This window comes from Salvelinus fontinalis, chromosome 38 (assembly GCF_029448725.1).
Source record: "Salvelinus fontinalis isolate EN_2023a chromosome 38, ASM2944872v1, whole genome shotgun sequence".
In the NCBI taxonomy this organism is placed as follows: Eukaryota; Metazoa; Chordata; class Actinopteri; order Salmoniformes; family Salmonidae; genus Salvelinus; species Salvelinus fontinalis.
The window spans coordinates 29,915,453-29,987,541 of record NC_074702.1 but is presented as its reverse complement, the minus strand read 5'-3'; the positions used below and the strand labels follow the sequence as shown (position 1 = coordinate 29,987,541).

Genomic DNA, 72,089 nt, shown 5'->3' with positions numbered 1-72,089 from the left:
GCAGTGCCCTTGTTTGGGTGTAGGGCCTGATCAGAGCCTGAAGGTATGGAGGTTCCGTTCCCCTCACAGCTCCGTAGGCAAGCACCATGGTCTTGTAGCGGATGCGAGCTTCAACTGGAAGCCAGTGGAGAGAGCGGAGGAGCGGGGTGACGTGAGAGAACTTGGGAAAGTTGAACACCAGACGGGCTGCGGCGTTCTGGATGAGTTGTAGGGGTTTAATGGCACAGGCAGGGAGCCCAGCCAACAGCGAGTTGCAGTAATCCAGACGGGAGATGACAAGTGCCTGGATTAGGACCTGCGCCGCTTCCTGCGTGAGGCAGGGTCGTACTCTGCGAATGTTGTAGAGCATGAACCTACAGGAACGGGTCACCGCCTTGATGTTAGTTGAGAATGACAGGGTGTTGTCCAGGATCACGCCAAGGTTCTTAGCACTCTGGGAGGAGGACACAATGGAGTTGTCAACCGTGATGGCGAGATCATGGAACGGGCAGTCCTTCCCCGGGAGGAAGAGCAGCTCCGTCTTGCCGAGGTTCAGCTTGAGGTGGTGATCCGTCATCCACACTGATATGTCTGCCAGACATGCAGAGATGCGATTCACCACCTGGTTATCAGAGGGGGGAAAGGAGAAGATTAATTGTGTGTCGTCTGCATAGCAATGATAGGAGAGACCATGTGAGGATATGACAGAGCCAAGTGACTTGGTGTATAGCGAGAATAGGAGAGGGCCTAGAACAGAGCCCTGGGGGACACCAGTGGTGAGAGCACGTGGTGCGGAGACAGATTCTCGCCACGCCACCTGGTAGGAGCGACCTGTCAGGTAGGACGCAATCCAAGCGTGGGCCGCGCCGGAGATGCCCAGCTCGGAGAGGGTGGAGAGGAGGATCTGATGGTTCACAGTATCAAAGGCAGCCGATAGGTCTAGAAGGATGAGAGCAGAGGAGAGAGAGTTAGCTTTAGCAGTGCGGAGCGCCTCCGTGACACAGAGAAGAGCAGTCTCAGTTGAATGACTAGTCTTGAAACCTGACTGATTTGGATCAAGAAGGTCATTCTGAGAGAGATAGCAGGAGAGCTGGCCAAGGACGGCACGTTCAAGAGTTTTGGAGAGAAAAGAAAGAAGGGATACTGGTCTGTAGTTGTTGACATCGGAGGGATCGAGTGTAGGTTTTTTCAGAAGGGGTGCAACTCTCGCTCTCTTGAAGACGGAAGGGACGTAGCCAGCGGTCAAGGATGAGTTGATGAGCGAGGTGAGGTAAGGGAGAAGGTCTCCGGAAATGGTCTGGAGAAGAGAGGAGGGGATAGGGTCAAGCGGGCAGGTTGTTGGGCGGCCGGCCGTCACAAGACGCGAGATTTCATCTGGAGAGAGAGGGGAGAAAGAGGTCAAAGCACAGGGTAGGGCAGTGTGAGCAGAACCAGCGGTGTCGTTTGACTTAGCAAACGAGGATCGGATGTCGTCGACCTTCTTTTCAAAATGGTTGACGAAGTCATCAGCAGAGGGGGGAGGAGGGGGAGGAGGATTCAGGAGGGAGGAGAAGGTGGCAAAGAGCTTCCTAGGGTTAGAGGCAGATGCTTGGAATTTAGAGTGGTAGAAATTGGCTTTAGCAGCAGAGACAGAAGAGGAGAATGTAGAGAGGAGGGAGTGAAAGGATGCCAGGTCCGCAGGGAGGCGAGTTTTCCTCCATTTCCGCTCGGCTGCCCGGAGCCCTGTTCTGTGAGCTCGCAATGAGTCGTCGAGCCACGGAGCAGGAGGGGAGGACCAAGCCGGCCTGGAGGATAGGGGACATAGAGAGTCAAAGGATGCAGAAAGGGAGGAGAGGAGGGTTGAGGAGGCAGAATCAGGAGATAGGTTGGAGAAGGTTTGAGCAGAGGGAAGAGATGATAGGATGGAAGAGGAGAGAGTAGCGGGGGAGAGAGAGCGAAGGTTGGGACGGCGCGATACCATCCGAGTAGGGGCAGTGTGGGAAGTGTTGGATGAGAGCGAGAGGGAAAAGGATACAAGGTAGTGGTCGGAGACTTGGAGGGGAGTTGCAATGAGATTAGTGGAAGAACAGCATCTAGTAAAGATGAGGTCAAGCGTATTGCCTGCCTTGTGAGTAGGGGGGGAAGGTGAGAGGGTGAGGTCAAAAGAGGAGAGGAGTGGAAAGAAGGAGGCAGAGAGGAATGAGTCAAAGGTAGACGTGGGGAGGTTAAAGTCACCCAGAACTGTGAGAGGTGAGCCATCCTCAGGAAAGGAACTTATCAGGGCGCCAAGCTCATTGATGAACTCTCCAAGGGAACCTGGAGGGCGATAAATGATAAGGATGTTAAGCTTGAAAGGGCTGGTAACTGTGACAGCATGGAATTCAAAGGAGGCGATAGACAGATGGGTCAGGGGAGAAAGAGAGAATGTCCACTTGGGAGAGATGAGGATCCCAGTGCCACCACCCCGCTGACCAGAAGCTCTCTGGGTGTGCGAGAACACGTGGGCAGACGAGGAGAGAGCAGTAGGAGTAGCAGTGTTATCAGTGGTAATCCATGTTTCCGTCAGTGCCAAGAAGTCGAGGGACTGGAGGGAAGCATAGGCTGAGATGAACTCTGCCTTGTTGGCCGCAGATCGGCAGTTCCAGAGGCTGCCTGAGACCTGGAACTCCACGTGGGTCGTGCGCGCTGGGACCACCAGGTTAGAGTAGCAGCGGCCACGCGGTGTGAAGCGTTTGTATGGTCTGTGCAGAGAGGAGAGAACAGGGATAGACAGACACATAGTTGACAGGCTACAGAAGAGGCTACGCTAATGCAAAGGAGATTGGAATGACAAGTGGACTACACGTCTCGAATGTTCAGAAAGTTAAGCTTACGTTGAAAAAAAAATCTTATTGACTAAAATGATATAGTACTGCTGGCTGGTGAAATAGGCTAGTTAGCAGTGGCTGCGTTGTTGACTTTGTTTGAAAGTGTAGCTGGCTAGGTAACCTCTAACTGGCTAGGTAACCTCGACAATTACTCTAGACTACACAATTATCTTGGATACAAAGACGGCTATGTAGCCAGCTAAGATCAAACAAATCAAACTGTTGTACTGTAATGAAATGAAATGTAATACTACCTGTGGAGCAAAGCGGAATGCAACTACTCGCTCCAACCCGGAAGTGCGTATCGTAGAGGGAGAGGCAATAGAAGTGTTGTTTCTTGTATTATTGTCTTTTGTGTCTTTAGAGGACTGCTTCACCTTAATGTCCCCTTTCCCCCCTTTCCCTTTTCTTCTGTCTGGTAGGCTAGTCTACATGATGCGATTATTATGGACAAGAGCCTGGCAGATGCAGTACAGACGGGCAGGCTGTGCTGGTAGGCTAGTCTACATGATGCGATTATTATGGACAAGAGCCTGGCAGATACAGTACAGACGGGCAGGCTGTGCTGGTAGGCTAGTCTACATGATGCGATTATTATGGACAAGAGCCTGGCAGATACAGTACAGACGGGCAGGCTGTGCTGGTAGGCTAGTCTACATGATGCGATTATTATGGACAAGAGCCTGGCAGATGCAGTACAGACGGGCAGGCTGTGCTGGTAGGCTAGTCTACATGATGCGATTATTATGGACAAGAGCCTGGCAGATACAGTACAGACGGGCAGGCTGTGCTGGTAGGCTAGTCTACATGATGCGATTATTATGGACAAGAGCCTGGCAGATACAGTACAGACGGGCAGGCTGTGCTGGTAGGCTAGTCTACATGATGCGATTATTATGGACAAGAGCCTGGCAGATACAGTACAGACGGGCAGGCTGTGCTGGTAGGCTAGTCTACATGATGAGATTATTATGGATAAGAATTGATAATTTTTGTTTTTGTCAAACCGCAGTCAAGCGACGAGCATCATGTCACCAGAATAAGACCCTCGATATTTCTTGGATTGGAGCATCGATATCACCATGCACTTAAACCACCCTGTGAAGTGAAACAACCGATAGCCAAATAAACTGCATGGTTTCACACACCATATCATAGCAATTCATTTTACCCACAGAAAAAGATCCCACCATGTTGAATGAACAAATGACAGTATCTGTCGGCATTTATACAATTGTACCGAAGCTACCGGTTTCCATCACAGCTGTCATTCTTTTTTTTTTTTTAAATAGGGTATGACTTCACTCATAAAAAGTGCGGATGGAAACGTGGTTAGTGAGATCATTTGGTGTCTTCTCATTTTAGTCAACTGAAATGAACAATCATTTTCGTTTAGTTGTAGTTTTTTCTGGGTCTATTATTTAGTCTCCTCAATTGCCACTGAAATAATGTTTGCTGAATATTTGAGTCATTATTTCTGTTGATGAAATGAACACTGCATATCTGCATTTCTGCAAAAATCTGAAAAAGCATATCAATTAGACAGTCCCCATTGCCTAGATCTTTCCGTATATTGTACATGGTATGACCCTACAGGAGGCTCCTCAGAAAAGGACCATCCTCCTCATTGAATTTCTGTCAAATATAAATAGTTGAACATTAAAAAGTGATCCTTTTTAGATAAAACTATACTAAATGTATTCACGTCATCAAATAATTGATTAAAACACACTGTTTTGCAAAGGTCTACGGTAGTCTCAACAGCTCTCTGTAGGGTAGCACCATGGTGTAGCTTGAGGATGGGTACATTCAATACAAAACCTAGGAGGCTCGTGGTTCTCATCCCCTTCCACAGACTTCCACAGTAATTATGACAACTTCCAGAGGACGTCCTCCAAGCTATCAGAGCTCTTGCAGCATGAACTGACATATTGCCCACCTAATCAAAGGATTAGGGAATGAATCTAGTACTGAAAGCCTGAGCAATGGCTATCTAGCAGTGCATAACATGTGATGAGTAGTTGACTCAAAGACAATGTTTTGAAAACAAATATTTATTTAAAAAGGAATGAAAAGTGCGAGAGAGAGAGATATTTCGTTGTATTTTTATTTCCACTTTCACTTACTTAGCTAGCGAATGCAGCTAGCTAGTTTAGCCTACTCAAACACCTGGGTAAAATAGAAAGGGATGCTATGTTAGCTAGCTGGCTATGGCTATCCAACACTTTAACTCTTCCAAGTCAAGGTAAGCTTTTGGTTGTATTAATTTATTGCCACCAGGGCCCGCCAGTGTAACGGCTAAACTGCTTATTGGCTGTGGTGCATGATTGTAGCAGGTTTACTAATGTGTTGGTTCTAGTAGCTATGTTGACTAAGTTGCTAGCTAATATGGTGACAACGATGTAGGCTGTGTGTGGCGGTTAGCAGTTATGATATGGTATGGTTTTTGCCTGGTCACAGAATGCTGATGTACTGTGCACTGAAGTCCACAAGCGAAGGGAAAAGGTGAGAGGAGGAGAGCGCGAAGATGCAAGAATTAATTATACAATGGTCAAAGGGATCACGCTGTTTGTATGTGGTTGCTATGAAAGGGAACTGTTTTGTGGGGTGTATTGCGTGTGGGGTGTATATCAGGGGTGTATTCCTTCCGCCGATTCTGTTGAAAAATATTTCTTAAAACGGAAGCAAACGGAATGAAACGGGGATAAACATACAATACATGACTAAAAGTCGTCAAACATCTCATTCCAAAATCGTGGGCATTAATATGGAGTTGGTCCCCCGTTTGCTGCTATAACAGCCTCCACTTTTCTGGGAAGGCTTTTCACAAGATGTTGGAACATTGCTGCGGGGACTTGCTTCCATTCAGCCAAAAAAGCATTAGTGAGGTCTGGCACTGATGTTGGGCGATTGGGCGTTTGATGGGGTTGAGGTCAGGGCTCTGTGCCGGCCAGTCAAGTTCTTCCACACCGATCTCGACCGACCATTTCTGTATGGACCTCACTTTGTGCACAGGGGCATTGTCATACTGAAACAGCAAAGGGCCTTCCAGAAACTGTTGCCACAAAGTTGGAAGCACCGAATCGTCTAGAATGTCATTGTATGCTGTAGCGTTAATATTTCTATTCACTGGGACTAAGGGGCCCAAACCATGAAAAACAGCCTCAGACAATTATTCCTCCTCCACCAAACTTTACAGTTGGCACTATGCATTGGGGCAGGTAGCGTTCTCCTGGCATCCGTCAAACCCAGATTCGTCAGTTGGACTGCCAGATGGTGAAGCATGATTCATCACTCCAGAGAACGCGTTTCCACTGCTCCAGAGTCCAATGGCAGCGAGCTTTACACCACTCCAGCCGACACTTGGCATTGCGCATGGTGATCTTAGGCTTGTGTGTGGCTGCTCGGCCATGACAACCCATTTCATGAAGCTCCCGACGAACAGTTCTTGTGCTGACGTTGCTTCCAGAGGCAGTTAGGAACTCGGTAGTGAGTGTTGCAACCGAGGACAGATGATTTTTACGTGCTACGCTCTTCAGCACTTGCCGGTCTTATTCTGTGAGCTTCTGCCGCCTACCACTTCGCGGCGGAGCCATTGTTTCTCCTAGATTTTCTACTTCAACAGCACTTACAGTTGACCGGGGAAGCTCTAGTAGGGCAGAAATGTAACCAACTTACTTGTTGGAAAGGTGGCATCCTATGACAGTGCCATGTTGAAAGTCACTGAGCTCTTCAGTAAGGCGTTCAATGTTTGTCTATGGAGATTGTCTGGCTGTGTGCTCAATTTTAAACCCCTGTCAGCAACGGGTGTGGTGAAATACCTGAATCCACTAATGTTAAGGGGTGTCCACATACTTTTGTACCAGTCAAAAGTTTGGACACACCTACTCATTCAAGGGTTTTCCTTTATTTTTACTATTTTCTACATTGTAGAATAATAGTGAAAACGTCAAAACTATGAAATAACACATATAGAATCCTGTAGTAACCAAAAAAGTGTTATTAAAATCAAAATATATTTTAGATTTTAGATTCTTCAAAGTAGCCACCCTTCTCTCAACTAGCTTTATAACGTAGTCACCTGGAATGCATTTCAATTAACAGGTGTGCATTGTTAAAAATTAATTTGTCTAATTTCTTTCATTCTTAATGCATTTGTGTCATGTGTGCTCTCTCTCCGGCCTCTAGGTCACCAGGCTGGTTGTTTATGGCGCACACCTGTCACCAACGTTACACGCATTTGCACATAATGCCACTCACCTGGACTCAATCGCCCTGGCCTTAGTATTCTTTGTTTTCTTTATGTTTTTTAGTTAGGTCAGGGTGTGACATGGGGAATGTATGTGTTTTGTAGTGTCTAGGGGTGTTGTATGTGTATGGGGCAGAGTAGAGTAATGTTGTCTAGTTATGTCTATGGCTGCCTAGATTGGTTCTCAATCAGAGACAGCTGTCATTCATTGTCTCTGATTGGGAGCCATATTTAAGGCAGCCATAGGCAGTAGGCTTTTGTGGGGTGTTGTCTATGTTCTATGTTGCATGTGTGCACTTAGTTCTGTTTAGCTTCACGATCGTTTGTTTTGTTCATTTTGTAAGTGTTTGTTTTTTCCTTCATTAAAGAAGATGTATTTTTCACGCGCTGCGCCTTGGTCCTCTCTCTCTCAGCAAGACGATCGTGACACCTTTATATGTCACTCCCTTTGGTTTCTTCCCCAGTCGTCATTGTTTCTGTTTCATGTCAGTGCGCTGTTTGTGTTTCTATTTTTGTTCATTTATTAAATGTATTCACTCCCTGAACTTGCCTCCCGACTCTCAGCGTACATCATTACAATTTGAGCCAATCAGTTGTGTTGTGACAAGGTAGGGGTGGTATACAGAAGATAGCCCTATTTGGTAAAAGACCAAGTCCATATTATGGCAAAAACAGCTCAATTAAGCAAAGAGAAATGACAGTCCATCTTTACTTTAAGACAAGGTCAGCCAATTCGGAAAATATTCATAACTTTGAAAGTTTCTTCAAGTGCAGTCACAAAATCATCACAAAAACCATCTATGATGAAAATGGCTCTCACGAGGACCACCACAGGAAAGGAAAACCCAGCGTTACCTCTGCTGCAGAGGATAAGTTCATCAGAGTTACCAGCCTCAGAAATTGCAGCCCAAATAAATATGTCACACAGCTCACATCAACTGTTCAGAGGAGACTGTGTGAATCAGGCATTCATGGTCAAATTGCTGCAAAGAAACCACTACTAAAGGATACCAATAAGAAGAAGAGACTTGCTTGGACCAAGAAACACCAGCAATGGACATTAGACTGGTGGAAATCTGTCCTTTGGTCTGATGAGTCCAAATTTGAGATTTTTGGTTCCAACTGCCGTGTCTTTGTGAGACGCAGAGTAGATGAACGGATGATCTCTGCATTTGTGGTTCCCACCATGAAACATGGAGGAGGAGGTGTGATGGTGTGGGGGTGCTTTGCTGGTGACACTGTCTGTGATTTATTTAGAATTCAAGGCACACTTAACTAGCATGGCTACCACAGCATTCTGTGGAGATACGCCATCCCATCTGGTTTGCGCTTAGTGGGACTATCTGTTTTTCTACAGGACAATGACCCAACACTCCTCCAGGCTGTGTAAGGGCTATTTGACCAAGAAGAAGAGTGATGGAGTGCTGCATCAGATGACCTGGCCTCCACAATCCCCTGACCTCAACCCAATTGAGATGGTTTGGGATGAGTCGGACCGCAGAGTGAAGGAAAAGCAGCCAACAAGTGCTCAGCATATGTGGGAACTTCTTCAAGACTGTTGGAAAAACATTCCAGGCGAAGCTGGTTGAGAGAATGCCAAGAGTGTGCAAAGCTGTCATCAAGGCAAAGGGTTGCTACTTTGAGGAATAATTGAACTGGGTTACATTGAACTGGGTGAATGGAATATGAAAGACAGTCATCCAATATGCTGTAATAGAAATAAGGCCATGCTCATGAAATGTTTTTTTGTCCTCCCTCATCTTAATAAATGGCACCGACCACCACTGTATGACACTGATGGGGTGATTTAGAATTTTGTGCAGTAGTGTTTACTGACTGACAGAAAAAGTGAACACAATTGCACACACTTCTCACACTTCTGCAAATATTTTGTGAAACAGACGTGTAACAGTGAATTTTGTATTCACTGACGACACTTGTGTTGAAAGTGTCGCGAAAGGTGGGCTAAGGCAAGACAACGATCAAATGTACTTGAGCATTTGATCATTTACTGTTCTGCTATAGATACACTGTGCGTTTCAACATGGATCCAAAAATGGCTTTTCCTCGATTGAGAAAAAAAACAGCACAACATCTCTCCTTCTTAGGAGAAAGTAACCTGAGGTCGGGCAGTATGGAGAGATTTTAGCGGGAGGGGAGGGTGTTCAATAAAACCACATCCCTCATCCCCAAGATGGAGGAACATTTAATCTTCAGCGTTTTCTCTGGGCATGTGATGGATGAAGAGGCTTGGCGATATACACCTCGTCCTCATCCAGGCAGGCTAAGAGATCATAACTAAAGACGTGGCAGACAAAGATTATCTACAACATCCGTTATAGCCGCATGTGTCAGCCACCATCATTCTGCCAAGACAACTTTGTCACATCTCCCTCCTACGCCAACATAACCTTGCTTTGATAGAAGGGCCACTGGCCGGGCATCTAAAACAACTGCACCATTTCTGACACTAATATGGCATTTTACAAGGGCGCCTCGGTGGCAACCAGAAGATATCAATTACATCCAGCTGAAGGAAGCAGTGTGACTGCAACACGACGGACTCCGTTGAGTTACAACACCCTGAAACACCAGGGAGACTGTTCAGGGTGAATCAATGATACAGCAGACTGATCAGCAGCATAGAAAACATGGAAACTTAACTAGAGAGTGACATTTCATATCCTAATCTCGAGCAAACTATTTCCGTGGAGCGCTGTATTCGAACTGAAGCAAATATCAGGTCAACATGACATTTGACAATGGAATGAGAAAAGGAAACGGCATTGTTTAGCCACCTTACGCAAAACACACGTCGATAACTTCCAATGTCGACAATAGCTACTCATATCAGGAGACAAACAGATTCTCCGTGTGTTCGTTTCAGTTATGGTACAAAGTTGCCTTTTGTCTGTGTTGGTTTTGTTGTGCTGATACTGTCAGGCATTGTTTTGTTGGGTGTGTGGTATTTTGAGGGGGTATTAAAGCGTACGTTGGAGCGCACAGAGTTCAAGGCTTTAAGCGCCCGGAGGTGGGATCCTCTGCTGCCGCTTGTCTTTGTTTAAGGGGGAGTAACTCTGATCTATCTGCCTGCCGGTAACCACAACATATTCACAGGTAAGACAGTCCACAGACACATGGACCTAAAAGGTACTTGAGGTGTGTGTGTGTGTGTGTGTGTGTGTGTGTGTGTGTGTGTGTGTGTGTGTGTGTGTGTGTGTGTGTACGCAATGTACAGAATACAAACCCAGAGGCAGAGCTTAGTTTTATAATACACCTTGAAGGGGATTTAATGCTCCTGTGAGGGATCAGATGTAAAGTCATACAGGAAATGAAAATGTGGCAACACACACACACTTCCTCAACCATTTGAACTATTGAGATCTGATAGAGCTTAGGAGGGACTAATGTTCCATACACCTTCACATCTAGGGAACATTTCCCTATACTGTAGGCTACAGTAGGTTATTATTTGTAACGGTTGTTATTCTTTCATGTTTTGTTACAGTAGGAGCGGCAGAGAAGTTGATATGTTCACCTCCACATACTGTTACAAGCCCAGGTAATATTGAGTTATTCTGTCTGTGGCCCTCCTCGACACCCACCTCTGTCTGCTGCTCCTGTACATAATGGTCCGATCCCTGGGAGGAAGTCGGCATTTACTAATACAAAACCTCGAGGAAATCCCCACGAATCCTCTAGGCGCACGTTTCTGCCCGCCCAAAACACAAAAGCTATGCAAATCTGCCCAGACTGTGTTTATCTACCCGCGGTTTCCGTTTGCACCACGGGAACCAGCATTGTGTCCTGCGTTGCGATTATGGCATGTAATTTACATAGAATACGTACAGGAAACAGTGTGCTGATCTCTAACAAAGCAGGGAGAGAGCCTCTATCTGCTCAACAGACCGCGATCTGACAGCAGAGTAAAATGACAGGTTTAACCGTGGGGTATTAAAACCGACAAATCTACAAGGTTTTTCCCTTTTTTATTTATTGTGTGCATTGAACAGTATCTCCTCAAAGTGTTCCTTGTTTATCTGCTCTGTTTGTTTTATAACCCAACTCCCTAACACCCCTTCCAGGAAAACTGCATCCTCATTCCGGGTTAATCTTCACTCTCTGTGTTTCCTTTGTCACCGAATCCATGTAGCACATGCTAAGGTGCAGCTGGATCAAAAAGGGTCTGTCGGTTTGTCACAAAGACTCTAATCACTAATGTGTGTGTGTGTCAGTGATAGGCACAGCACACTCTGCCAATACAACACGTTTTGAGAATGAGGAATGCGAGTCATGAGGAATGTGAGTCATCCCGCTGTTGTGCTCCTCTGCTGATACAAAGTCTAGTTAGTACCCAGTCTGAAATCTGAGACATGGAGGGAGAGATGAGCGATCAAATTGTTGATGGTGCCATTTCTCTACAGCTGCTCAAGGAACATATCTTATGTGAGACTGTTAAACTACAGCAAAGGTCAAACAAAGGTCACCTCCCACTGGGCACGTTTCATTGAAATTACACGGAGACAACGTTGGTTCAACCAGTGTGTGAATACTATGATTCATCTTTCTGTCCCTGATCTACTGTATTAACTCGTGTAAAAGTTGGCTGTGTGACATTATTAAGAGAAACTCATATAAAAGTATTGTCTCAGTCCAAAATACTCATTACGTGACATGTTAATTGTGTTATTTATTGAGTTGCTCAGTGTCGGCGGTCAGCAGTCTGGATCAATTGGAACAGACACCCATCTGACTCGTTTCCAGGAAGACAGGCACAAGCACATTCATTCCCATCATGAAGACAACGCTGATCCTTTCAGCTACGAAAACTCCAAAGGCCAGTCACAAGCCTAGCATGGGGCTCACAGCACAATAAACACCCTTACAGCTTATCATCACCCTCATCCTCATTATATGATGATTCTCAGTCATTAGTCTGTGGTATGACACTAGGTTTTTTTAATAGACTTTTTATAGACATCATTATTTTTTATCAATGATGAAGGAAAGCTAATGTTCTTTTGTGTGTGTCCTACACATAATATATCATTTTATGTAACTTGTTATAATATGTTGCACCTCATATAACCTTGTAAACACAGAATGTTGTGCGAGGTGAGTATTTCATGACAGTATTTCATCTGAGCAACTATAAGAGTCTTATAGTCAGCTTTTATTTCTTTCATCACATTCCCAGTGGGTCAGAAGTTTACATACATTCAATTAGTATTTGGTAGCATTGCCTTTAAATTGTTTAACTAGGGTCAAACATTTCAGGTAGCCTTCCACAAGCTTCCCACAATAAGTTGGGTGAATTCTGGCCCATTCCTCCTGACAGAGCTGGTGTAACTGAGTCAGGTTTGTAGGCCTCCTTGCTTGCACACACCTTCAGTTCTGCCCACAGATTTTCTATAGGATTGAGGTCAGGGCTTTGTGATGGCCACTCCCATACCTTGACTTTGTTGTCCTTAAGCCATTTTGCCACAACTTTGGAAGTATGCTTGGGGTCATTGTTCATTTGGAAGACCCATTTGCGACCAAGCTTTAACTTCCTGACTGATGTCTTGAGATGTTGCTTCAATATATCCACATAATTGTTCTTCCTCATGATGCCATCTATTTTGTGAAGTGCACCAGTCCCTCCTGCAGCAAAGCACCCCCACAACATGATGCTGCCACGCCCATGCTTCACGGTTGGGATGGTGTTCTTCGACTTGCAAGCATCCCCCTTTTTCCTCCAAACATAAAAATGGTCATTATGGCCAAACAGTTCTATTTTTGTTTCATCAGACCACAGGACATTTCTCCAAAAAGTATGATCTTTGTCCCCATGTGCAGTTGCAAACCTTAGTCTGACTTTTTTATTGCGGTTTTGGAGCAGTGACTTCTTCCTTGCTGAGCGGCCTTTCAGGTTATGTCGATATAGGACTCATTTTACTGTGGATATAGATACTTTGTACCCGTTTCCTCCAGCATCTTCACAAGGTCCTTTGCTGTTGTTCTGGGATTGATTTGCACTTTTTGCACCAAAGTACATTAATCTCTACGAGACAGAACGCGTCTCCTTCCCGAGCGGTATGACGGCTGTGAGGTCCCATGGTGTTTATACTAGCCTACTATTGTTTGTACAGATGAACGTGGTACCTTCAGGCATTTGGAAATTGCTCCCAAGGATGAACCAGACTTGTGGAAGTCTACAATTTGTTTTCTGAGGTCTTGGCAGATTTCTTTTGATTTCCCATGATACCAAGCAAAGAGGCAGTTAGTTTGAAGGTAGGCTTTGAAATACATCCACAGGTACACCTCCAATTGACTCATATGATGTCAATTAGCCTATCAGAAGCTTCTAAAGCCATGACATAATTTTCTGGAATTTTCCAAGCTGTTTAAAGGCACAGTCAACTTAGTGTATGTCAATTTCTGACCCACTGGAATTGTGATACAGTGAATTATAAGTGAAATAATCTGTCTGTAAACAATTGTTGGAAAAATGACTTGTGACATGCACAAAGTAGATGTCCCAACCAACTTGCCAAAACTATAGTACGTTAACAAGACATTTGTGGAGTGGTTGAAAAAGAGTTTTAATGACGCCAACCTAAGTGTTCGTAAACTTCCGACTTCAACTGTAAGTACTTCCATGCAAAATGAACACACTCACAAATCCATGACTGTTAACAAGAACTGTTTTGAGATTTATTTTACAATTGAGAAAAAACAAAATGAAACAAACTAATCGGTGCTAGAAATATTTTTTTTTACAATATCATTGATAAAACATTGAAATGTATAGTCATTGTGCATCGCTTAATTCTTTTTCACACCATATCATGCATCAAATTGGATGCAAGTATAATTCAAATAATTTCTGTAAACCAAGCCAAAGAAGCTAAATTCTTATTTCTTAAAAAATGACATTTTTGTGGATCTACAGTATATATCTATATACACAATTTTTTAAAACATTTTTTATTATTTTTTTTAATATAAAATGATGATATAAAAGTTAAAGAATGCACACACCTTTAAGAACAAAGAATGTTGAGCTATTGCAAATGGCAAGATATGTCTTATGGAGTATGACATTTCACTGCGAGTCATTTACATGTAAAGGACTGCTCTTTTATGGTTGAATTCAAAGCGGCAACATTTTAAAAGAGGAGTTGGTAACAAACCATACAATTGGAAAATTACTGTAAGTGATACTTCACATAAAAATGTTTTTTTTTTTAGCAAACTTGCATACTGTACGGCCATTCATTTTCACTGACTGATATGTAACCAGAAGCAGCATTTAAATTACCATGAATGTTTACATTATCTGCTTATTTTTGTAATACACTGACAGATTTCTGAGCAGGCCATTCATTATCAAAGATGTTGCAGTGTGACAAGAACCGAGAGAAGAAAATAATTTATCTTTCAAATTAAAACAGATTTTGACAAATGCAGAATATCTTAAAACATGTTCTCTTTACAAATAAAATCTTAAACGTCTATAAGGTGCTACTTCAGCCTTTCAAGGGGTTCTTCCATTCTTTTGGTGTGTACAATGAATATTCACCTTCTTCATATCAAGTATTGTACAGTTTTCTTTTCCCCTTAATTCATTTTCACCACTTTAGTCACCATTGAAACAGTAGTCGTTTTTTTTTTTTTGTCATGAAAAGATACAAAAAAAACGTGTGTTTAACCTTGGTTCACTAAAATACATGCACAGATCAGACAAATAGCATATAAATACATTACAAAATAAGTGTTAAAAAAGCTTGGCAACAAAAAAAATCGAATAAGACATGGTCCAGTCAGGCAGTATCACAACAACAAAAAAATAAGACTGATTCTGACAGCTCAGTTTGGCCCAGTGCAGTAACTGTGAACAATGTTATTTTAGTGCAATGAAATTCTGGTCAGTTACACAGCCGTCTTTCTGTCTGTTTATCTGTCTCTTCCCTCAGCTCCAGACCCCTCTACTACTTCTCCAGTTTCTCAAGAGCAGTGACGAACACCAGGTGATCTTCTGGTGACTTGCCATGGGTCTTGCTGAGGTGCAGTTTGACCGCGTGCTTGCTGACGAATGTCCGATTGCAAAGCCTGCACTGGTAAACTGAGCTAGTGTCGTCGTCTGGTGCAGTCAAGGATGCCAGGGTGCTGCCAAAAGTCATTTTGTCTGTGATCACCTTGGAGGCAGCCTGCTGCTCCCGTAGGTGCTCATTGGACAGCTTGGACAGGTCCTTCAAGCTGAAGCCCAGGTGAGACTCCAGGTGGCCGATGTAGGCGGACGCAGTCCTGAACTGCGAGGCACAGTCACCGCAGAGGAATACAGGCTGGCAGGAGTCCATGTTCTTCAGGAACTTGGTCCCACCAGTCCGCCGGAGCTGGTACTTGACGTTGGCCAGCCAGTGAGAGATGGTGGTCATGGAGAGGCCTGTGAACTTGCAGATGTGAACCCGCTCTTGGGGGCCGAGGTCCGTCATGGCGTAGCGGCCCTCCGGGGTCTCCCGCAGGCTAGAGCAGAACTGAGCCTGGAGGATGAGGAGGTGCTGGGGGTTCCAGTTGGACTGCCGCCCTTTCCTCTTCTGGACCGGGGAGAGATCGTCCAGAGCATCCTCGAACGCACTACCGTCTGCGTCTGACTTCTCGGAGATGGATGACGGGGCGGAGGACTTGGGTGTCAGTCTGCCTGTTAGGTTCTTCACCATGTCTGAAATGTCCATCAAAGCATTCTCTCTCAGAGGAGAAGAAATGTCAGAGAGAGACAGGCTTGACATTATGGGTTTGTTACCATTTATGCTGCTGTTGATGACAGTGCTGCTGTTGCTGTTGTTGTTGTTGCTGTTGTTGTTGTTGCTGTTGTTGTTGTTGCTGTTTTTGGACTTCCTCAGGTCCATAGGCTGGTCGTTGCTCTCGTACTGATAGTAGCAGTTGATGGGCTCGGGTTGCTTGGCTTGAGTCTGGTTGAAGGCCGGTTTCTCCATCATGCTGTTGCTGATCTTGTAGAGCATGGCCAGCGGGTCGCCCGCGGGGCTAACGGGCTTGGAGGCCTTGCCCAGGTGGTCGTTCATGATTGACTGAAGTGCGCTGAGGGGGTTGATGAAAGGCCTCTCTGGTGAGTGATCGGTGAAGATGCCCAAGCTGTTGGCGCCGTTGGTGATGGGTGACTGGCGAGTCTCTGGGCCGTTCTTTGAATGGCTGTGGCGGTTGTCTACCAGGCTCTCTTTGGGCTCCTTCTTGCAGACCAGCTCCGACTCTACATTTCCAGGGCTGCTGTTCCTCACGAGGGGCTTCCCGACGGTGAGGTCATTGGGCGCTGACTGGTGGTCCCTCTGCTCTTTCAGTACAGGAGACGGCGACTTGAGGGAGGATGGATGCCTGTGGCGGTCCAAGCTGACCATCTTCTCCTCTTTCTTCACAGCAGCAGCAGCAGCAGCTTTCCTTGTGACCTTCTCCACCAGCTCTTCCATGGCAGTAACATTGCTCCTGAGAGAGGTCGGAGATGCGGGGCTCCTGGGGGAGTGGATCACTGAGCCGGAGTCCTGGGTCACCAGCCCGCGGAGCCCGCTGTTGAACACCGGCTGGATCTGCACACTCTGGACCGAGGAGTGCAGTGCTGCATGCTTCATGTGGCCCTGGAGCTGGTAAGCAGCGTGGATGCTGGGGTAGCCACCACCCCACTGAGGCGTGCCCGTCTGGGCCTTGCTGATGGCACTGGACACAGTGTTCTCCAGGGACTTGAGGATGTCCAAACCTCCTTTAGGAGCCTCCTCCAGGTCCTCCTCTGTCAGATACTTATATGAGCCAGCGTTCACCTCAGTCTTCTCACCTGGCTCTTCCTTCTCCTCTTTGATCTTTTTCTCCCCGGGTTCGCTCGCCTCCATCCTCTCGTCTTCCGGTTCTCTCTTTTCGTCAGAGCCGCAGGAGAGTGCAGGGGAGACAGGCTGAGATTTGACACTGGGGACGGGAAGCCTGTTGGTGGTGGGTGGCAGAGGGATGGATTGGATCTTCTCCTCCACCACTGGGTCAAACACTAGCTGCTTGCCCTTTTTTGAGGCGGAGTTGGTGACCTTGAGGAAGTGGCCCGTGACCATCATGTGGGCAGTCAGCTGCTGCAGTGTATCATGGGAGCTCCCGCACTCCATGCACTTCAGGATCTGGGCCTTGCGAGCCTCGAACTGCCAAGTGTAGCTGGCACCGTTCTGATAGCCGTAGCGGTTGTTGGGTGTGACATAGGGGTTTGTCGTGGACTTGGGGTCTTTCCCAATGTCCCCTTGGGGCATGTGGCCACCGCTACCATGTACAGAGTCTGGGGAGCATGGGGATACCAGGGCGTCCTGGAGGGCTCTTTTTTTGGCAGAGGGCATCAGTTTAGTGGCCAGGGATGGCATCGGTTCTTTGAGAGGCACTTTCTGGTAATGCTTGGTCTTGATCATGTGGACGCTCAGGTCCTGCAGAGACTCGAAGGAGTGGCCGCAGTACATGCACTTGAGCACCTTCTGAGCGTCCTCTTTGCCCTCCATCTCCATCAGGGAGCGCTTGCGGGGCTTGGACCAGCGCTTGCCCCGCTCTTCCTCCTTGTCCTTGTTGTCGTCACGGTAGTGGCCCGACTCGTTCATGTGGACCGTGAGCCCCACCAGCGTGTCGTAGGCGCCGCTGCAGTCTTTGCAGCGGAACTTGCTGGCGCCGGTGAAGACTGAGCCGTAGAGCTTGTTGTTCTGGCGGTAGAGCTGCACCGTGCTGAACAGGCTGGGCTCAGGCAGCAGTTGGTAAGGGGTATGCTGGAAGGTCTTAGCCAAGGCTGCCTGGTGCCAGTCATAGGCCACAGCCCCACCGTTACAAGCACCACCACCGCCACTGCTGGTGCCACTGTTGCTACTGATGGAGTTAGCCGCGGTGCCGTTAGAGCTGCCACTGCTTGTTTGGTGGTTGGCGGTGGCGGTACTTCTTCTCCCATTGTGGTGGTGGCTGCTAGCATTGCTGTTCTCACTATTGTTGTTGTTGTGTGTGGTGGTAGTGGTGGGGCTGGTGGCGGTGGGGATGGCGCCAGCAGTAGCCGGTGTGGCTTTCATGATGTCCATGGCAATGCTGGACCAGGAGGCATCTGAGATCAGGTTTGCATAGACAGCTTTCATCTGAGCCAGGCTGTCCCTCAGGGAGAGACCATTGTTCGGTCCAGAGGGGAGGGGGGCTTCCTCCCTCTCATGGCCATCCCTGGAGGAGGTGCTCTTGAAGTCTGTGAGCCGGTCGCTGGCATCGCTGAGCGGGGAGCCGTAGCCGGCGTCTGGGTTGGTGCCGTTGCTGAGTGGAGAGGCCCGGTAGCTGGGCGGCTGGCCTCCATCCTCTTCCTCGTTGCAAAGGTACGCGGTGTCCTCCCCGTTCAGTGACAGCCCGTCATCCTGCAGGTGTTCCTCGTCGACTGCTCCTGCCTTAAACTCGTCCTCTGGTGAGTAAGCTGGAAGAGAGAGCGACAGAGAAAAGGGAAAAAGGAGGTCAACAAAGTGAAATAAAAGATTTACAATGCACTAACACGACCACTGACAAAACATAGCGATGAATAATCTGTGGCAGGAAATATGGGCTTTTATCTGTGTGTGTGTGTGTGTGTGTGTGTGTGTGTGTGTGTGTGTGTGTGTGTGCGCGCGCGTGTGTGCGCGTGTGTGTGCGTGTGTGTGCGTGTGTGTGTCTTTGAGTGTCAGTGGTGAAGAAATCTAGTTTCATAGAGAAAAAAGACACCAAAGTGTTGACACTTTCTTTCTTTACTCCCTATTTCATTGCCCATGCCTCCTGTTCCCTGGGATATCACTAACTGCTTGGCCTTGTTAACCAGCTACTTGACTCTCCTCCTATCCTTCTCCCTCATGCCTTATCTCTACACCCAATCATTCAACACACACACACACACACACACACACGCACACACAGTGAACTTCACTTTGTTTAGTCATTCACATGGTGAGCTTACGCAACCAATCAGGAGGGAGGGAAACAAAACAAGCATTCTGGGATGTTGCAGCGTCTCCTTCACCCACACTCATGTGCCAAAGGCCACTCTCGCTGAGTTAACAAATACAATTATATTAAATACCAGACAGTACTGTCAAGTCGTCTCTACAATGTCAAATAGGGGAGTGACACTCCTCGACTGTCTCCGTTACGTTTGACAGCGTTATTGAGAGGGGGGACGTGGGTATGGGTCACACTATACATGGCGTTCTGTATCATTTTCCTTGACACATACAGCGTGTAGACAACTTATCATCAAAAACACGGGCTGAAACTAAATAATGCACAGGTTAGACAACGAGAGAGAGAGAGAGAGAGAGAGAAAGAGAGAGAGAGAGAGAGAGAGAGAATGGGAAAATATTGTGAGGGTGTCTGCGAGCAAGTAGAACGTCAGGGAGAGGGGGGGACAGAGTAAAAAGAGGTGGAGAGAGGGAGGGAGACAGGAAAGACGGCCCCCTCAGTCCTCCCTTTATCTCCTTCCTCCATGGCGAGATGTGTGTCCCAGATGCCAGCATCAGTCTCTCCTGATGAAACAGACGTGCTGTCAGCTCCAAACAGCACGCTAACCTGTCATATCATCATCTAAGTGGACATAATACCTGATATATGTGCACTGGCACCATTTACTGCTGCTTGAGAGGAGATGGGAGGGAAAAAAGGCGAGCAGCTGCATACAGAAGCGTGTGGATGTGTGTGTGTGTGTGTGTGCCTGCATTGGTGTGTGCAATTCGCATGTGCTCATGCGTGTAGGTTTTCACACGGTAGCTTTCGAACATAAAGGCCCTAACGTGGTCTATAGGTTTGTATTTTCTGTCTATGACTGATAGGCCCTTCTCTCCAAACGAGCCACATACTGTATTCTCCTCATTCTCTTGATTCCTGACAGGATCTGGAGGGAAACGAGCGCAGCACAGGAGAACCTGGCTGTGTTTCAATCCCACTGACAGACAGAAGCTGAGACAGTTCCTAAAACTCTGAAAATCCCTAACACAGCAGATTAGCATTAGCTGTATACTGTACAAACTCTAACTGTAAGACATGTCCCCGTTATTATGCCAGCCTTCCCCTCACCAACGGCCAACTTGTGCTTGAAAAGAAAGAGGACTATGAAATCATACAGTAAAATGGCTATTCAGTCGTCACTAGCCTCTGATCAGTTCCAGTGAACTCATGTGAATTACCCACGTGAATAACTATGTCCACATCATCGGTGCCAAAAACGGCATTTTGGCAGCCCCACAAATCTACGTAATGAAAAGGTGAATGGAACGGAAGAAAAATATCTGTGAGTGAATAACAAAATACAGAATAGGGAGGGGAGGGGCAGGGAATGGTGAACGACAGGACGTGAAGGAAACCCTTTGACGATAGCTGTCAATCAAATGCTTATCCCCTCATGTTGTCATGGAAACAACAAAGAGAGCCTGCCGACAAAAGAACGACCTAAAACATCTGTAAAATCACAGGTTGGAAAGTGGAAGGCTTCAGAAACCATGAATATGGGATATTATGATGAAACACATAAGAAAATTAAGCCTAGGTAGAGAATTGTGAAACATAAAATCTACATATTTTGACGATGTGATTAAATTGCAAGCAGATGACAATGAACCCCCCCCCCCCCCCAAAAAAATAAAATGTAAAAATAGGACAGCTTTACCAGTTCAACCATTCATGAAACCCGATCGAACACAACGACTCAAAATCCGACTGGTGACCGAATCCCGCCTCCTCAACGTGTCCTAGACCTAGACGCACATACGAGGGGAGACGGGAGCGAGGGGAGGGGTTTGGCGTGCCGTCCCCGGTGGTTTAGCTTGCCGAGCGGGTGATGGCTGTGAGCGGGGCCATCTGCACGGGCGTAAAGGCGCCTGTCACTTCTGCTCCGGGACGCCTCGCCGTCAAGGGGACAGGTGGTGGCGCGGCCAGGATGTGTCCGAGGCCTGTGCTGTCACAAACGGCCGGGATCAAGCCACGCCATGTCACCGCAACACACACACTGAACGTCACGCCATTTCTGGGCACCACACACACGTACACATAATAAACATCATCAACACAATGGAAGATCTACATTGTTTTGAAAAAAGGGGTTAGTGGACAGTCCATCTATATTATGCGCCACAAACTACACTATCAGTAACAGGCCTACTGCACGTCTGTGGACATGTTACAGGGGAGCCTTAACTGTTACCAAACAGAGTAAACCCTAGCCACGTCTCACGTGACGGGGGTTTCCAGATGTGTGTGTAGTCTTGTCGGAGAGTAGACGGACAGACAGACAGACCGACAGAGAGACACGGGTTTAGAAGGTGTTACGATTAATGAGTCTAGGATGACTGTGTTCCTTTTCACTCTGTACGATCTCAACATAATGTTAGACCTGGAGGTGACACGCACACGCACACACACACACACCCTAGTCTGTTTCCTTTGATTTGGGGAATAATAAATTAAATGTAATCACATGCACATCAGCGTTTTAGCAGAGAATGGATCACTTCTTCTCAAACTTTGGCATCTCGGTATGGCCCTTCCATTTTGTGTTTTTGTTGTCTTTCCGAATTCTGCTAGTTGTTAAATCAATAAACCTCTCTGTCAGGCTGGCGGTGCCTCACCATTTGGCCGCCATCAAACCCAAACAAAACAGATAAGAAAAGCAGAAAGGCGATGAAACGAGAGAGGGAGAGAGAGGGAGGGAGGGAGAGAACGGGGGATGAGACCAGTCAGTTACTCCGCCATCCGACCCCATTTCCCGTCCCCAACACCCCTCCTATTTCCTTACACACATCTCTCTATTTATCTGATGTGATTTTGGGAAGAGGGGTGCAATCACCGCAGTCATTTGCGCCACTAATGTCCAATCCCAGCCCCCTTCACTCATGTGATTTAGGCTGGTGTTGGAGTGGGCTAGTGGGGGTATGGGGAGCTGGGAGGGAGGTGGGGGGCCAGGGGCCATTTATCCCACGCTCTAATGGGAAACTGGCAGTCTTATTCCTTCCCCTACATTCTGTTTGTCACCCCGCTCCTCCATTACAGTCCTCTCAGCCCTGATGGCTTTGGACAGGAGCTGATCAAAAAGCCATCGCTTGACCTACGCGCCGTGGCAGCCCGACGAGAACGACTCGCGCCAGCCAGAGAGAGAGGGATGAGATAGAGGAGAAGGGGGAGGTGGGGGGGTAGGATGAGTGTATGTGAAGGGGATGAGGAGGACGGGTGGGGGGGTGATAGCTCCTCGGACCAGGACAAGAGGGGAGGGGGTTGTAAATAAAATGACATTATTACTTATTCTGTCCCGTCATGTAGAAAACCCAATTATGGTAATGTCTGCTGCCGGGCCCGTCGTGTCAGAGAGAGGGAGAGCAGACAGAGAGCATGCTGGGTTGTGGATTCCTCTGGAGCGGCTAACGTGAGAGAGCAGTGGTCTGCCTGCGTGTCGGTCTGCCCACCGAGGCCCTCCTCTCCCTCCCCTGACGGTACACACTTAGAAAAAAGGGTTCCAAATGGGTTCTTTGGCTGTCCCCATAGGAGAAACCTTTTTGGCTCAAGGTAGAACTATTTTGGGTTCCATGTAACATTTTCTGGGGAAAGGGTTCTATATGGAACTCAATATAAAAATATATAAAAATAAAAAAACTTTATTTAACCAGGTAGGCCAGTTGAGAACAAGTTCTCATTTACAACTGCGACCTGGCCAAGATAAAGCAAAGCAGTGTGACACAAACAATAACACAGAGATGGAATAAACAAACATACAGTCAATAACACAATATATATATATATATTTTTAAGTCTATGTACAGTGTGTGCAAATGAGGTAAGATAATGGAGGTAAGGCATAAATAGGCCATAGTGGGGAAATAATGGCATTGAAGCTTGTCTGGAGGTTAGTTAACACAGTGTCCAAAGGGCCAGAAGTATACAGGATGGTGTCATCTGCGTAGAGGTGGATCAGAGAATCACTAGCAGCAAGAGCGACATCGTTGATGTATACAGAGAAAAGAGTCGGCCCGAGAATTGAACCCTGTGGCACCCCCATAGAGACTGCCAGAGGTCTGGACAACAGGCCCTCCGATTTGACACACTGAACTTTATCTGAGAAGTAGTTGGTGAACCAGGCGAGGCAGTCATTTGAGAAACCAAGGCTGTTGAGTCTGCCGATAAGAATAAGGTGATTGATAGAGTCAAAAAAGCCTTGGCCAGGTTGATGAAGACGGCTGCACAGTACTGTCTTTTATCGATGGCGGTTATCATATCGTTTAGGACCTTGAGCGAGGCTGAGGTGCACCCATGACCAGCTCGGAAACCAGATTGCATAGCGGAGAAGTTACGGTGGGATTCGAAAGGGTCGGTGATCTGTTTGTTAACTTGGCTTTCGAAGACCTAAGAAAGGCAGGGTAGGATAGATATAGGTCTGTAGCAGTTTGGGTCTACAGTGACTCCCCCTTTGAAGAGGGGGCTGACCGCGGCAGCTTTTCAATCTTTGGGGATCTCAAACGATACCAAAGAGAGGTTGAACAGGCTAGTAATAGGGGTTGCAACAATTTTGGCTGATCATTTTAGAAAGAGAGGGTCTAGCCCTGCTGATTTGTAGGAGTCCAGATTTTGCAGATCTTTCAGAGCATCAGCTATCTGGATTTGGGTGAAGGAGAAATGGGGGAGGCTTGGGCAAGTTGCTGTGGGGGGTACAGGGCTGTTTACCAGGGTAGGGGTGGCCAGGTGGAAAGCATGGCCAGCCGTAGAAAAATACTTATTGAAATTCTCAATTATTGTAGATTTTTCAGTGGTGACATTGTTTCCTAGCCTCAGTGCAGTGGGCAGCTGGGAGGAGGTGCTCTTATTCTCCATGGACTTTACAGTGTCCCAGAACTTTCTGGAGTTTGTGCTGCAGGATGAAAATTTCTGTTTGAAAAAGCTAGCCTTTGCTTTCCTAACTGTCTGTGTATATTGGTTCCTAACTTCCCTGAAAAGTTGCATATCGCGGGGGCTATTCGATGCTAATGCAGAACGCCGCAGGATGTTTTTGTGCTGGTCAAGGGCAGTCAGGTCTGGAGTGAACCACGGTCTGTATCTGTTCCTGGTTCTAAATTTGTTTAATGGGGCGTGCTTATTTAAGATTGTGAGGAATTCGCTTTTAAAGAATAACCAGGCATCTTCTATTGACGGAATGAGGTCAATATCCTCCCAGGATACCCGGGCCTGGTCGATTAGAAAGGCCTGCTCGCTGAAGTGTTTTAGGGAGAGTTTGACAGTGATAGGGTTCTAGGGTTCTACATGGAACCAAAAGGGTTTTTCCTGGAACCAAAAATGTTCTTCAAAGGGTTCTCCTAAAGGGACGGCCGAATAACCGTTTTAGGTTCTAGATAGCACCTTTTTTTCCTACGATTGTAGGCACAACAGCGGGCCAGCATTTGGGCCTGGCACCCTCCGCTCTGGGCCTGGCACCCTCCGCTCTGGGCCTGGCACCCTCCACTCTGGGCCTGGCACCCTCCACTCTGGGCCTGGCACCCTCCACTCTGGGCCTGGCACCCTCCACTCTGGGCCTGGCACCCTCCACTCTGGGCCTGGCACCCTCCACTCTGGGCCTGGCACCCTCCACTCTGGGCCTGGCACCCTCCACTCTGGGCCTGGCACCCTACGCTCTGGGCCTGGCACCCTCCGCTCTGGGCCTGGCACCCTCCACTCTGGGCCTGGCACCCTCCACTCCCCACCCTCCATGATACAGTGGGTTGCATACAGGACCATATAGAGTAGGCTACATGTAGATGTGTAAGAGAGAACGGATATCTACTGTAAGTGTCTGGAGTTTAGCACCACTGGAGGGACCATCTTACCTAAAAACTTAAGAGGTAAAAAGTATTTGTAAAATACAGAGAAATCAAAAGATATAAGATAATTATCCATTTCTGCAATACGTTATTTGTTTCCCTTGCATCGTCTTCCTAAGTCCTCATATCTAGTCTGGAGATGTGCGTGATATAGGTTCTCCTAAAACAATCCCCCTCCACTGCCACCCCCACCTCTGTCCACCTCCTCCTCCTTTCCTTTCCTTTTCCTCCCTCCCTTGCTTCTCTCTCTCTCTCTTGTCCTCCACACTGGTCCAACCACCGACGTCAGCCCCTCCCGAGTGGAAGAATAGAGCATATGGCCAAGCACCTAAAGAGCCTTAAATAACTGCTGCGCCATTCCACCTCACCGTACCGATTCATCTCCACTCATTTGAGAAAACTGCCAGCCGGAGGAGAGTGGAGCGGTGGCAGCACACACTATTCCTGTAGACAGAGCCGGAGCGGTGGCAGCACACACTATTCCTGTAGACAGAGCCGGAGCGGTGGCAGCATACACTATTCCTGTAGACAGAGCCGGAGCGGTGGCAGCATACACTATTCCTGTAGACAGAGCCGGAGCGGTGGCAGCATACACTATTCCTGTAGACAGAGCCGGAGCGGTGGCAGCACACACTATTCCTGTAGACAGAGCCGGAGCGGTGGCAGCACACACTATTCCTGTAGACAGAGCCGGAGCGGTGGCAGCATACACTATTCCTGTAGACAGAGCGGAGCGGTGGCAGCACACACTATTCCTGTAGACAGAGCCGGAGCGGTGGCAGCACACACTATTCCTGTAGACAGAGCCGGAGCGGTGGCAGCATACATTATTCCTGTAGACAGAGCCGGAGCGGTGGCAGCACACACTATTCCTGTAGACAGAGCCGGAGCGGTGGCAGCACACACTATTCCTGTAGACAGAGCCGGAGCGGTGGCAGCATACACTATTCCTGTAGACAGAGCGGAGCGGTGGCAGCACACACTATTCCTGTAGACAGAGCCGGAGCGGTGGCAGCACACACTATTCCTGTAGACAGAGTCGGAGCGGTGGCAGCACACACTATTCCTGTAGACAGAGCCGGAGCGGTGGCAGCATACACTATTCCTGTAGACAGAGCCGGAGCGGTGGCAGCATACACTATTCCTGTAGACAGAGCCGGAGCGGTGGCAGCATACACTATTCCTGTAGACAGAGCCGGAGCGGTGGCCGCACACACTATTCCTGTAGACAGAGCCGGAGCGGTGGCCGCCGACACTATTCCTGTAGACAGAGCCGGAGCGGTGGCCGCCGACACTATTCCTGTAGACAGAGCGGAGCGGTGGCAGCACACACTATTCCTGTAGACAGAGCCGGAGCGGTGGCCGCCGACACTATTCCTGTAGACAGAGCGGAGCGGTGGCAGCATACACTATTCCTGTAGACAGAGCGGAGCGGTGGCAGCATACACTATTCCTGTAGACAGAGCCGGAGCGGTGGCCGCCGACACTATTCCTGTAGACAGAGCGGAGCGGTGGCAGCACACACTATTCCTGTAGACAGAGCCGGAGCGGTGGCCGCCGACACTATTCCTGTAGACAGAGCCGGAGCGGTGGCCGCCGACACTATTCCTGTAGACAGAGCGGAGCGGGGGCAGCACACACTATTCCTGTAGACAGAGCCGGAGCGGTGGCCGCACACACTATTCCTGTAGACAGAGCCGGAGCGGTGGCCGCCGACACTATTCCTGTAGACAGAGCGGAGCGGTGGCAGCACACACTATTCCTGTAGACAGAGCCGGAGCGGTGGCCGCCGACACTATTCCTGTAGACAGAGCGGAGCGGTGGCAGCATACACTATTCCTGTAGACAGAGCCGGAGCGGTGGCAGCATACACTATTCCTGTAGACAGAGCCGGAGCGGTGGCCGCACACACTATTCCTGTAGACAGAGCCGGAGCGGTGGCAGCACACACTATTCCTGTAGACAGAGCCGGAGCGGTGGCAGCACACACTATTCCTGTAGACAGAGCCGGAGCGGTGGCCGCACACACTATTCCTGTAGACAGAGCCGGAGCGGTGGCAGCACACACTATTCCTGTAGACAGAGCGGAGCGGTGGCAGCACACACTATTCCTGTAGACAGAGCCGGAGCGGTGGCAGCACACACTATTCCTGTAGACAGAGCCGGAGCGGTGGCAGCACACACTATTCCTGTAGACAGAGCGGAGCGGTGGCAGCATACACTATTCCTGTAGACAGAGCCGGAGCGGTGGCAGCACACACTATTCCTGTAGACAGAGCCGGAGCGGTGGCAGCACACACTATTCCTGTAGACAGAGCCGGAGCGGTGGCAGCACACACTATTCCTGTAGACAGAGCCGGAGCGGTGGCAGCACACACTATTCCTGTAGACAGAGCCGGAGCGGTGGCAGCACACACTATTCCTGTAGACAGAGCCGGAGCGGTGGCAGCACACACTATTCCTGTAGACAGAGCCGGAGCGGTGGCAGCACACACTATTCCTGTAGACAGAGCCGGAGCGGTGGCAGCACACACTATTCCTGTAGACAGAGCCGGAGCGGTGGCAGCACACACTATTCCTGTAGACAGAGCCGGAGCGGTGGCAGCATACACTATTCCTGTAGACAGAGCCGGAGCGGTGGCAGCACACACTATTCCTGTAGACAGAGCCGGAGCGGTGGCCGCATACACTATTCCTGTAGACAGAGCCGGAGCGGTGGCCGCATACACTATTCCTGTAGACAGAGCCGGAGCGGTGGCAGCATACACTATTCCTGTAGACAGAGCCGGAGCGGTGGCAGCACACACTATTCCTGTAGACAGAGCCGGAGCGGTGGCAGCACACACTATTCCTGTAGACAGAGCCGGAGCGGTGGCAGCACACACTATTCCTGTAGACAGAGCCGGAGCGGTGGCAGCACACACTATTCCTGTAGACAGAGCCGGAGCGGTGGCAGCACACACTATTCCTGTAGACAGAGCGGAGCGGTGGCAGCATACACTATTCCTGTAGACAGAGCCGGAGCGGTGGCAGCATACACTATTCCTGTAGACAGAGCCGGAGCGCGCGCGCGTGTGTAGACATGTTTAACAATACTTGTAGGGACCAGAAGAACAGTAAACAAACCAACATTTGACCGACAGGGGACATTTTGACAGTCCCCACAAGGAAAAAGGCTATCTGTAATGGATTTAGGGTTGGGTTAGAATTAGTGTTAGGAGAAAGGTGATACCTAGTCAGTTGCTCACTGAATGCATTCAGCCGAAATGTGTCTTCTGCATTTAACCCAACCCCTCTGAATCAGAGAGGTGCGGAGAGCAGTTGTTCGAATTAGGCTGAGGGGTTAAAGGTTAGCTTTAAGGTTAAGATTAGGGCTTAATGAAAACAGGATTTTGAATGGGTATCAATTGTGTGTCCCCACAAGGTTGGGGGTTGAAAGCTGATGTATACACAACTCGCGAGGCATAGTTACAGTCGCAGTAATGTGGCCTCATAACCTTGAATATTTCTGTCAGCTTCAGTGTTAGCCAAGGGTGAAGAGTGAGGCGATGAAGTCATGTCAACAGAATTCCATAAAGATTGCTCTATTCCCTTCTGTGTTCATACAGTAGTACCACAGCTTAGTGACTTCACTACGGCACAAAATACCATTATTATTCGTGAGATTCAAATGTGAGATTATGATGGGAAACACACACACACACACACACACACACACACACACACACACACACACACACACACACACACACACACACACACACACACACACACACACACACACACTGGACACTGCAGTGTGTGTGGTAACAGCTCTTACATGACACATCTAGAGGACATAGAGAGGAAAACGACTGCCTGGCAGACAGGTAGCACTGTTCTGTGTGTAGGTTAAGACACATTGAATGACATATTGAGGGAGGGGAGGTGTGAGGTGTACATGTACAGTATGTGTGTGTAGATACAAGAGGTATGGTGTGGGTGTGTGTGTGTGTGTGTGTGTGTGTGTGTGTGTGTGTGTGTGTGTGTGTGTGTGTGTGTGTGCGTGCATTAATAGACCTGGCTCTATAAATAAAACAGAAGCACCACACACACACACACACACACACACACACACACATGCGCACACATGCGCGCGCACACACACACACACACACACACACATCATTTCTGCACCATGTATTCATGTACACTATCCCACACACCCACATACTTATTTAGCAACATGATTGTTGGTTCTCCTGTCTGGTTGTAAAGAGGGGAGATGTAAAAACGAGTGGCTGTTTCCAGAGGGTGCTGAATGAAAGCACTTGGTGGAGTACAGCTGGGCTGGAACGTGCTGTGTGTTCAATAGAGTCGACCAGCAGGGATCGATCGCAATTCATCTCACTTTTAATATTTTCATTCTCACCCACACACACACCCTGAGCATGTTACTAGCTTGTTAGGAGAGGGACAAAATACGTTCGTGCACGTATAGGCGTGCATGTAAACACACACACACATTCAAACACACACGCACACACACAGTACGAGGTTCAATAAAACAATATGGAATGTATTTATTGGTTGTTTCACCCCCGTCGTCTCCTCTGCATAACAAGCCCTGTATAACTACATCGTACATTTCAACACGTCCGTTTAATTACCAGAGACAATGTCGGGAGGCGGGAGAGAGAACAAGCGCCTTTGAAGTGAGGACTTAAAAACCGCTCCGACACAGATGCTGTTCATTTAGGTGGGATGTCGTTTTATATGTTTTATATGAAGATGTAATGTTCAAAAGAAAGTGTATGTGTGTGTGTGTGTGTGTGTGTGTGTATGTGTTTATTTTTTTTGGTACTTCTCCAGGAATGCTTGGAAAGTAGTAGGCTGGGAGGTAGTGGGTACAGGTACTAGGGGTGTGGGTGTGTGTGCGTGTGTGCCCGTACATGCCCGATGTGTGTGTGTGTGTGTGTATTACACGGCAGTGTATGCATTATGTGTGTGTGTTCCCTGAACAAACACAATGGGCTGAGGGTATAATAATTGATTGAAGGCCACCTCCTTGTCCAGGGTGACCGTGACAGCAGACGACAGGGGGACAGACACGACAGTGGCTGGGACGGTCGAGTGGACGCTTCAGGTCAATGTCAACACACACTCGTCGCTTCCAGCAGCTTAGCTAATTACACAACGGCCCTTAAGGCCACTTACAACAGGTTAGCTAATTAACAAACAGCTGATTACAAATTAACAGAGAGGTGTTCTTAATCTCCCACCCAAACAACGTGATGACAAACACTAACCGCTTGTAATTAGTTCTGGGTAAAGGGAGGGGTGGAGAGGGCAGGGTTGTGTGTGTGTGTGTGTGTGTGTGTGTGTGTGTGTGTGTGTGTGTGTGTGTGTGTGTGTGTGTGTGTGTGTGTGTGTGTGTGTGTGTGTGTGTGTGTGTGTGTGTGTGTGTGTGTGTGTGTGTGTGTGCTGTTTTGGTAAAGGGACCGCATCTATGTCAGACTAACAACAACACTGTCATAATGTAGTTGCCACTTTGTGAAAAGTTCAACGGTCCAGCCACAGTTAGCCCAGTCTATGTACCTTCCGATTAGCATAGTGAGAGTCATCAAAATAACATAGGGGTTGAGGGCTAACACAACTCACAGGCCCAGACGGCCATAAGGCTCCGAGTCGCACCTGACGACAGTTATAAAATCCTTTCTCTCTCCCTCCACCCTAATTTTCACGGCCCCTAAAACATCCGTTCTCTCGCAAGGCCCCAAACGTCCATCTGCCCATATAAATCCCTTTTTAAAACGTACCCCCCCCACCACCACACACACACACACACACACACACACGTCACCTGTGCCTTTTAAGCTGCCACCCCCCCCCCCGTCCCTCCCTCCCCCTCAAACACTTCCTTTGAATTCCACCTGCCCCCTTTCAACATCAATACCCCTTCCTCTCTCCTTCCTTCCCCCTCTCTCGCTATAAAGGCACCTGTGACTTTAAATCTCTGTGTCAGGCCCTGCCATGGCTCGACAATCCAGCACGCCCAACTTCACCTGAGCACCCCCCCCCCCCCCCCCCCCTCCTCCCCTCCTCCTCGACAAGACAACAGTGCAGCCTAGAAAACGGCCCGGCCAGCCGCAGCTGTCTCCATCGCCTAGCAACGGCGAGCCTGATAGATGACCCCAACGATGGATAATTACCGTAAATCACAAGAGCTCAGACACTAAGGGGGAGAGCAGGGGAGAGAGAGAGAGAAAGAGAGAGAGAGAAAAATACAAAAGAGAGAGCAAAATAGAGGGTGAGAGAGAGAGAGAGAGAGATCAAAAATAAAGGGGGGTGGAACTGGTCATCCATGCACTAATGCACCTTGATGAGCTCAGATCCCCCCCCCCACCCTTTACTCAAACACGCACACAAAAACACAGGAACACACAAACGCACAGGCAGGAACACAGAGGCAGCAGCCTTGTCGCTGTAATCCGACACCCCATTCCCCGCCTCGCTGCAGAGGCGCTTGTCTGTCAGAGATTCACCTCTTTACACAGAGGCGCCAATCAAAGGCCAGACAGAGCAGCCCAAAACATTGAGAAGGCAGGGGAGAGCAGACCGGTCCAAAAGCCAGAGGGGAGGGGGTGCACTGCACTATACAGAATACCAGTATAAAACAAAGCCACACACTTGGATTGAGGAGGAATGGTGACAAAAAGTCCAAAACAAGTTTAAATAACCTAAAGATTTCACGTAGAACTGTCCAAAGCACAGTTTACTCACTAGCAAAGGTTCAGCCTTTTTTTACTAGTCTTACAAACTGTCCCTTCTCTCTGCCTCCTACTTCACTCCTCCCTCCCTCTCCACTCCCCTCCCTCCCTCTCTTCCTTTCTCCCACTGCCTACACGCCTACATACCTCCCTACCTCTCCTCTCCTCCCCCCCTTTCCCCCCCTCCCCGTTCCAGATGTTTGACCTGGTTCTGCGTGTGATAGATTGACAGGTAATGGGGGAAGTTGAAGGGGCGATGGAGGCAGGAGCAGGTGTTCAGCACAGTCTTTCTGGCCGGCGTGAAGTTGCCTTGTCCTTCAATACATCTACACCGCCCGTCTACTTCCTGTCTCGCTCTCTTTCTCCCTCCCCATGGCTCAATCTCTCTCGTCCGTCCCCCCCTCTCTCTTTCGGTCTCTGTTTGAGAGGTGTAATCCGTCAGCATAGTGAAAGGGTTGGACATGTAGGCCTACTGTCGTTCATGGGGAAACACATGTGCAGTGGCAGGGGGGGGGTTGGATAACACAATAAGAGCCCAGAGTCCCAGCCACAAAACTACTGTGTAACTGTGTCACCCTGAGCACTACTGAGCAAAAGAGGTTATTACTGAGTAACTCGCTCAATTTCATGTCACGTGTACATCGCAAACTGCAATTATTACAGGAGGAGGGGGAGAGAAGAGAGTGAAGACCAAAGGGAAAGAAAAATGAAGAGGAGTGTGATGAGTAGGGGAGGGAGAGAGAGAGAGGGGAGGAGGGGGGATGCAAGCCATAAATCAAAAGTGTGGTGACGGTAAATAACTGCGGCGAGGCTGTAACTACCTGCCATCATGTGACCCCAGGAGAGCGTTCAGCGCGAGGGAAACAGGGGTCTCGCTGATAAATCCCCTCCAATTTTTACTGCATAACATTAAAGGACATGTCACCGTCGCAAATCACTCCGGCTCTGCGTTGGAGATGGAAGTTCAAAACAGGCTCTATTTGCATGTTGGCGCTCCAACATTCCGGGGGAGTGGATATCGGATGAGAAAATCCCTCACTGACTGGTGTGTATTAACTTGAAAGTACAAACACTTAAAGACATGCTCCAGAATTTTGGTGAGTAGTAAATATTTTTTAAACCTCCTGCTTTGGCCTGGATCTCTCTATGCGTAGTCCATGCAGTACACGCATAATCTATGAGCAGAATTACTGTCTCACCTCAATTAGCCACGAAATCCATAGTTTGAAAGTGGCTATTCACTGGAAGCTGTACGTGGCCACCTCCCTTACATTTTCCCCCATGCGGACCTGCCCCCTTGCAATTCGAGTTCCAGCCAATGAGCTTCGGCCCCTCGCCCTTTGACCGACGGCTAGCAAGATGCACGCACAGCAGAGTGAGAGAGCAATGACGTGTTGCACATATCTGCACATACCGTAGGTGACATAGTAGACACTTTTGGCTGCTTTCAGAACTACTGGCTAAAAAGTACACAAAACTACCTGAGAAACTCTTTAAACCAGAGATTATAATCATTAGGTAAATGTGGAGGACCTCAGTTTAATCACTCAACTTGCTGGTGGTGTTAGTATTGTTAAAGAAAGGGGAGGACACAGGCAATAGAGAAATCCTACCGTAACCGCATTGCAGCGTTCAAATTCAGCACTTGTTCATAAAGCATCAGCTGGAAGCCGACGGACTGAAACAGGGAGGGACCGCCTTGACCTTTCCAATGAGGAAGGCTCAGTTTCCCTTTCTGTTGCAAAACAATGTCTGTTGAGTGCTCTAATGAACAGGGCCCTGCTAATGCAAATTCAGCACCGGCTCTATCACATCCAGTTCTCACCTTGTCCGAGTCTGTGTCCAAAATGGCACTATATTCCCTACATAGTGCACTGCTTTATAGGGAGCCGTTTCGGACGCAGACCATCGCTACCCGACTTCGCCTGAACTGACTCACGGGAAAACTTGATAACGACATCAGTCTGTATTTATTTCCTTATTGCCCATCAATATAAGACTGACACAAGTTAACAATATCACCAACAGAAAGATACAGAGGTTCAAACTGGTCACTCCTTGGCAGTTATCTAGACACAAACAATCACTTTGAAACACACATGCTTTCTGTCATTTGATAACTCGTTCTTTCACTCGCACACACCACACACACTTTGCAAGCAGTGTGCCGGGCATCTGCTGTCACGTGACCTGTCTCAGTGAGCTAAGCAGAGACAGACACTGTCAACTTAGAATGCCTCAAATGCCCACCTAAGAACAGGCGCGGCAGGAACCAAGGCTGTCTCCCTGTATAATTTGAGCTAATCCGCAATAGGAGATAGTCAAGTTTATGGCAAATCTGGCTAACAGCGTCAGTCACCGGCGGCTTTTCATCTCATATTTGGACCCGTTTCCATCACGCGCTGACGACAAAGGCAGCCGCACAAAGTGTGATTACCTTGCCTATTTTTACATTTCTGCACGACTTCTGATAATGGCGAGGATTTGAAACAGGAGAAAGAATACACTTAGATTCCCTTCTTAGTGAAGGAAAGCAGGTAAGTTATGGCAGGCGACTGGCTATAGGAGAGGAGTGAAAAAATAATGTTTTAAATGTGAGCTACACACTGAGTGGACAAAACATTAGGAACACCTTCCTAATATTGAGCTGCACCCCCTTCTGCCCTCAGAACAGCCTCAATTCTTCGGGGCATGGACTCTACAAGGTGTTGAAAGCGTTCCACAGAGATGCTGGGCCCATGTTGACTCCAATGCTTCCCACAGTTGTGTTAAGTTGGCTGGATGTCATTTGGGTGGTGGTCCATTCTTGATACACACGGGAAACTATTGAGTGTGATAAAAAAACAGCAGCGATGCAGTTCTTGACACAAACAAACCAGTGCGCCTGGCACCTACTACCATACCCCGTTCAAAGGCACTTAAATAGTTTGTCTTGCCCATTCACCCGCTGAATGGCACACACACAATCCATGTCTCAAGTGTTTAAAAATACATCTTTAACTGGCTCCTCCCCTTCATCTACACTGATTGAAGTGGAGTTAACAAGAGACATCAATAAGGAATCAGAACTTTCACCTGGGTTCGCCAGGTTCACTATTTCCTGGAAAGAGCAGGTGTTCCCATTGTTTTGTACTCAAAAAAGTGGAGGTTAACACAGACACACTAACACACACACACACACACGTGCACAAGAGAAAACAAACACACTCGTACACATGCACACGGACACACACTTCCTTTTCAGTGCCAAGGTTTACACCCTGTGGTGTTTTTTCTGCACTGTTGGCCACATGACCACATGCATTTGAATGTCGGTTGGAGTGCATCCCTCCTCTTCATCCAGAGAGAAGACAAGAACCATAAAAGACGACACACACAATGAAGGCTTTTACCCGAGAGGGGCTTAGAGGGGGGGGTATGCTGGGGTGCAACTCTGGCAGGGTAGGTACTTTCAGGGCACTAGGCAGAAAACCACGAGAGAACCAACTTAAGCTCAACGAGAAAACACCTCCCCAAAAAACATTTGGGAGTGGGGTCCCTTTCTCCCGGTCTCCCCCACAGAGAGTGGTTTTGGTTTGGCTCTTCCATAGAGGAGTGACCTGGGAGAGAGGAAACAGACAAAGGGAAAAGGGGAGACAGCACACGGATCCTAATGAAGCCATAAATCAAACGTCCGGTGAGAAAAGACTCCGAAGGAGGATCACATCGCCGGGGATCAATGGAGACACATCTAAAGGAGGAGACAACACAGCCCGCGAACACACACACACACACACACACACACACACACAAACAGCTAGAAGGACACAAACAAGCGCATGCAAGTACACACAGGCTGAACAACAGCCTCATAAACACACACATATACACCCTTGAACATACACGCACATACCCTCTCACAAAGGCGCAGAGTAACTGAGACACATGCTTGTCTTCAATCTATTAAACTTCCTCGCATATTGTCCCCCCTACCACCCAGGAGGGCTCTGAGTTACACCTCCACGCTCAATCCCTCTCGTCTAAATAATATCGGCCGTGATAAATGGCGCCATAACTCTGATATCCACAATCAATCTCTGCTTTAAAGACACATCCATCTTCAGTAATTCTGATGGGGTGGGGGGGTTCCAGGGGAGTGTGAGAGGTGGGGAGGGGGGAGCCGAGGGAAGACGTGACTGTTTTCCTGACCTCCTGGCGGGGGACTAGGGTGGGGGGACGGGGGGACCCGGTGGAGGCGGGCTACTGAGTGATGTCTGTCAGCTAACATCTGGCTGGGAAAATAAACTCGGCTTATGAAGACAAATGAAAAGGGCTGTTCCTGCCGCCACCGCCGAGACACGGCGAGAGTGAGAGAGAGAGGAGACAAAGAGGCAGAGAGAGAGAGAGAGACGGAGAGAGAGAGACTGAATAAAAAAGGGAGCGAGGGGGAGAGAAGCAAAGCAGCCATTAACGTAGTCACGCTGCAAAGACACAGAGCTCACTTAGTCAAAACCTTGTCGTTCTCTCTTCTCTCTCTCTCTCTCTCTTCTTTTTTCCTCTCTTGTAATCAGTCGTTGAGTGGCACGCCAGGAACATTCTAGATGGCAATATGGCCGCAGTATGAAGAAGACCAAAGACAAGACACTGTCTCTTTCCTTTCATCCTCAGTGATTGTGCAGTGTACACATGGGGGTGTCTGAAGATGCATTGGGGGGGAGTGAACTAGGGCTGGGACCTCGCGGTACAATATTGTCACAATACCTAGGTGCCGATATGATACAGTTGAAGTCAGGTTGGAGTCATTAAAACTCGTTTTTCAACCACTCCACACATTTCTTGTTAACAAACTACAGTTTTGGCAAGTCGGTTAGGACATCTTCTTTGTGCACGACACAAGTCATTTTTCCAACAATTGTTTACAGACAGAATATTTCACTTATAATTTACTGTATCACAATTCCAGTGGGTCAGAAATTTACATACACTAAGTTGACTGTGCCTTTAAACAGCTTGGAAAATTCCAGAAAATGATGTCATGGCTTTAGAAGCTTCTGATAGGCTACTTGACATCATTTGAGTCAATTGGAGGTGTACCTGTGGATGTATTTCAAGGCCTACCTTCAAACTCAGTACCTCTTTGCTTGACATCATGGGAAAATCAAAAGAAATCAGCCAAGACCTCAGAAAATAAATTGTAGACCTCCACAAGTCTGGTTCATCCTTGGGAGCAATTTCCAAACACCTGAAGGTACCACGTTCATCTGTACAAACAATAGTACCCAAGTATAGACACCATGGGACCACGCAGCCGTCATACCCATTAGGAAGCAGACGCATTCTGTCTCCTAGAGATGAACGTACTTTGGTGCGAAAAGTGAAAATCAATCCAGACTACGGTTTGCAACTGAACATGGGGACAAAGATTGTACTTTTTGGAGAAATGTCCTCTGGTCTGATGAAACAAAAATAGAACTGTTTGGCCATAATGACCATCATTATGTTTGGAGGAAAAAGGGTAAGGCAAGGAGCAAGGAGGCCTACAAACCTGACTCCGTTACACCAGCTCTGTCAGGATGAATGGGCCAAAATTCACCCAACTTATTGTGGGAAGCTTATGGAAGGCTACCCGAAACGTTTGACCCAAGTTAAACAATTTAAAAGGCAATGCTAACAAAAACTGATTGAGTGTATGTAAACTTCTGACCCACTGGGAATGTGATGAAAGAAATAAAAGCTGAAATAAATCATTCTCTCTACTATTATTCTGACATTTCACATTCTTAAAATAAAGTGGTGTAAAATACACTGACTTAAGACAGGGAATTTTTACTAGGTTTCAATGTCAGGAATTGTGAAAAACTGAGTTTAAATGTATTTGGCTAAGGTGTATGTAAACTTCCGACTTCAACTGTATGTATCGCGATTCTCACAGTTCTACATGTATTGCGATTCGATAATTAGATTTAATTGCAATTGGATGTTCCAAACATATTGCTCACATATTGTCTGCTGCAGAGGAACAAGAGAGAGCCATGAGGAAGTTCTGATCGGTCATGGAAATAAAAGATGGAGAACAAGCTATGAAGAAAAAATGATGGCGTTTTGGTGCAGGCACAGCCAACTAGTGCAAAAATAATATTGCGATATTGTCAAAACGATAAGCTACCATATATTGTCAAAAATAATATCCAGATATTGTCCCTCAGCCACACCACAGTGAATGTTCCCCCTTAATGATGTAGCACGTCTTTTAACGTCTCTCTCTCTCCCTGAGTCTGAACTTAATTATTAAACAGAGATGTCCACCCAGCCGCTGCTTCTGCTCCAGTCAAAATATCTTCCACTTTCTTACCCCCAAAAAATGAAAAGATACACACGTTACATTCACTCAAAGTCATAAGGCGCGCGACCTGAGGTTTTTTATCCAGCTTGGCCGCGGTGTGCGAGCAAACACTTCAACAAATCATAAACTAGGCTTTCGGATTATTCCGGCGGGTTTACAGATTAGAAAAGGGCACTATCAAAGCTCGGAAAATGACACCAAACGAGAACTTTGAAGATGTGGAACAGTCTACGGTTTAAAGGCATTTACGTCCGTTCACGCCATCTCCAAAAGTTTTGTGGCATAATGGGACTAGCATATGCTTCCTGTCGCCGTACACTTCTATGGCCTCACTCACAACGGAGGGTTGTGACTCAACAAGGCCAGATGTAGTACTAGCCCTGCTGTAAACACGATCTGCTGTAGCTTAAGTTGCACTAACAAAGCATCCGAGAGAACCTAAGTAACGCTGTGATATAGTGCAGCGTTTTGACAGGGGCCCTCCCACACACCCCAATCTGTCTCTACGATAGAGGAAATGAGAGAGAGAGAGAGAGAGAAGACACCTAAGCCTTGTCTGGTGCTCCGTGCCCCTGCTTCCCTGCCACGCCAAGGTGAGTTTGTTTATTGATTCTTGAGGCGTCTGGTGATGTCGTGTTCTAACCCTGTTGGCGTGGCCGGTGGGGGTAGAGGGGGGTGGGGGTAGAGGGGGGTAGGGGTGAGGTGTTTGGTAGTGCTGCTTACCCCAAGGACCTCACTGGGGGATAAGAGCCTGGGTAGGAGATAATCACTCTGACAAACAACTCCGGCAACAGCAGGTAACGAGTGACGCACACAAACACACACACAGACGTAAACACACGGACACACACAAACGCGGACATTAACAAACACACGGGCGCACACACAAACCCTTAACAAAACGAGATACTGGGAGACGACGTTGTAGACCATAGCAAGAGACAAAAAACACGAAGGTAACATAAGTAGCTACTAGTATGTTAGTGACTACAGTGAAGAATGATGTGGGAGGAAGGGGGGCAGGCAGGGCCAAACCATGCTTAGCACTAGTAACAGTTCCCCGGAGGAGTTACAGTGAGCCACACACAAACACACCACAGCTGAGTACAGGCATGGCCCCTGTGTGTGTGTGTGTGTGTGTGTGTGTGTGTGTGTGTGTGTGTGTGTGTGTGTGTGTGTGTGTGTGTGTGTGTGTGTGTGTGTGTGTGTGTGTGTGTGTGTGTGTGTGTGAGAGAGTAGTGCAGCGTTGGTGTTGGGAAGACAGAAAACAGTACAGGGCCTTTTTTTGGCACCAGGCGAAGCGAGGAGAGCGAAGGGGTGAGGAAAGAGAGAGAGAACGGCGGGGGCGGAGTGGAGACGTAGAGAGGGGGGAGGGGGGTTTGAGGTTGGAATGAACTCTCTCAGGCTTTGTGGTGCACGTTTCCCAAGGCCCCGGCCTGGCCCCTTTGATAAATGACACATGTCATTCTGTCAGCCCGTGACACTGCAGCTGGGAGGCCCTGTGATGTATAGCTCTGCTGAAAAAGGAAATCAACTTTTTTCCTCTCTTTCTCTCTCTCTCTCTCTCTCTCTCTACCTCTCTGTTGTCCTGGGCAGAGTGCATGTTCTTTTTTGATGAGGATTTAGGTTTTCTTTTGCCCAGTACGCCCCCCCCCCCCCCCCCGCTCTTCTCCCTTCTCCCTTTCCCTGACACAGGCATGCTCAGAGACAGCTAGGCTGTGGCATGGTTTGGTTCTCACTCACACAGTGACACAGCTTCTAATGACGTACTAATCTAGTAACTCGAGGAAGGACACTGCAGCGTCTGAGGTGAATCGAAGACTTATCACAGTGAGGAAGTAAACAAAGTCGGAACATAGCGGGGCCCAAGCACATTCCGGTTATTCAGGATGACTGTCTCCCTACTGGGTCATCTGTCATCCATCCATGACAAGGACAATGCAGTAAAAACCATGATCCCACAGAATGAACGTACACTGCACGAACTAACGAATAGCTCTGTATATATCTGTTTGACTATCAGACTCCAAAATAGTTTGGCGGAACAAATGAGAGAGAAAGCGAGCACAGCCAATAAAGAGCTTCGCGAGACACGGCCGACCCTCCCTTCCTGTCAGATTAGCCTATCACAGCTCCCCACTGACCCTTCGACTGCGCACGCCGCCCACACAGCAGCATGTGAGGCAAACTCTCTCTCTCCCTCCCTCCCTCTCTCTCTAACGGCTGACCTGTTATCAGTTCTCTGGAGATTTGACAGCCAACACACCCCATAGTGTGAATCAGCTGTGACATAGGAAATCTCTGAGTGTCACCTCTCAATCGACATGCGACCAAAAGCCAGTCCCGAAAATCAGAGGCCTTCAACAAAGTGGGTGGGAATACGGATCAGTAGTTCAGTACACATCATCCAACCATGTGGTCGACTGAAGAAAAAAAAAGACAGCCAGATACTGCAGAGGGAATCACTTGATATCGTTCCTGAACGACGAGGGAGAGTGAGAAGCGACTGATACGAGATCAGTTCGGGTTCCGTCCGAAATGTCAGGAATGAGGAATAGGAGAGGACCAGATTACAGGCACCAACACAGGGTATTCATCAACACGGATTCCACACATTATTGGTCCACTGAGCCACTACAACATTAAAAGAGTTCACAATGTGTTGCTATGGGGACCAGCTACTTTGACTGAGGGGGGAGGGAGAGAGAGAGAAGAGAGACAAGAGATAGTTAAAGCACAGAGACAGAGAGAGAGGAGAGAGAAAGATAGGAGAGAGAGAAAGAGAGAAAGGAGAGAGAGGAGAGAGAGAGAGAAAGGAGAGAAAAATAGAGAAAGGAGAGGAGAGAGAGAGGAGAGGGAGAGAGAGAGAGAGAGAGAGAGGAGAGAGAGGGAGAGAGAGAACAGAGCTAGAGAGAGCAAACAAAAACAAGAGTCGTCTGGTGAGAGGGCCCGGGCAGCCACCTGGGGGTCGTGACCCACGGATGACCCCGTCAGATGTGCACTCTGGCTGGGTGCTAGCAGGGAGAGGGGCGGGAAAACAAGGCATCATTAGGGCTGAGTGATGAGCCCCTTGCCATGTTTGACCTCCTCCTTCAGTGACTACAGGGCTGCAATGCTCCACCATAGGACCGACACTGCATTTATAAATGCCAGAGGGCCTTCACACACACAGGCGCGTGCACTCACACAGAGAGCGAGAGAGACACACACACACACATAGAGGGAGAGAGAGAAACAAACTGCCTAAACACACATAAAACACACCGACACGATTCCTGAGCAACCCGCTAGTGAGACTGACCCCACACACCCGTAGCAGCCCTGCTAACAGCATAGCATGCCTGTGTGACCCGCTGCATATTGGCTGTTTTTCATGAGGCATCACCACTGACCGACCCAACAAACGCCATTGCCTTTAGCTAGTAGAACGTCATTGCGCTTACAAACACACTGAGGCCATTGTTAACATTTTGTTTTTAGTTTTTTTTTATGGGGGGGGGGGGGGGTGGATTTTTCACGTTTAATCACAGAAGAGGAAGTGGTGGGGAAAGGAAATAGGGTAAAAATGAAACAGAAAGACCAGTGTATGGTAGTTGCACAGTTCAGAGTGCGTATATAAGCGACCGTACAGGGGCAGGTCGCTAAACGACACAGTCGACAGTGTCGGACTCCATGGTTGATCACGGGAGGCTAAACAGAACCCTAAATTCACATAACTGGCCCAGCGATGCTGAAAGGCATCGAAATAGACTGATTTGAGTCAAAGTGCCTTAGTTTGAGGGGCTTCATCCCGTCTAGTAATTATATTTCTGTGGTTCCCGGTACCTCTGCTCCCTGAGCCTCGGTACGCTGTGTGTTTGCCTCAATGAATCATCCCAGTGGTTATACTGTGGTAATAATAAAACAATCTCCATGATCACACACACAAACAACATTTCAAATTGCTATCATCCATCTCACCTACCACTTTAAGAGCAGGGGGTTGTACACCCCTTGTCCCCCCCTTACCCCCCCACCCACCGCGCCAGGGCTGGCCGTTGGAAAAGATGATGGTGAAAAAAAATGTAAAGGCAACCGGGCGAGGGGATCAATGCATGACGGACCGCCGCGACGGGAGCTACTGTGTAAAACACTGCCTTAAGTCAGCCGCATCCGGTTAATATTTAATCCCTCCATCCATCTCGGCGCGAAGCTCTGCTTCCCTTTAGCTTTAGCTCTGCCGTTTACTTTTGATTACACACAAACGTTTGGGGGGAAGAAAGTGATAAGAGAGAGCACATCCGATTTGCATGGGGATGGAATATGGAATATGATGGAATAAAACGCAAGTTTGATAATAGCTTGGAGCAGTCTGGGGCCAGTGTGAGAAATTGAGGGAGAGGGGAGAGAGAGAGAGTGAGACAGAGACAGAGAAACAGAGACAGAGACAGAGACAGACAGAGACAGAGACACAGAGACAGAGAAACAGAGACAGACAGAGACAGACAGAGACAGACAGAGACAGACAGAGAAACAGAGACAGAGAAACAGAGACAGAGACAGAGACAGAGAAACAGAGAATCAGACAGACAGACAGAGAAACAGACAGACAGACAGACAGACAGACAGACAGACAGACAGACAGACAGACAGACAGACAGAGAGAGAGAGAGCAGGAAGGCCTGAGTAGGAAAAGGTGAATCACAGAGGCTATAAAAAGCTAGCATTCCACTTGGAGAGATGCCTTATTGAAAACAAGGAGATATGCAAATACAACAGAATGGAAAAATAACACTGATAGTATCTTGCTTTCCCAGTAATTTTGTGTGGCAAATGATTTCTAGGGAGGAATTTCCAAAGAAATAACTCCCACGTGAGCACGTAAATCTCCATAGCCAAATATTCCCAGAATTCAGTTCTCCTAGGCTACTTCTCTTCTGTCACCGATTCTCTATTCCACAATGCTGTTTCTAAAATGGTTTCAGAATATTCATATTCTATATCCCATAGTAGGTGTTTAACTGGTTTGGTAATACTATGTAATATGTATGCGATACGTACTCACTCTCTCAACAACCGTGTGTGAGACTGTGTTGTGATCAAAAATATTATCTTTGGAAAAACAATCATTCGGAATGTGGAAGACGTGGTGCAATACAAAATGATATTCACACACCTACAGTCATACTGCTCAGCTACCACTTTTTATCTATGTTCTCCTCTCTCACACACACACACACACACACACACACACACACACACACACACACACACACACACACACACACACACACACACACACACACCTCCAGCTACACTATCCCAATGACAAACCAACAGACTTCTCTGCACCCCCTGCCAATGACATCATTTCCTACAACTCCCAGCAGCACCCTCTTTCCCAGTAGTTCCCTGCTCGGGAGGACGCCGTTCCTCAGCAATGATGAGGTGGAAGCAGCATGGGCCTCAGAATGACTTCCTCTCTCCCTGTCTTTCAAACATCCAACTACACGCACACTCAACTAAACCCCTGCCAACAGTTGGGGGAAAACCTGTTTCTTTGACTTTCTTTGACTTTCTAAATACACACACGTGCCAACCACAGTGAAATGGATTGGGACGAGCAGTGGTGTGTGTGTTAGACGCGAGTTAAAGCAACACTTAGGGAGGAAATAAGCCTTCAGGACTGCCAATGACAAGTGTTCATTTTCTCACTCGCTGAACAGCGCTAGCCACTTTACAATGTGTGCGACTGTGAGATTAGCCTGTCCTGAAATAGAGAGAGGGGTAGAGTGGGTCAGTGAAATAGATGGTGAGGAGGTTTGGTCTCTCTGTCAGGGGGAAGGTTTGCCAGTCTGACTTTGGTCCCGCAGGTACTCCACACAGGATAGAGTCCTGGCTATCTCTGGCTAACAACACCCATCGGACGCCACAGCCCTCCACGGACCGAAGGGCGCAATAATTACTAATACAGCACTTTATCGATTGGCACGCTCGCCGGCGCCCCTTGTTTTTCGGGGGCCGACGGCTCGGGGGGCTAACCAAAGTGACACGAGTAAAGTGTTATTTCTTTCACACGCCGACAGCTGGGGGAGAAAGGAGGGGTCGCCCTGGCCCACTCCACCCGGCAGTAATTCTTAATTGACACCTGTCAGGATAATGGCGGCAGTCACAGCTGCTGCAGGAGAATCTGTCCATCGTCCCGTTCCTCTGTCAGCTTTAATGCCCGTCCTGTGGAACTGCCCCCCTCCCAGCCCTGTTGCTGCCTGCCTAGCTAGTAGCTACCCCCTCTCCTGCTTTCCTCTCCTGCTCACCCCCTTTCCTTTCGCTCGCCTGCATTTTGCCGCCAATCTACATACTGCTTTGTTTGAAAAAGTAAAAAAAAAAAAAAATGGCTATCTTAAGCGCTGGTTACGGAGAGCTTTACCTAATCTCTGCAATGTTGGGAAAAAGAGTAGGAGATACAATGAGAGGTCTTTGCACTAGTAAGAGAGGAGGGAGTGTGAGGGATGCATGTTAGAAAGAGGGAAGGGGCAACAAAGATAGGGGGAGAGAGATAAGAAGGAACGTGAGAAAAACAGAAAGAGAGAGGCAAAGGAGGAGGATGAGTGTGAGGGTGTCCCTGGGTAGGGCTCGGCTCCTCTGTAGTAGGCCCACCTCGTTTGTCTGTTTGTTTGTTGGCATCAAAGCGCTTGCCTCTCGTTCTCCGTGCTCGTCCCCTGCTAACTGATGTAATGAGTGGGTAAGCTACATGTTTTTCTGTGCCGAGGAATTCAAATACTTACTAGACAAAATATTCTGTAATTGCTCATCTTTTATTGATGGCAGAAACATGTTAAATTTGGCTGGTACAGACTTCCCATAGCACTGCCAAGCCTCTCGAGGAGGAACATTACCACTGATCAAGAGAACAAACTAACTCACTGGAAATAGAATACTTTACTTAACAACATTTTTGAGATAAAAAAAAACATTTCCCTGTTACTGGACTCAAATTACGAACCAAATAAAGCGGCAACAATTTTTTACAATAATTTGCTGTTAAACCACCCAGAACCGCTGTAAAAACTATACGGAAAACAATAAGGCTACTCAGCATTAAACGCTATCTACGGAATAACATATGTAACAAAACGGGACTTTAACATCAAACAAACACGCATTTATTTAAATGTATATCACAGTTATTGTATTGCATGTACTCTTGTTCTCAATCGAATTAAAAATCCATACAAATAACATTACTAAAATACTTTCACGTAAAAAAAAAAAATATATATATATATTTTTAAACACTTTCAAAAAAAAAGTTAAGACTATAATAACGGTGACAAAGCAAACAGAGAGGACTGGGCTAGTGAATCCAACCCCGCAGGGTTGCCTTCTATATGTTTGTCGTTGTTTTCTTTTCTTTTCTGCCCCACTCCGAGAGACATTTTTCTCCCGGGCAACAAAGCACATCTGGCTGCTTTAATGATATGATTTCCCATCATACTAAGCCACCCCCATTATGACCTCCCACCGTGCCACAGTGTGTGTGTGTGTGTGTGTGTGTGTGTGTGTGTGTGTGTGTGTCTACAGTGCAGAGAGGGCGACACTCTTCTGATGGTAGCTTCGTGCCCTGAGGGCAGCTTAGTGAAAGAATGAGAAAGATAGAGAAAGACAACATGAGCTTAAACCTTATATGAAATGTGTCCTTAGCTTCACACATACAGTACTGAATGCATACAAAAAAATATGCATGGTTGTACGGCTTAAACACTTACAAAAAAATATTCCCCATGTCTACTACTCTCATGCCTTATATCTGGAATAGATGTGTCACAACTAAACACACACACACACACAAACTCCAGCCAAGGCAGTAGAGGTTGGGCGACTGACTGGCTCAATTCCCAGATGCAAATTTAACTATTAGTCTCAGAGGGTGGCAGAAGAGCAAAACTGGATATCGACGAAATAAATCGATGCCACCTGCTAACGACACAGGCGCTCCAATTAAAGTAACCTCTAGTGAAGCAGAGAGAAGAGAGCCTGACCGCCAAACACACTCAGGGAACTGTTACACACACACACACACACACAGCACAGAAAAAAAAACTACTGTATATCACTGTACATTAGTGATACGTGTGTGACGCTTGTGTGTCCTAGTTAGCTTGGAGTCCTTGTGTTACTAATATGGTAAACAGAGTGTCAATGTACTGCCCTCTCACATACTCTAAACGCAGGGCCCAACAGAAGGGGGACACTAGAGTGCTACAACGACTACTCTTGTTATCAGCACTTATTCCACCAAAACACACACACACACACACACATGTTCCTATTCAGAGGCACATCTTTGCACTCACAAATGTCACATTCACATTTCCTTAGAATTGTTAGATGTACACGAAAACACACAATTCTAACGACGACCAGCGCTGATGTCTCAGTCGACTTCAGAGAAAGCACGTGAAGCATTTATCGCTTAACATTTCCTTGACCTTGACTAAATTGTCCACTATATTTGCACACACCTCCAAAAACAAATCTTTATGTTCTCCCGCCTTCCAGATTATCATTTTTCCCGGTGCTAATATCATTTTTCAGATTACCCCCCAAGATATTTTAGGCAGACAACTACAGGGAAATAAAATGGAAAAAATACACCTTGTGTAAGATTGTCCTCCTCGGGCCGTTGATTTAAGAGTGGGCCACATAAATCTCGGCATGCTGATTATTTCGAGGGCAGAATATCATGTAACAGCATCGTCTAGTTAGAGCACAAAGGTCGCTGTGTAATCTTAGCTACCCCGGGCATGCTAAACCATTAATCCCAGAGCACTGGGCTTCTTAACCCACTAGAAATACACTGGGAGATTTTTTATACCAGGTTTCTAGAATGCCCCCTAAACACAAGAGAGGGAGAGATACATTTTCCACACATTAAGACTAGGGCTATACGTGGTTTAGACATGAAGAAGTGAAAAGGTGTGTGTGTGTCTCCCTCAATGTGCTGCTTCAAAACGTTTACAAAATGTACCATCAAATCAAAATGCCTAGCAAATAAAAGCTATACTTTGTATGCTAGAATTATGTTGCATAAACATATTAACATATTATCTGATTATTATTATTTCATTTTACACTGACCAAATTTTGTTAAAAAAATAGGCCCCCCAAAAATACATTCTGGAAAATGTAGCTACAGCTTCCGCATTAAAAACATTTACAAACCCTCAAAACTAGTTTGAGGTGTATAATTTTTTTCTTACGCACAGTAACGATCGTATGGGATATTAAGAAAGACAATTACGGTTCTTATAATATATAAAGGGAAACATAAACATTGCACCGCTATTTGATGCAGGAGTGTAGCCTACATGTGACGACGCAGCCGATTTTGGTTCGGTGCGTCTGGCCTTTATTACATCGTTAAAGGCAGAGGATTAGGGAGGTCATTAAGTGGCATTGTCTCCTCCGACATGATTAGTCAGGTAGCAAAATCCATTTGTCACCTGCACCAGCAAATTGAGTTGATACTGCACTAGGGGCTATGGGGACTGTATAATACCAACTTGATTACATCAAGGCAGCTGCGGACTTGACACCTTACTGAATTTGTCAGCATTAATCGTCAGGGCCTGTCACAAATCCATCAGGTTTACAGATAATTAGGGGCTTTCTCTAATGAAGCCCAGAGAAGCAACCTTACCTTTCTTCTCTGATAATGAAGAAGCCTCGATCCCTGGGAAAGAGATGTTTTTCTCCCCAGACTACTAGCTCTGACTGGCTGAGACACACAGCCCCCAATTTAATGAAAGACAACGTCCCTCTTCACTCCTGTCCTCATCACCCTCGACTGAAACGGATATTCAAGGACAAAATGAGGCCTGAAATGAAGCAACACACAGTGACGTGTAACACGCATACACACACACACTCTTACCAACTGCCTTAAATACACTGTAGGAGATCAACTGTAGCTCGTCTTAACCGTAAATGACAGGATATGTGAAATAAGAGGAGTAGATAGATATCATGGTTTTCCCATGACACTACGTATACTGTATAGATGGGAAAGGCCTTTTGTAATGCTATGGCCCCATTAGAACCGTTAAAACGTTCGCACACACACACACACACACACACACAAACAGACACACATACACAAACCAACACGCACAGAAAGCAAAAGGCCCTATATTAAATGTCGCTCTATTCTACCCCCCCCCCCCCCCCACTAGTGAAAAATAAGGGTGCCCAATACTATATATTGTGCGTATAAAATTTGTCCAGACATGTCTCCTTGTGGTGCTCCATTCAGCCCTCCTCTAAAGCTCCAACCCTGTACCCCTGGGGTTCCACATTTGTTTTGGTTGAACCTGGTTTACCCTCTCAGTGAAAACATAACTCACAACAACCTCTTTTCCCCGATGGTCGCTCGAGTACTCATTCTCTAAACCTCTATTACCATGGTATTACCATGGCGATTTCCCCCTCGACTCTCCCTCTCTATTTCCTTATAGGCTACAGAGGACCAGGCATGGTTCAGTAGTTACTAGCTAGCATTGAAACACTGGACCATCGTGCTTTAGTTGAGTGTGTGTGTCTGTATTTGTGTTAACGGGGGAGGGTTGGAGTGTGCTGTTACTTCCAACAAACTGTCATGATCATGACAGATAGGAAACACTCCTGTCTGCCAAGTTGTGATTGACCATTAAAAGGCCATGATGTATAAGCCGGTCAATGACAGTCAAGCGGATCAATAGGGTCATGTGCAGGGGTCAAGGTGATGGCATATTTTCATGTAAGATCTGCTCGGAACCATCCTATATGCAATCCTATAGCCTGCTACCCAGCTTATTTTTTTATAAATGTGATACAAGACAAGAGATGAATCAGATGCGACTCAAACAGTAAGTATAAAGCATAAGACGGCTATTCATCACTGTGCATCAGAAGCGTATGAGCTGTAGAGAGAAGTACTAGTTGAATACTTTTCACAGTCAATCCACACTGACTCCCCATCACTTGGCGCCTATTTAAAATGATAAACCTGCCGAGTTCAAAGTCTTCGCTGCCCGGCCCTCCTGTTCGGTCCGCTTTACACCTCAAATTTCAGAATCTCTTTAAAATTCCAAGACTGTCTTTTGTTCACTCCACTTGTTAATGCCTAACTTCAAAGGCTGCGCCTCATTAGCACAGAGGTGGAAATCCCTGTCACTCATTTACATTTGTTTTTAAAGCGGCATGAAAAAGAGAAGAGAGTCAAAATCCAAACCACTAGACCTCCACCTCGACATCTGGTTTATCAGTGGTTGTCAGATAGTAAATACTACAGTCCTGTGGATGTAGACACGGGCTGCGTTGGTAAAGTGTTCTGTAGGATGAGAGGAGAGGGTGTGCATTTGGATAAGAAATGCAAACCTCCTTGTCTTTAACCCAGACCTGGGGTGCTACTGGTGGTAGGCTGGCTCAGGTGCCCGAATTAATTAGGATTTAGCCCTTTCTGTGATCCTCAAAACACTTCTACCTCCTCCCTCTTTCATTCTCATTCTTCCTCTTTCTCCCCTCTAGTATTTTCTCGAGAAAATATAAAAGAGATAAGGATTCCCCTCCTTTTAAAAACTTTTTAAGTCCTTTTTTTAGTTTTTGACAACATGGGGGGGGTTGTCCTTTGAGTGGCTAAATCCGGTAAGGAGCATGCGTGTCTCCACGGAGAGATGTATTGATGTTTATCAGGGATGAATAGATCAAAGGCTGCCACATGACAGGTGATCAATCACGCATCAAATCAATGACGGCAATCCTCAAATAAAACCGAAAAGAAACAAAACCGGCTCTGGACAGTTTTTCTCCCTCTCTTTCGGGGGTCAATTGTTCATTATTACTCGCTCTTTAACACTGCAACGAACACTGCACTGCAACCAATAGAAACTCTAACGTTTCGTTTATCTAGCTACCTAAGTAGTCGACTTTTCTGGCAAGTTAACACATTAGGCCTATCGTGTCATTACAAATGCACCTGGTTTACTGAAATCATACGGCAAAATAGAAAATACTAATGGTCTAACAAATGAAGATGTGCTGAAAGTAAAACGTATTTTTAGGCTATTACGTATGCATAACACGAGAAATGGAAAATGGACAAATAAAACATTTAGTGAATTAAAATGTAAAAAGTCCAACATTGTATCTCCATTTAGTACGAGACGGTGAAAATGAATGTATGTGTGCGCTCGTGCTTACCTGCTGATCGCCTGGGCTCTTGCTGCTTTCTCCTCGGCATAGTGACCGTCAAGTTCCACCGTACTTTTCATGCAGGAATCAAAACAATAAGTCTGTCAGTGGAGAAAAACCATCCCGTAGCTTTTTTTTCGGAAATAACTGTGAACAGTTTTTCTATTAGAATGGTTTGTTTCTTTTGTAATCGTGGGCTTATGCCAGACAACCTGAAACGGCCACAATGTAACTAAATATGTCCTTTAGGCCTACGAATAGAAAGAAATTACAGAAGATAAAGGACAAACGAAAAATGGGTTTCTGTGATATCAAACCGACGCACGAATTTCGCCAGCTCATAACATGTCTATCAAATATCATCTTCCCTCATCTCTGTGTGTCAGAAAAAAGAGGCAGACATCGAAGCCAAGTTTCAGTCACTCCCCTACTGCCATATGGGGCTATATGGCGGTGTTGGGGCTACTTTGTATCGTCTTCACTCCAAAATAAATAAACTCTGATGGTAAACAAATAAGTCCAGTGTGAGCGAACACAATGTATTTCCGTGGAAGGCTGCGCTTCTTCAAGCTCAGATCTGAAACAAAACAGAATTGAGAGAAAATAGACAGGCGTTAGATGGTTAATGTCAGTCCGTCACCACGCCACCTATTCGGATCAAGCCTCGCCGTCAGCGGATACTTTTCTCCCCTCTCTAGCTTGAGTCGGGGTGGTTGGGATTCTACTTACATTTCTAGTCGTTAAAATGATTATTATCAGCCGCTGACCAAGGAATATGCAGGTGGTTGATGTGGTGGGGAGCCTGCGACTAAAGAGAAACAAATAAGATGCAGGCATCCACCCTCGCCGGAGAGAATTTTCCTTCTGTAAACTCCAGGGAGTGAACTGAGGTCTCGTCTGCTCCTCCGGAGAAAAAAAAATGAAACGCAGGGAATCTAGAAGCGTTTCAGACAGTCTCAACTGATAGACAGACGCATCGAGTGGCTTTTCCTGCTTCATCTTCACTCCTCCCCTCGCGCTACAAGCGTCACCCTGACAGTAGAACCCACCTGTCAATCTTTTTAATTGTCTTGTTTTTCCTCCGCTTAAAATTGAAATGACTGACAAAGGACAGCTTGCATCAGTAGGCTAAATTTCAAATTGTTGCTTTGAAATATTGCTCCATAAACTTCCTGCATAATGTTATTATGGCAATTAGTCAATTATTACAAAGCTATTCCTAGGTTAGGCTATATTACTTCAACTAGGCTAATCATTAGTCATCATCGTCATCATATGACATAAACTTACACTAACTTTATTTTGCCTGACATATGCTATCCTATGTCAAACCCAACATGGCAATGTTTTGAACTTGCAATATTTTTCGGAACATTCGGGCTGAAGTTTCCCAGTGTGAGAGCGCCAATATTTACGCATGCTTGAGGAGAAAATATATTTCTGCAGATAATAGCCTATTAACGGTGCTTGTTAATACCTGAACGGTGGTGGTCGGCACTGGCTGTGTTGGCAACTCTTTGGCTTTTTGTGTACAATCGTTGAGGATATGTTTGAGACTACGATTGATATGTTTCACCCTACGAGGAAGTGTGTCATGTCCCGGAAGGGGAGGGACTCTAAAGAAGACACGCCGCTTCAGTAGGTGTTTGGCTGCTGCTCCAAGGTTGCGCCGTGCTATTGCCTAGTTATCATCAAAGCAAACATTCTAAAAGCACGTTATTGCGTGTCGATCTTATGCGACAAAAACCGCGCTGGTAATATTGTTTTAATCGCATTGCATCGGCGTGGCCTACCCTGCTACGTGAAGAAAGCCTAGCATAGGCTAACGATAAACATATTGATATCAACGCACAGCCAGTGCCCGTGAACTTTGTCACATAGTCCCTCCCTGGTGCAATGTCCACCTCGTTCTTATTGAGAAACGGTAAGAGGGTGTTTTCAGTATTCGGCGGGGTGTGCAGAGGAACCGATGCACTTTCTAGAGTTAATTTTATATCGCGCCGCTTCATTATAGATTTGTCATACTCCACGCACTTCATGGATTTTAAAGGTTCCTCGATACCGAGCTCCATGAAAAAGCTGGTCGTAACGAAGCTTAGCCAGAATTTCAGAGACGCCGTTGCCTTGCAAACTGTTCCAGTCCCGACACCTGGCGACGGGTACTTGCTTGTCAGAAATCGGTAAGTTTTTGTTAGAAATTGGATAGGTTCCCATTTTCAGCGGGTGTGTAGCCTATGTATAGACTATTCCAATATTGGGCACATTTTGGAGCCAATATCTTTGATAAACTATTTGGTATTGTTTTCAAGTTATGAAAGGGTCTCTTACCTCAGTTAGAATCGCCTATCCATCCCCATCGATATTAGTAGCCTACTTGCGACCATTTCAGGAGCGAGCAAAATACGTGAGGAATATTTCCAAGTTCCGCCCCTACATTTGTCTATCAATCCATCTCGGCATCTCGCTCTGTCCTGTCTCCTTACGTCACGAACCTGCAAACAGAAAGTCATGGGGTGGTGGTGGTGGTGGGGGGGTGTAAAGACTCACGAATAGATGAGGAGATGGAGAAACAGCTTTGCATGGCATGTGGGGCTGCGGCAGGATCATCATTTTCCGCTGCATAAAACCAATGCATAAGACTCAATATATGTCTGTGCGGTTCAAAGCAAGATATTTACAAATGTTGATTACATGAACAGGGTACTGTAACAGAGCAGGAATGTAGGCTACTTAATCTAACCGATTATTTACTACAATTTAAATCACAGAGATATTAAAATGCGGGTCAATGCTGGTGTAGCCTATCAGAGCGTAGTTGATCAGTGAAATGAAGGCAGGGTCTTGCATGATGGTTTACAGACCAAGGACATAGTAGCATTATCTAAAGATCAAATAGCTTTGAACATTTACAGAAATTGTCATATGTAGCCTAAACCTTTTTCACAGGTTTGTTTTGTGTGCTTAATTGTGTATGCGTAATTTAGGGAATAAAAAAAAAATCTCGCATTTATAACTTGAAAATGTGGAACATTGAATTCTAAATACATTTTTCCATGGAGAAGTAGCCTCTCTCATCTTGGGAAAAAGAAAGAACGGTAGGTTATTCTCCCCCGCCCGAAACCTTGTATTGTAGATTGAAATAGATTGAAAATGTATGGCATCACGTATTGTTCTATAATTTAATGTGGGCCTATGCCCTTGTACTTTTTTAGCAATTCTTTGTGTGTTGTCTGTAATGAATCCCCATCATATGAGTTGGCCTGGAAAATTACAACATATAGCTATTAGCAAACAACGAGGCTTCACAGGCACCTTCAACTGACAAAAAAAACAAGTTTAAGGGCCTAGTTATCAAGGCATATTTCTTGATATGGGTTATTATTTATTTGTTAATCACTACATCAGAAAGGCCAGTTCTATGGTCTCAATGCAGAGGTCGGAATTAGCAGAAATGCCTGTGATGTCGCATGTAGGCCTTGTATAACGTCTGCTTGGTTAAATTATCTGAGGTGAGAAGACAGTTGCACAACAAAGCCTACTCTAGTCCAAGGTCATTTAATTGCACAAATAGCCTATTGCCCATTATCATTTCCATAGGCTATTGATGACCCTTGACCTTTGAACTGTGATTTACCCATGAATTAGGCTGGACTTGAATTAGATAGTGTTGGCTATCATTTAAAACGCACACAGCTGCAAACCACAGGTGAAACAAGCTTTGTTTAGAAAATTGAGTGGGTCAGCTCCACTGCTAAGGTAATTGCACAAAAGTGGAACCATTAGTGATAGCTAAACGTAATATCAGATAATGTATTGATGTAGATAAAGGTTTTAGAACGTTACTGTAGTTGTGTGGCATGTCTACGGACAAGACACGGCTGGAACCACTTGTTGGCCTCTGCAATGCTTTGGTTCACAATGCAATGTGTATCAGGAAAATGCTGTTTTTTCTTTTCTGCAATTTGACAAATGTTGAGTTTAAATTGAGATATGCATTAATGTCATGTTTCAGTGACCGAGATGATTGCGCATTCAAAGTTTCACGTTTTTTTTTAAAAATGGAGCATCTTTAAGAATACCAGGCCCGACCCTGACTAGAGATCCCAGTTCACTTTAGTTTGAACTTTTGAACTTGCTCTTCCTTAATGCACGGTGGTTCCGTACTGTTGGTCCATTATGAGAGATGCAGGTTCAAATATTTACTGGTATTCAAAAATTCAGAAGGGCTGCAAATAAAAAATGATTTGGAAAGTATAGTCAAACCTAGATGTGTTCCTATATTTAATTGGAGCCATTTATTTGTAACTAAACCGGGCTGGTACATTTAAGTGCTAAAAATGCATATGTGACATGCACAATGATGAGTCGCAACAAGGGTTCTACTGGAGGATAGAAAATGATTTATTTATACATTTCTTTCACACAAGGATTTTTTTTCTCTCTCCATGTCATCAGCTGAGATGAAAACAGTTTTATTTTTTCATGTCGAGGTAAAGAAACATACCAGATTTAAAAGTGCAGTTTGTTCTTGTGTGTCTCTCAAGACAATGACTCGTGACATCACGCAATGTGTTTTGGGTGGGTGTTTTTTCAAGACAAAATGGAATCAGTGCCAAAACAAACCAATGTTTCCTTCCTGAACGATGTCGCAGGCGTTTTCTAGGGAATAGACGTGACATCTTGACCTTGGCAGACATTACTGTAGGCATTCTGAAGTGCACCTCTTTATGTCATTATAACAAACTATTATCATGTTATTATCAGAATCACTAAAGTATCCTATACCTGAAAATGGATTATAATGCTATGTAACAATTGTTAATCATTCTGAACTGTCATTCACTTATTTTCTTCTCTGTTCCATGCAGATTTGTTGGAATCAATGCCTCGGACATCAACTACTCAGCAGGCCGCTACGACCCTACGGTCAAGCCACCGTTTGACGCCGGGTTCGAGGGCATTGGCGAGGTGGTCGGACTCGGCCTGAGTGCCAGCGCCCGCTACACCGTTGGCGACACCGTGGCCTACTTTGCTGATGGGGCCTTTGCAGAGTACACAGTGATACCCATGATCAAGACCGTACCTGTACCCGCGGTGAAGCCAGAGTTCCTCACCCTGCTGTTAAGCGGTGCCACGGCTTATATCGCCATGAAGCGGCTTGGCGACCTGGTGAAGGGCGAGACGGTGCTGGTGACGGCCGCTGCCGGTGGCACGGGACAGTTCGCCGTGCAGTTTGCCAAACAGGCCGGCTGCCATGTTGTGGGCACCTGCTCCTCCAACGAGAAGGCTGGCTTCTTAAAGACCATTGGCTGCGACAGGCCCATCAACTACACGTCCGAGGACTTGAGCGCCACGCTGCGCAAAGAGTACCCACAAGGCCTGGACGTAGTCTACGAGTCCATAGGCGGCAGAATCTTTGACATGGCGGTCAACAATCTAGCCAATAAGGGCAGGCTGATCGTGATCGGGTTCATCTCAGGGTACCAAACGGCATCAGGGGTCCCAACTGTTAAAGGAGGGACTCTGCCTGTGAAGCTGCTCCAGAAGTCAGCCAGCGTGAGGGGGTTCTTCCTACCTCACTTCCTGGCTGACTACAAGGAGGCGATGGGAAGCATGATGCAGATGTTTGATAAAGGGAAGCTGGTGTGTGAAGTGGACTGTGGGGACATGGCCCCCGAGGGCCGTTTTGTGGGGCTGGAGTCCGTCTTTAGGGCTGTGGACTACATGTACGCTGGGAAAAACGTTGGAAAGGTGGTGGTTGAGGTGACTCCACCCTCACTGGAGAGCAAACTGTGATTTGCCTTAATGTGAATGCACTGGAATCCTCAAACAAATCAAATGTATGTATGCACATTGAAATGACCTATGCAAGTACATATGTTGAAGGCAAATTACCCAAACTGTGACAATCTACAGTACTCTTGAGTTGAATATATGTTTTGAACAGTTTATTTCACCTGAATCTATTTTGATATTACTAAAATGTTGTTCTGTTCGAGACAGTTCCTTGTTAATGTTTTTGATGATTGTATTGAATAAAGCAAAGCCAAAGTCCCAATGAACGGGGATCATACTTGTAGAGTGAAGATTGCTGGTGTAACAACAGAAGGTTATCTCAAGAAAATAATATTGTACCCCTCTAGATCAAATGCCTCCCTCATTCTCATGCTCTCTCACACACACACACACTTGTTTTATTGCTCTGTGCTCAAGACTAGAGCTAACTAAAATGTAATCCTATTAAAATGTGTATTTACAGTAACTAGACCTGTGGCTGCGTTGACTGTCCACAGTTTACGCATTATTACTGCACTCCAGACAATGTACCAGCATATCAGCTGAACTTGTCCCTCTGTTTAACAGGAAACAAAGTAGCTGAGGACAATATTGCATAATGATCACATTTAGTGTTACCAGTTTTAACCTCTGTCATACTTTTGGAATACAGGCCTAAGCATGCCCAGAGCAATTGACCCCGTTTAGTCACACACACACACATAACAGATTACACATTCATATAATTAATAAATTAACTTAAATCAACAGAAAATATTGCACATTTCTCAATGTATTGTAGATGTACAGTAGGTTTTAAAATAGCACATTTTGAGAAGTATTTGCAATGTATCGTATGTAATTAACAGTCATATCTGGAATATATTATTTATCTTACATTTTTGATTATAAAATGAAATGTGTTTTGTTGTAGTAAAATCTGTATACACTTGTCAGAACTGAATGCAGCATCAGGTGTGCTTGGTATTTTATAGTATGTTTGTGGCTGACAGAAACAGAGTTCATATCATCCATCTTTCCATTCACATGCCCCAAGCTGCACATAATAAAAAATTAGTCCAGCTAACCAGAACTTGGGGTTGAAAATACCATTCGTTTTTCCCACAACAAGCAGAAACCACTTCTATTGAATGTATTGTGGAATGCCTTCTGAGGTAGGCCTAAGGTTTTCTTTCTTTTGTTACCGTGAGGATAAGGTTCCACTTGATGTTTTGGATTCTGTTGAGCCAATTCACAATTTTTTTCTCCCTAATTTAAATATAGAACCCTTTTAAGCTAAGTATCATGTTATCGCCTATATTAGAGGTGAGGGTAGATGAGATACTAGGTGGGATACAATTGTCATGGAGAAATGCCTTATCTTACATATTAATTCTAAAACTATTTACAAGTTAATGTGGTTGTTACTCAGTGGCCTTTCTTCTTTTTTTTTTGAGAAAAGGTCATTTCAAAAAATGTCTAAGACAATACGTTATGTATCAAGCCTAGGAACACAAAACAAATACCTGTCTCCACCGGGGGAGGGACGTCTGTGTGTTCATGGACTGTGGACATGCAATATCCTCCTCCAGGTGGCCACTCAAAAAAGATCTCAGTGTGAAATACGTTACAGGTGTGACCCCAGCATGCAAAGCTGCTACCTTCGCCAGGCAGTCAGCTCAGGAAATCAGAAACACACCCACCAGCATGAAGCCATTTGAACCTGCACCAGTGGGTCTCACACGCACATACACACACATATGTGTTCCAATAGAACAGCGGTCTGTGTAACGCATGCAGTCTATTTTTGTAGATTGCTTCTTTACTATCTTTAGTATTTTTTTTAAAATTTGAGGTCCTCTTTGATTTCTACTCCTGTGTTAAATATAGAAATTAAGTCATCCATCTCTGCACCCATCCTTGTAAGTGTTTGAGAACAGTGTCACTGTACGGCATGAATGAAGGTGAGCAGCCTGAAAGCTTTTGTTAAAGGCAGATGCACTAAATGGATTGTTCACTCAGTCATTCTAACCCAAGAGCATACTCTCACACGCTCGTCACAGAAAGGTGAGAGAGGTGATACAAATGAATGTTCACGTGAATTTACCGCGCTTGAGTACAGTTGCGTGCATACTCTGGATAGAGGTACGGACTGTCAATGTGTGTCTGTCTTCAATTACCAACCGAGGTCTCACTCTGGCCCTCCGGGGCCCACCTGTAGCAGCCATGATTAGTGCGCATTCACAGTCCAATTAAAGCACAAGACAACCTGGAGAAAACAACACATTTTATTTAATTGGCTTGCAGCTGTTAGCGGGCTCTTAACAAATCATATAGACACATACCCGTTGTAGTCACCTTCTGAGGTACATGACATGTTGGTGGAGTGACAAACATGTTTTGGAGAAGTGTGGTGTTTTTCAACGTAGTTTGAGAATAGTGATTGTTTTATTGCTTAGACTATCGTTAGGGGTTTTGAGATCCAGTATATTGCATCCACCTTTAACCTGAGTATAGCCCTGAAACCCTAAACGTAAAATTGAAAAGATTAGAATATGGCAATATCGTGAAACAACCACAACAATTACGTGAGAAAAGTTCAAATCTAAAATAAATGTCCAAAAGTGCATGTCATGAATAGGTGTGATACTTGGTTTGCCAGAGGTCTGTGCTTTGTGCATTTCGCATACACACCCAAAATGGGATCTGTGACCTTTTTACAGCTTTGCTTTCAATTCAATTGAACCATATAATTGTTGATTATAAGAATACACGGAAAATACTGTCAACAGTTAGTGAAATGCCAGTGTTGTAATACATCAAATCAATTTGATCAGCTGGGTATTCAATCAACGGCGTTACTTTAGATTCTGCCGTCCCTGTTCCCATACTGGAACACCTAACATAGACGTCATTCGGTGTGGTCTGGTATAACCTGGTGCCTTTGTGTCTGACTCTGTCATGGCTCAGGTCCACTCTCAGTCACAAGGAGTCACTCAGACCCCTCAATCACCATCACTCCTCCCCTTGCTACAAAACCCCACTAAACTAATTGTCAATGCACACCCAAACACTGTAAGTTAAGGTAAAAACAGGTGACTTTCCAAGATTTTTTTCCTGGTGGTTTTATTTAACAAAATATATAATAATATGTTACTTTTGCTCATTTTGGATTGCATAGAAATATGAACACAAGGTTTCTCTTGCGAGCATTTTCCATACTAATGTCATTATTTTGCATTTCTCCATTTTTTTATGGTTCACTTTTAGAAAAAAGGAGAATAGGAGAAAATAGGGGAACCCTTTTTTGGTTCCGGGTAGAACTCTTTTGGGTTCCATGAAGAACCCACTGGGGAAAGGGTTTTACATGGAGCCCAATAGGGTTCTACCTGGAAACAAAAAGGGTTCTTCAAAGGGTTATCCTATTGGGACAGCCGAAGAACCCTTTTAGGTCTAGATAGCACCTTGTTTTCGAAGAGTGTAGACTAGCAGTGTGTGTGTGTACATGCGTCAGTACTGCTGGCAATCCGTCTGTCTGTCTGTCAGGGTCACAAGGACTCAGTTGGACATGAATTAGAATATGCAGCCGGGCCACTCAAGTCTCACTGAGGAGGAGGAATACCTTTCTTAATCAAGTTCCCCTGATTAATTGTAATAAAGGTGTCATCCATAAATGTCTCCTGATTGAGTAATTTGAGGCTGAAGACAGTAAGCACATCCCTGGTGATTGGGGTTTTACAGTGGGGGGGGGGGGTGTAACAGGGAGACACGGCGACGACACAAATAGATCCTCAGTGCGCTGGCAGTCACCCTCCCTTCACGGACAGCCTTCGCACAGCTGACGGAAATACAATTATCAGTGTGATCTGCTTAAGAATTCATCAGCGGCTCCACTGCCCAGTGAAGACATCCACAGAGTTGGAGAGAAAAAGAGCCGAGAGAGAGGAGGGGAGGGCGCCGAAAGGGAGGCCTGATTAAATGAGGTTTTATTTTGTACAGGCCCGAATGTTCCTTTAATATTATACTATAAATTCATGTATTGATTCAACCCGCATGTTATTTTACATGTTCCTAATCAATGTCTTTATTTCAAATGTGAATGAAAAACATCCAGGTGCCTATAAACGTACTATATGTGTATTAAATACTGTTCAGATTGCATTTCAATATCACACACCAGTCAAAATGCATATTGGTCATACGATATGAGTAGCAGAGAAACCAAACATATCCAAATGTATCTGATGTTGGTGGCGATATACAAAGTAGCGAACCCGAGCCAGGTAACAACGCAGTGCAACCTGTACAGTCGGGAAAGGCTAGCCTACGGTCATTGAGTCTGATGTTATGTGTGCAGGTGAAAGTCAAGGGCAGTAAATATTCATACAGTGGATGGATGATATTATCAGCACACCATGCCGGACGACAGCGTCCCAATTTCATCGTTCGGTGTCTCTCCACTGCAGACGTAAAGATCGAAACACCCAGTCCATCCCGCCCCGTGTGAATGACGGACAGGTCCTCAGTTAGCTCAAACACCAGGTCCCCCTGTCCCCATTCTTTACCCGCCAAACGCCACTGCAGCCAAGGACACTCGGGTGTCAGCAGCGAGGCATCTGGGCGACATCGTTCATCAGGGCGCATCGGTAATGGGAACCTCCTGGTGACAGTGGTCATCAGGACACAAAAGCAAAAGGGACCATAAACATGGTATGACAGATGGCCAGGGGGACAAGCTCCGACAGGGAGGGAGGGATGAGAAAGAGAGGGAGCGAGATAAAAGTGAGATGGCAAGAAGGACAGAGAGGAAGAGAGATTTCATGCTCAAGTGTTTGGTGTTATGAAAAACAAATCCTCAACCCCCCGGACGATAACTATATGTTCAATGTCAATGGTGAAGAGGTGGACTGGAAAGCACAAGATAAGTACTGCGTTGCCTGTTTATTAAAAAAAAAGAAAGCAATGGAACCCCTTCTCTCGGGTCCCATCAAAGATGAGCTTAAAGAAGTAGTTCTGTCTCTCTCCTACTCAATGAACAAGATATGCTAGCTGCATTTAGAAAAGAAGAACGTTCAAAGCAGGAAATCGTTTTTTTCTTCTCTGAACATCTCTTCCTTTTCTTCCTTTTTTTTCTCCCTCTCCGATCAGTCTAATGAGCTTGCGTTTGTTTCAGTTTGTTTACCACCGTGTCAGCGTTGACACCGGCCAATTAGCGAAAGTGAAACCGTTTAACTGTAGCTACGGTATGTCGGGGAATGAAGGCACAGCGAGAGGAAGGAGAGAGATGTTGATTTCAGAACACGCGGACAACCACCAGGTTTTATGACAAAAAACTGGGACCAACAGGCATGGTAGCTACTGCAGGAGCTAAAGCTGCTAGCATCCTACGCTAGCTCAGAGGTTCTTCAGATATTGCCTCCCCGATCCTTTGAAAACACATGAGGAACCAATGGGAGGGGGACAGAATTGAGACAACACATGGTCATTATGATCTGGAAGTTTTTGGTTGAATTCAGCTACTGGAAATTGGACCCTAAGACTTTGCCTGAAGAGGGTGGTGTTTTGTGGTAAATCGTGGTGAAAGAAGTTTGAAGTGAAGTAAAAACAAAGGGATAATTACGGAGGTGATAGCGACGACAGAATGTGAGAAACAAACGGGTTGCGTGAAAATGAGGTGAGGCAGGGATGCTGAGGGTTGTCAAGAAATGACTACTTGTTTTAGGTCCCAGAAGAGAGAAGACATCGTTGTGCTAACGTCTACATCACCTCGGGACTCACATGTTGTCTCAACTTTCTTATATGAGCTATTAAAGAAAGTAGCACGCACAGCACGGCGAAATCCAATAAATAAAGTGCTCTATAGACTAGCACCTGTCGTCTTCTTGTCATTGTTCTTGTTCTTGTTCTTTTTTCTTTTCTTCTTCGTCTTCTTCGCCGTCCCGGAGACAAGCTGTGCCGGACAAAGATGTGAGCTGATTGTTTGGTGGAAACAGTCGTCTCGTCCATTAATCGTCACCCATCCATCCCTTGCACCTGTATATAACGCGGAGATTACGATATCCATCACTCCGCCGTGCCGTCACTTTGATTGATGGATTTACTCACAGAGTCCCTCTGCTTTCACAGGAGTGTGTCGTGCTGGAGTGAGAAGTGAACGACATCTCCGCCTGTGATCAGATTTAGAGTGCGTGTTCCATCCAAGAGTGCATTTGGTTCAGTGATACACAATCCCCTGCGGGGGCGGCCAAGCAAAATGCTTATGGCAATCTAATTGCATTAGGCGTGACGGTTTGTTGTGTCTGTTATTCCTGTAGTAGGCCATTGACGTACTCAGGCAATAGAGTAACCCAATCTCATACGGTGGGAGTTCTTCAAGTCTGCCAGGGTGTCACTCTCATGGATGTTGCGCAATATCAGAGCAAACACTTGGTAGAACGGGAGGTATGCTTAAATACCAGGCAATCTCCCTCGGAAAGGAATCGTTTAGCAAATACTATAAGAGCATAATCATCTCTCAGAGGTTTTGAGTAACAGATTTGAGCGAGCATGTTGCGCCAGCCTTGCCTCTAGAGAGATTCACACAGAGCGTGAGACAAAAGAGACACAAATATGGACTCTATTGCAGCAAACAATTGAACTAGCACTGCAGCGAAGGCCCGCCTTTCCGCCCCTTCCCAAGGACTTCCTCGTCATTGTAACCCAAGGCAAATGAATTCATCATTATTGTTTTTCCGTCCCATCCCTAATTTGTGTAGCTCTAAGTGACTGCAGCACCTGAGCAGGGTCGTGTGTGTGTGTGTGTGTGTGTGTGTGTGTGTGTGTGTGTGTGTGTGTGTGTGTGCGTGCGTGCGTGCGTGCGTGCGTGCGTGCGTGCGTGCGTGCGTGCGTGCGTGCGTGCGTGCGTGCGTGTGTGTGTGTGCGTGCGAGTGCTGGGAGAGGCTTTGACGCGGCAACGACAGGAGACCTAACGCTGCAGGATGGAGAAAGGTGAGCAGGAAACAGAAGGCGCCTATGGAGGAGGTATATGACATCTGTCAGAATCCAGGGTGGCTGGGGGGACAAAGCCCCCCCCCCTCTCCGGCCAGGGGTCACATCTCACACTGCAGTCGCTGAAGTTGTCAGGACACCGCTGACACTTCTTTGGCAATGGTGGCCGGGAACCTGGACAGGCACGGGCGTTCCAGGCACACTTATTTCTGAGTAAATGTATCTGAGGGCATTTCTCCTGCTTTCTTTTCTCTCTTTTTTCAAGGACCAACAGAAACGTCAGGGTTTTCTTTTTTGTCGGTTGTGGTTGCAGGAAGGTCACCTGACATGGCAAGGTCGACAAACAAACAAACAAATAAAAGGAATTAAAATGGAGAAAAACATAACAGGCGAAACAAGGGGGAAAAGGATGAAATGTTTATTTTGAACCTGGTGGCATGTAACAGGCATTACTCTCTGTGCTGTCCTCTGCCCCCCATTGGCTACCACACCTGGGCTAACACAAGGGTCGTCCAAACGTCCAATCACGTCAAAACCAGCGGTCCAACTTCAACTAGAGAACTAGATTATTAGAGAACTAGAGAACTAGATTATTAAAAATCATGAATACATTTAAATCCTTACTTTGTTTGTGTACCTGCAATTGTTTGAGTAGAACATCACATATTTCACTTCTGACAAAGTATGACTGCAATATCAGTTAGTGATGGCCTGACAAAGAGAGAGAGAGAGAGAGAGAGAGAGAGAGAGAGAGAGAGAGAGAGAGAGAGAGAGAGAGAGAGAGAGAGAGAGAGAGAGAGAGAGAGAGAGAGAGAGAGTGTCAGCTGTACACAGATGACCTGGTGCTGCTGTCTCCCACTAAAGAGGGGTTACAGCAGCACCTAGATCGTCTTCACAGGTTCTGTCAGACCTGGGCTCTGACCGTTAACCTAAAAAACCCAAATATAATGGTATTCCAAAAAAGGTCCGGAAATAAGGATGACAAATATAAATTCTATTTGGACACAGTTCTATTAGAACACACCAAAAACTACACATATCTAGGACTAAATATCAGCAACACAGGTAGCTTTCACATGGCTGTGAATGAGCTGAGAGATAAAGCAAGAAGAGCATTCTATGCCATTAAAAGGAACATCAAAATCGAAATTCCAATTAGAATCTGGCTCAAACTTTTTCAATCAGTTATAGAACCAATTGCTCTATATGGCAGTGAAGTATGGGGTCCTCTCTCTAATAATGAATTTACTAAATGGGACAAACATCCAATTGAAATATTGCATGCAGAGTTTTGCAAGACTGTATTGCAAGTACAAAGAAAAACTCCAAATAACGCATGTAGGGCAGAATTGGGCCAATACCCCCTCCTTATTCGAATAGAAAAAAGAGCCATCAAATTTTAACCCCAAAACATTCTATCACACAGCTCTACAATGTCAAGAGATGAAACCAGAGAAGAGTCCCCTCAGCCAGCTGGTTCTGAAGCTCAGTTCACAAACCCAAACCAACCCCATAGAGCCTCAGGACAGCCCTCAGAAAATCTGGCCCAACCAAATCATCACAAAACAAAAAGAAAAATATATCACCTATTGGAAAGACACCACAAAAAATCTAAGTAAACTTCAATGCTATTTGGCTCTAAACAGACAGTACATGGTGGCAGACTATCTGACCACTGTGACTGATAGAAAACTGAGGAAAACATTGACTAGGTATAGACTCAGTGAGCACAGTCTGGCTATAGAGACCGGTCGTCACAGACAAACCTGGCTGCCCAGAGAGGACAGGCTGTGCTCACTCTGCTCCAGGGGAGAGGTAGAGACAGAGCTGTATTTCCTATTACACTGTGACAAATAGTCAGACCTAAGATCATATTTCTTTCCCAAAATTATAATTCAACACAAAGAATTTGAAACTATAAAAAATGAAGAAAAAATCAAATATTTATTGGGTGAAAAGCCAAAATGTGTAGTTTTGGCAGCCAAATATGTGTCCTCCTGCCACAACCTGAGGGACAGCCAGTGAAAAGTGCAAAGTAATGTTGATAATATTTCCCATTTAGCATAGTTTTGTTTTGTCTTTCATATCAGGTCATGTGTCTTCTCAAGTCATATTGACACTGGTCTACTACCATTGCTTTAATGTATTGTTGTTCTGATTAATATTGTTGTTGTAGTTGTTGTTAATGGTAATCCCATGTCCACTACTACTATTATTATTGCTGTTGGTCCCACCATTTATTTATATATAAATATATATATATTTTGTATATATATACACATATATATTTTATTTTTATTTTCGATATGTGTACTTTGACAATGTAAGTAATAATGAACTTGCCATGTCAATAAAGTCAATTGAATTGAATTGAGAGAGAGAGAGAGACAGAGAGACAGAGAGAGAGACAGAGACAGAGAGACAGACAGAGACAGAGAGAGAGAGAGAGAGAGAGACAGAGAGAGACAGACAGAGAGAGAGAGAGAGAGATAAACAGAAAGTGAAAAGAAAAAAGGAAGTGCATAGAATCATTTTAAACCCTTGTTATCGGTCTCCATTCGTTTTACCTTTATTTAGCTAGGCAAGTCAGTTAAGAACACATTTTAATATACAATGACAGCCTACCCCAGCCAAACCCTAACGACGCTGGGACAATTGTGCGCTGCCGTATGGAACTCCCAATCACGGCGGTTGTGATACAGCCTGGAATCAAACCAGGGTCTGTAGTGACACCTCAACCACTGAGAAACAGTGTTTTAGACCGCTGCGCCACTCGGGAGCCCCATTGACAAAGGCTACATTGAGAAATCTGGGCCATGCACTGGAGCAGTGGGTTTGTATTGGGTATGCATTGGGTTAGAGCTGATTATATAAAATATAATCCTTCTACAAGAGCCGATCCATCACAGATCTGTATGCAGGGTGCCGTCTTAAAAAGCATGTTTCCTTTGTTTATTCTTTGCGTTGTCTTTTCCTTTCTCTGGAGTTTTGACATTGGATATGACAGGTGTCTGTGGGGAGGAGAGAGAGGGAGGGAAAGGGGAGAGAGGAAAGTGGGAAGCGCTGGTAAGAGAGAAAACAATCTTTGACTGCCTGTGGGTGAACGTGGGTTCCTCTAGGCAAGGCGGCCTTCAGCGTTTAGCTGGGGGCGCCGTATCCAAATCACAGCCACTGCTGTACCCCTAAGGCGTTAATCTCAACCAGTTACCGTCAAGTGCTGCTCTTCTTTATATTATCCTCCATTTCCCTCCGTTCCTTACTATCTCTCCATCTCCATCTTCTTTGTTATTTTCCCGCTATACCGTGCCCAATTCACAGAGGCGAGAGACAAATGGCAGCTTGAATAGATACGAGGGAAGACTTCTAGCATCCTAAGGCAAGCATCGTTTAGCTTTATTAGCAAAGAAAAACATGTCAAATATTCCAAACAGAGGATTTCTTTCATGAAGTGTGTAGGATATGTTGTTTGACAAGTTTCGCTTCATTCCGACTGAAATGTGCATATCAAGACATCAACAAATGTCGACGAGACCTCGCCGTCATCCAGAAGGCTTGATTGAAAAGGTTGGTTGTTTGATCTGCAGAGAATTATTAATTCAATAAGTGTTGACTATGGAGACAGTGAGGGGGAAAAAAAGGGAAACGTAGGTGGAAAAAAAACACATAAAGATTAACTGATGACATGTTCAACTGTGCGCATAAAAAAAGGCTTAGTTAAAAACACACATGCTATTTGTCAATTATTTTTTTTAAATTAAAAACTGGAAATTAAATCCAGATATTCTCATGAAGTGTAAATAACATTATTTCTCATGGCAGCTTAATTGAATAAATTTGACTCCGTTTAGAAATAACAGAATTACATTCTCTTTCAAACATCCCCTGTACCGTTTGTGAAAAGGTGAAAAGGAAACATAAATACACTGATTCTTCGTCAATTAATTCATTGACAAAGATAGTGATCACAATGAATCTGAATGAATCTAAATTAAATTGACTATGATTTAAACTACAGTAGTTCCCTCCAAAACGTATATCCCACTCTCTTAAAAGGATAGTTTACCCAAATGACACATTGGTTTGTTTAACCTGTAAGCAGTCTATGGACAAGGTATGACAGTAATCCATGCTTTGGCACTGGTTTCCAAATGCTAACATTTTAGCATTTGTGGCACAAATCCCATTCAAGTCCTGATACCGATACTACTGTAGCATTTTTCGTGTATCATGTTCAAATAATCCAAAAGTATCTAAAATTGATTGTGAAGCTCAAAAGATTCATATATAGATGATTTGAACATGATGCGCTTAAAATGCTAATATCGGTACCAGGATTTGTATGTGATTTGTGCCATAAATCCTAAAATGTTAGCATTTGGAAACTGCTAGGAAAGTGCCAGGGAAACTAAACCAATGCTTGGATTGCTGTCGTACCTTGTCCATAGACTGCTTACGGGGTAAGTAAAACAATATGTCATTTTGTAATTTCGGTGAACTATCTCTTTAAGGCCATATTATCATCAAACTATCATATCATTATCATCATATTATCATTTTTTTTTTTTTACAAATAGGAAAATTCCTTCCAAAATGGTACCCTGAATGAGGATGATTCCCTACATAGGTTATTCACACAGCGACAGACAAGACAGAAATACAGACAGACAGACACACACACAGACACAAGACCCATGACACTTGGGGAGGGGGGGATGTGTGTGTTTATGTGGTTTATGTGAGTGACTGAGGGGAGGGAGGGAGACAGAGAAGGAAAAAGGAAAATGGAAGGATTAGATAAAGGCTGTGAGTGCGTGTCATCATCTCTGACATTCTGTAGGGCTTGACCTTAACAGAACAGATCATGTCAGAGAGAGACGGTCTCATCATGGCCGAGGAACACAGACAACCCTTCAGAAATCACTACTGACAACAGGAGCACTCAAGACACACACGCAGAACTGCCCACCCACACACACTGGCGGCACACGCACACACGTACTCAAACACACATGCAAACACATACACGCATGCAGAAAACACATGCAGGATGCACGAGCACACACACACACACACACACAATTAAACACACACACACACACAGTCTTACACGCGCACACACACACACACACACAAATGCACCTATTTCCTTTGGAAATATAAGTCACATATTCTACCCTATTCATCACAATAGTGTTTTGCCCATCTGAGCATTCTAATAAATGGCGTCTCAGTAAGTGCTGATGAAGATTAAAGTGCATTACTGTGGCTTGGAAACACGATGACATTTCAAAAGAAGGCAAATCATTAGTAGGACAAGCTTTTGTCATCAGTGTGATGCAATAGAACTTTAGTTCGCGAGATAAGATTGAGGGGAGACCACCAACATTATCGCTAGGTAACGTTAGCATTGCTAGCTATTTCTGACCAACTCAGGGCAACATTGCCATCTTTCGAAAGTAATTTGACGACATCATCCCGATGGCAATGTGGTTTTCTACTCATTCTTTTTCTACTTTAGCAATGTCATTGTATTTCCAGGCCACGATGGTGCAACGTTGACGGAACAGTCATTAGCTATAAAAGACTGAGCGCTAACCATCAGTCTGACACCAATACATTGCAGTGTCTGTGGAACGCTGATAACAATGGCGACGACGCGGGCCGAGTGACGGAGGTGCAACCCGTGAATATTCCTGTGCAATACCGTATTATAAACTTGATCTTCTCCACCTCTCATCTTCCCTCTTCTTCATGGCCAGATTTAGAGTTAGCCATCGGGCTGCTATTATAAAAAAAATATGGTTTGACCTTTGAGGACCAGAGGTAGTTTAGATCAGAGGTGGTTTTTCACACAGCTGTTTGGACAGCCTGCTCTTCTCCCTGATATGAACATATGCCAGTCTCCCTAAATGTTCATAGTCACTCTATTAAAAATCTTAAGTACATCAGTATAATTTTTATTATTCCCATAAAGGAAGCGCTAGCTCACATCATTTTTTTCATTAACAGTGAACTTTCAAAGCGAACTGCAATGGGTTGCATAATTAATTGATGCTTTCTGTTAACCCACAGCTATATATTCCAGTCTGTTTCTCTCTTACTCTTCATTTTAACACGGGATTTTTTGGCATGTCTTTGATGAGACATTGGAGAAAGCTTACAAAATGGTACCCGCCCGCCCATCCGTCCGTCTCTGTGAATGCAGTGAGTGTAGCTGTTTCTGACCCGTTGCTTGTCTCTGCTTTAATGATGCCGAGGCCTCCATCAAAGTGGGGACCCCTATGGCTTCTGGAGGCCCCTGGGCTGAACAGAGCGCCGTTCCTTCAGTCTTCCCCTCACTGCTAAAGGCTTGTCTGAGTAATGAGAAAATGAATTTAAAACAAAAATGAACACAAATACTCCATTCCAGAATGGTAGGCACATACTCTGTGTTCAGCTCAGAGTATCAAACACAAAGATTGGTTTAAAAAGAGGAGTTCAAAAAGACTGGCCTCCTTTTATTTCTTATGCCGTTTTCTCGCTCTCAGCACAGAGAAGGGGATTACGCTGAAATGTGTGTGCACGTATAGATTGATATGTTACAGCCTACTGGACCGATGCGATGTGGGGAAAAGTCTATTGATTTCTTGCCAATACGGGAGCTCAAGGCGACGTTCGTTTCTATCCCTCGGAACCCCCCCCCCCCCTTGTTTTGCCAGTCGCCATGGCTCAGAGAAATCAACATTACATGAATTGCCCTCCAAACCCTCTCTCTCTCTCTCTCTGATCCTCGTATATTTGAGAGTGCTGTACGTTGTGTGTTGGGTTAGCCCCTAACTGGACTGGGGCTCTCTTTTCTCTGTGTTGTTGTTGACGGATAGAGTTTATTACAGCATTTACAGAGGCCCTGCCTCCATCTTTCTGGGCCGCAATACTATTCCACATCTTTTCATTGTGCACTGTAAGCTGCAGAGCTCATGAGTGGATGATTCTAAGTGTGTGGAAATTTGTAGCAGCCCACCTCTCCTCAGGTGATAATTGGCCTCTGATGGAATACTCACCTTGTGTAATTCATCTCCCTCACTGACACCGTCTCTCCACTGCTTGCTGTGGAACCAATAAGACCTTGCAAGTGTTCACCTGCTGATGTGTGATGAAATACAGTGTTTACAATCCTACCAGAGACTAGGAGCTACACAGTGGGAACGAAGCATGTGACTCCGCTATGCAGGGCTTGGCTCATTATACGTAAGCCTTGTTCACACTGCAGGCCTTAATGCTCAAATCAGTTATGTTTTTCACATCCGTTTTTGGAATACTGACTGTCCAAACAGCAAGTTACAAGTGACCACATTGGATTAGTGAGTTTGTAGCTGACATGGCTACGCTAGTTGTTAGTAATGGCAGTGTGTGTTGGCTGATTGGTGGTGGTGCTAGTGCCTACTGTCCCTCAGACGTTATGTAGCAAGCTAAGGTGATAACACAACCTGCCATGGACATTCCCCAGTTGCTTTAAATGTTCAAAATCCTAGTGTAAGAACACTTTTAAAGCCTCAAAGGATAAGATGATCCAAATTTCAACTGCCACAGCAGTCAACTAGCTAGCCACAGCAGTCAACTAGCTAGCCGCAGCAGTCAACTAGCTAGCCGCAGCAGTCAACTAGCTAGCCAGCTGTTCAGCTTTCTAGTACATTCACTCATTTGTTTGTAAACAATTAACAAGCTAGTTTAGCTACCACCTGTTCTTGTCAAACTGTCAACAGAGTAGCTAGCAAGCAACAAGATAGTCTAAAATCCACTTGAGGGCAAATAAATCAGATTTGACCATTCAGACACAAGTCGCATATCTGATTTCAATCCCCCTACGAAGGTACTTTAAAAGATGGCTTGAAATATCCGATTCCATGTGCTTTTTGGCTGTTCAGACTGCAGGAAAAATAACAGATTCGAATCGGATATGCAATTATTATTATTTTTTCAGTCACTTCAAACTGCCAATATGAACAAGGCTTTAGAATACAATTTTACTTGATATTATAATCATTATATTCCAGCCAGACCCTATTTTCAAAAAACTTTTGGGAGATATCGGAATTCATTGGAGATATAATTTCCGTTATTAATTTCTGTCTTAGATAAGGAATTGGAAAAATCCCTCCCAGCTGGGGACATGATAAGTAACCCAACAAACAGCGGGCCTCAAATATTGTGTTAATTTAACAACATATCCTCCGTGTTCAATTAACACAAGACAATGAATCTGCTGCCTAACACCTCAACGACAGAGAGCGAGAGAGAGAGAGAAAGGAAGAGAGAGACAGACATATAGAGAGACAGAGAGACAGTGAAGTACAGAGAGGGAGAGACAAACAGACAGAGAAAAAGACAGAGAGACATAGAGAGACAGAGAAAAATAGAAAGAGAGAGATATGGGGGCCCCACCAAGAGACACCAGTGTCACTTTATCCTGTGTCCACCGATAAACCCCAGGTGTTTGCATCCAAACCAAGGGCCTAGTCAGCCCGGGTGGTTGTTTGGGCTGCAAGCCCGAAGCCGGGCACAATATGACAACAGCCACTTCAAGTGCAGGGTGCGAAATTCAAAATATATTTTTTAGAAATATTTAACTTTCACACATTAACAAGTCCAATACAGCATATGAAAGATAAACATCTTGTGAATCCAGCCAACATGTCCAATTTTTTTAATGTTTTACAGCGAAAACACCACATATATTTATGTTAGCTCACCACCAAATACAAAAAAGGACAGACATTTTTCACAGCACAGGTAGCATGCACAAAGCCAACCTAACTAGCCAAGAACCAACCAAACTAACCAAGAAACAACTTCATCAGATGACAGTCTTATAACATGTTATACAATAAATCTATGTTTTGTTCGAAAAATGTGCATATTTGAGGTATAAATCAGTTTACCTTGCAGCTACCATCACAGCTACCGTCACAAATAGGACCGAAGCAGCCAGAGTAATTACAGACACCAACGTCAAATACCTAAATACTCATCATAAAACATTTCTGAAAACTTAATGGTGTATAGCAAATTAAAGACAAACATCTTGTGAATCCAGCCAATATTTCCGATTTTTTAAGTGTTTTACAGCGAAAACACAATATAGCATTATATTAGCTTACTACAATAGCC

The 72,089-nt window shown here is 45.8% G+C and overlaps 2 protein-coding genes across 4 annotated transcripts; one reads left to right on the top strand and one right to left on the bottom strand.

Annotated features, from left to right (window-relative positions):
- Positions 1-13,742: 13,742 nt before the first annotated feature.
- Positions 13,743-52,688, bottom strand: LOC129837143 (teashirt homolog 1-like). 3 transcript variants are annotated; one of them, XM_055903060.1, is made up of 4 exons: positions 52,509-52,688; positions 50,910-50,988; positions 50,190-50,757; positions 13,743-18,523 (listed from the first exon to the last, which is right to left on the bottom strand). In XM_055903060.1, exons 3-4 carry the CDS (start codon positions 50,227-50,229, stop codon positions 15,048-15,050), a joined length of 3,516 nt encoding a protein of 1,171 aa, XP_055759035.1. In that variant the 5' UTR covers positions 50,230-50,757; positions 50,910-50,988; positions 52,509-52,688; the 3' UTR covers positions 13,743-15,047. The 3 variants fall into 3 exon arrangements, with proteins under 3 accessions (XP_055759035.1, XP_055759034.1, XP_055759033.1); XM_055903059.1 differs by lacking the exon at positions 50,910-50,988; XM_055903058.1 differs by lacking the exon at positions 52,509-52,688 and having other exon boundaries at positions 50,910-51,708.
- Positions 51,810-57,048, top strand: LOC129837145 (prostaglandin reductase 3-like). The gene is made up of 2 exons (XM_055903061.1): positions 51,810-52,360; positions 55,049-57,048. Exons 1-2 carry the CDS (start codon positions 52,077-52,079, stop codon positions 55,974-55,976), a joined length of 1,212 nt encoding a protein of 403 aa, XP_055759036.1. The 5' UTR covers positions 51,810-52,076; the 3' UTR covers positions 55,977-57,048.
- The last annotated feature ends 15,041 nt before the right edge of the window (positions 57,049-72,089 follow it).

Coding starts and splice junctions, on each gene's coding strand:
- LOC129837145 (XM_055903061.1), top strand. CDS start 52,077: ATGTCCACCTCGTTCTTATTGAGAAACGGTAAGAGGGTGTTTTCAGTA. Junction 52,361..55,048: donor TACTTGCTTGTCAGAAATCG/GTAAGTTTTTGT, acceptor TGTTCCATGCAG/ATTTGTTGGAATCAATGCCT.
- LOC129837143 (XM_055903060.1), bottom strand. CDS start 50,229: ATGCCGAGGAGAAAGCAGCAAGAGCCCAGGCGATCAGCAG. Junction 18,524..50,189: donor AGAGCCCAGGCGATCAGCAG/GTAAGCACGAGC, acceptor TCTCTCTTCCAG/CTTACTCACCAGAGGACGAG.